General features: G+C 44.7%; 1 protein-coding gene across 1 annotated transcript; it reads right to left on the reverse strand.

Annotated features, from left to right (window-relative positions):
• Positions 1 to 2,890: 2,890 nt before the first annotated feature.
• On the reverse strand, positions 2,891 to 37,223 carry LOC111975396 (leucine-rich repeat and immunoglobulin-like domain-containing nogo receptor-interacting protein 3). The gene is made up of 2 exons (XM_024003666.2): positions 36,708 to 37,223; positions 2,891 to 6,319 (listed from the first exon to the last, which is right to left on the reverse strand). Exon 2 carries the CDS (start codon positions 6,267 to 6,269, stop codon positions 4,449 to 4,451), a length of 1,821 nt encoding a protein of 606 aa, XP_023859434.1. The 5' UTR covers positions 6,270 to 6,319; positions 36,708 to 37,223; the 3' UTR covers positions 2,891 to 4,448.
• Positions 37,224 to 54,556: the final 17,333 nt, after the last annotated feature.

A 54,556-nucleotide genomic window follows, 5' to 3' on the forward strand; every position in this document is an offset into this window, starting at 1 on the left:
CCCACGTGGGTGATTGAAAGACGAACTGTTGTCGTGGTAATACTATGAAAGTTTAGATGCCAATCCCCATATAAGTTAAACGATGAAAAAGCATGGAAGGAGGAGAGATGACTAGAAACGATTCGGTTGACCATTTTATGTGTTGATTAATTGTCGGAATAGAGGAATTGTGCATTTCAGGTAAAATAACAACCTAATGTTTATATCCCAGGACAAATTAGCTAGCAACAGCAAGCTAGCTAAATAGGACTAATTAGCTAGCAAGTGCAAGCTAACTAGCTAAATTGCCATAAATGTTTAATGCTTTTCGACCTGTCCCCAAATTAATGTAATTGGTTCAGAGTTTGTTTTGATATTTTAACCTGCGTGTCTTGATCGCGTTTGGTGTGGGGGGGCAAAATAATTTATGCACGATGGCGCACGCGCGCAGCCGGTTTGGGTTCCGTGTAAGACAGCGCTACAGGGAGACAGGACAGAGAGCTGATCGTCCTCGCAGTGGCAGACCACATGTAACAACACCTGCACAGGATCGGTACATCCAAACATCACACCTGCGGGACAGGTACAGGATGGCAACAACAACTGCCCGAGTTACACCAGGAACGCACAATCCCTCCATCAGTGTTCAGACTGTCCGCAATAGGCTGAGAGAGGCTGGACTGAGGGCTTGTAGGCCTATAGTAAGGCAGGTCCTCACCAGACATCACCGGCAACAACGTCGCCAATGGGCACAAACTCACCGTCGCTGGACCAGACAGGACTGGCAAAAAGTGCTCTTCACTGACGAGTCGCAGTTTTGTCTCACCAGGGGTGATGGTCGGATTCACGTTTATCGTCGAAGGAATGAGCGTTACACCCTGGCCTGTACTCTGGAGCGGGATCGATTTGGAGGTGGAGGGTCGTCGGGATGTAGGTGGAGGGTCGTCTGGGATGGTGTGTCACAGCATCATCGGACTGAGCTTGTTGTCATTGCAGGCAATCTCAACGCTGTGCGTTACAGGGAAGACATTCTCCTCCCTCATGTGGTACCCTTCCTGCGGGCTCATCCTGACATGACCCTCCAGCATTACAATGCCACCAGCCATACTGTTCGTTTTGTGCATGATTTTCTGCAAGACAGGAATGTCAGTGTTCTGCCATTGTCAGCGAAGAGCCCGGATCTCAATCCCATTGAGCACTTCTGGGACCTGTTGGATCGGAGGGTGAGGGCTAGGGCCACTCCCCCCAGAAATGTCCGGGGACTTGCAGGTGCCTTGGTGGAAGAGTGGGGTAACATCTCACAGCAAGAACTGGCAAATCTGGTGCAGTCCATGAGGAGTAGATGCACTGCAGTACTTAATGCAGCTGGTGGCCACACCAGATACTGACTGTTACTTTTGATTTTGTCCCCCCTTTGTTCAGGGACACATTATTCCATTTCTGTTAGTCACATGTCTGTGGAACTTGTTCAGTTTATGTCTCAGTTGTTGAATCTCATGTTCATTCAAATATTTACACATGTTAAGTTTTCTGAAAATAAACGCATTTGACAGTGAGAGGACGTTTCTTTTTTTGCTGAGTTTATATATATATATAGATAGTACCAGTCAAAAGTTTGAACACACCTACTCATTCCAGGTTTATTGATTTTTTAAACTATTTTCTACATTGTAGAATAATAGTGAAGACATCAAAACTCTGAAATAACACACAGTTATTGGTACTGTATATATATATATAAAACAGTGTGATATATAAAACAGCGTGCTTCTACACCTGCATTGCTTGCTGTTTYGGGTTTTAGGCTGGGTTTCTGTACAGCACTTTGATATATCAGCTGATGTAAGAAGGGCTATATAAATACATTTGATTTGATTTAAATACATTTGATTTGATACAAAATGTCTGGAACTTCTCTGTGACAATGCTGTAGATTCCTATACTTCCAGCAGAGGGCAGCAAAGGTAAGCTATTTGGGACTGTTGGCAGTGGTGCATTGAGTGAGGGAACAATCTGTGGCGCGCCAATGACAGCCAAACCAAAGCTAGAAAGAGAAGCAGATGTAGATAGATATTTTTTGATATTTTTTTAAATGTTACCTTCATTTAACCAAGTAAGTCAGTTAAGAACAAATTCTTATTTACAATGACGGCCTACACCGGCCAAATCCTGACTACGCTGGGCCAATTGTGCACCGCCCTATGGGACTCCCAATCATGGCTGGTTGTGATACAGCCTGGAATCGAATGGGGTCTGTAGTGATGCCTCAAGCACTGTGATGCAGTGCTTTAGACCGTTGTGCCACTCAGGATCCCCAAATCGCTGATCATGTCACTGTTCATACAGCCTAGCTATACTGGAAATATAGAAATACAACATGACATTTTTATACAAAGTGCATCAATTTCATTAACTGGGAAATGTAATTTCAATTCAATTAAATTTCAAATAATGAATATTTTTACAATTCTAAGTCAATTCGATTTCAAATTGTCCAAACAGTCCAATTTCAATTAAATTCCAATTCCATGATTTGAAGATTTTGAAATTCAAATTGAATTCACTCTAAATCCTCCACTTCATGAGTGAATTCAATATTTTAATTGGAATTTTTTATTAAATTGTAATTGACTCAAACCATGGTTAGCACCCTAAATCCAAATAAGATATTAGGATATACACCAAGCATACATAAACTGACCAGGTGAATCCAGGTGAAAGCTATGATCCCTTATTGATGTCAGTTGTTAAACCCACTTCAATCAGTGTAGATGAAGGAGCAACTCAATATTAGGAAGGTGTTCCTATTTTGTTCACTCAGTGTATTTTGGGAATTTAAATGCATTTTCTCCTGTGCTGCAGATCGAGAATAATAAATATGTGCCAGGCACCTGCACAAAGTGCAGAGGGATGATGATTAAATAATTTTTGCCATTAGCAAGTTTACAAAACCTTAGCAATAACTGCTCTTCCAAAAGATACAATGTACTGCTGTTATAATCAAATTCACATTTTACAAATATTTTAAGAACAGCGTAATCTTCGCTTAGTTTCTGATCCTATTCTAATTTATCTGCAGAAAGCAAATGATGTCAGCCTTGTGATTTGGGCAATGAATGCCCTCTAGCACATCCTGGCTCTGTTCCATTGTGACCTCTCTTCTAGCATCCAAGGTCTCTGTTACATTAGCATTTTCCTGCATATCTGAGACTGGGTCCTGATGAGAAACACTGTCACTGCTGGTCACCAAGCTTCCCACTGCTTCCACAAAATAGGAAACTGATCTGATACACTGCACGCTTGTCCTTCCTAAGTTATTTGGAGAGCACAGAAAGGGCGAATCTCTGCGCCAGGCAATATGTGTCGGCTATGAATTAAATTACTGGCTATTACCAGTTAGGATAATTAGACTTAGACTAATCCACATAAAATCTGCCACAATATGAACAACCACAATAGCTTTTAAAGATGACAAAATGTATGACCTCTGATGTATATGTCTATCAATCGATACAGTATGAACACTTGTCTTTGGATGAAGTCATCAGACAATGACGAATTAACAAAGATTATATAGCAAGTTATTCAGAAAATGAGACAACAAATCTGTATACCCAACAACAACCATACAGTATATACAAAACATTTTGTACACCTTTTCACATGTCAGAGGGGGTGCAGTCTGAGGGCAGGTGTATACTATTCACTGAATACACCAGAACGAGGATATCTGAACCCATAGGAAATTGTGTGAGTGATCACTCACCTGTACACAAGGTTTCTATATTTTTCACTTTGTCATTCATGGTACTTTACATAACAAATCCATTTGAAAAAATGAACTAGTCAAATGTGTAGCAGCATTTCATGCTTTTGAATAACAGATGAGGTTGGAAGTATCCTGTAACGTAGTTTGCATTAGAAGTCCTACAGTACGGTGCCCATGGTTATAGCTTGGCAGTGTAGTATACAGTATAGACTACTGTTGAGTATCAATGTCAGCTATCTACTGTATGCAAGATCCCTACCTGTGTGGTATAGTGGTCGCTGGTCCTCCTATGGGAAAACAAATAATATCATCTGTTTAAACGAGTATTGGCATTCAGCGAGCACCCTGTGATTATGTATTCATGAGTGAGGAGGGAGGGTGCACTGCAGAGAGACCAGTGGAGCTGTGCAGGGGTCATGTCAATAGGATTTTGGGACATCTTTAACTATCATCCAGACTCTTCTGCACAAGATAGACCAATACACAAATAGCAATTGAGAAAAATCGGACTGTACCAAATCAATTTACTTTTTTGTTGTTGATACAGCCATTTACAGATAAAAAAACAAAGTCTTAGTAATCTGTCTTGGATGAACCTAGTGAGTTGATTTCTGAACTGACAGGGATCAGTATCAAAAAGTCAGAAGTTATTCTGTCCCCGTTTAAGTCTACAAGTAAACAGAGCGGCCCATTTTCTGTCTCAAATCATCTTCATGTTGAACTTACGGGCCCCTCCCTGTCCGCCACTGGCAGCAGGGCCATCTACCTTTCTGAAGGAGTACTCTACTGAGAAGTTATTCTTGTGCTGCCCCCGGCCCCGGCTCCATGCGAACAGCATCAGGAAACAGAAGACCACCACCCCAAGGAACAAGCAACACCCCATGGCTGTGGATATCAGGATTGTCTTGAGGTCCAAGGTGAACTTGAGGAAGACCTTGGTGTCGTTCAGATTGGTCTCGTTGAGGTCACCTGTGTAGTATGTGCGGTTGGCCATGAGCGCTGCGTCCAGAGGCAGCGCGCTCACGGTCAGCGTGGCAAAGTAGGTGGCGTTACCCCCGGCATTGCTGGCGATGCAGATGTAGGTGCCGCTGTCGGTCACCTGGGCATAGCGGATCTCCAGCGTTCCCTCAGGTAGGACGATGACACGTCCAGTGCTCTTGGTAGTGATCCGACGGCGCTGGGGAGATACCCAGAAGATGATAGGTGTGGGCTCTCCCTCCGCCCGGCACACAAAGGACACTACCTGGCCCTCCCTGGCAGTCACAGGCTGCAGCTTCCTGTTGCGTATCTTGGGCTTCTGGCAGGTAAAGTGGTCAAAGAGGGCAGAGTCTGAGAAGGCGCTGAGGGCCCTGCCCTGCACCTCCATGGGTCCCGCACACACTGGGGACTTCCCTTCAAAGTTGAGGGTCTTCCTGCGCTGGAGGATCCAAAGCAGGCGGCAGTCACATGACAGAGGGTTCCCATCTACACGCAGCGTCTCCAGGGTGTTGACGGACTGGAAGGCGCCCTCCTCCAGGGTTACCAGGGCGTTAGTGGACAGGTTAAGCAGGCGGATCTGCCGAAGGCCGCCAAGGGCGTACGGCTGCACCGTCATCAGGTTGGTGTTGACCAGGTGTAGCTCCTTCAGCCGGACCAGGTCCCTAAGGGCCCAGGACTCCAGCACTGAGATGGGATTGTAGGAGAGATTGAGGCTGGTGAGGTGGGCCAGGCTGCGTAGGGCGGCTGTGGGCACAGAGGTGATGTTAGTGTTGGTGATGGACAGCCAAGACAGGTTGAGGCCCTGGAGGCTATGGGGGGAGATGTGTTCCAGGAAGGGCCAATGGTCGATCTCCAGACCCCGCAGCCCGCCCAGCTTACGGAAGTTCTGGTCCTCCAGGGAGGAGATGCTGAGGTAGCGCAGGCGCAGAGTGACCAGGCTGCGGAGGTAGGACAGAGACTGGCTGGAGATGGAGGTCAGGTTGCACCTCTCAATGGTGAGCTGCCTCAGACCCACCAGGCCCAGGAATGCCTTGTTGGAGATGTAGACCAGGTCGTTGTCGCCAACCTCCAGGTTCCTCAGGCTCTTTAGGTCCTGGAAGGTGAAGTCCAACAGGATGACGATCTTGTTCCCACTCAGGTCTAGTGTGGTAAGGTTTGTGAGGTGTGAGAAGGCGCCCATGGGGACCAGTTTGAGCTGGTTCCCCCTCAGCGACAACACCCTCAGGTTCTGCAAGCTAGAGAAGGCGTTGGGCTCCAGGACACTGATGATGTTCTCACTCAGGTCTAGCTCCTCCAGCCGAGGGTAGGAGAGGAGGTCGCCATGCTCCACCCAGCGAAGCATGTTCCCACTCATGTCCAGCAGGCGTGTGTCCGAGGAGATGCTGTCGGGGAGGGCAGACAGGCGCTTGCCTTGGCAGGCCACAGACTTGAGCTTGGCCATGCACTCACAGCGCTGGGGACAGCCTTGGCTCTGAGTGGAGGCCACAGTAGTCATCAGCAGCAGGAGCAGGCCAGGCCACCCCATGCCTGGACCGGCCGCCATGCCCCCGCTCTACCTCCGCACCACTGTGGCTGGATCAGTGCACCAGACACCTGTCGACAGGGAGAGAGAAAGAGGGGAGAGAGAGACAGATACAAATGAGTGCATCTCTATTCCCTCCAACAGCTGTGATCAGACACTGTAAATGAGTAAAATTACTATTACAGACTTTAATTACCTCTTTAATTAGCTAGTGCTCTGAGCCAGAGTCTCAGAGGATTACACACCATGGGAAACCTGGCCTAAGTTTCCAGTAAATTATTATTCTGTTTTCGAGGCACGACCCCAGAAGATAATGAGTGAGAAGTAATTTACTCATTATGAGTAGGTGAGAAACTGGCGTGATCTAAACATGAGTCTGTCTCACCGACTCCTATTGTACCCTGTTTGTCATGTTCAATCCGGGAGTGAAAATGACTCTTTAGTGTAGCTCTCAGGCAAGATCATACATCATACAAGGCTATGGCCCAGCGCACAACACTATAATACTTCCATTACATCTCCACATTGTCTCTCTGAGTCTTGAGAGAACTCTGCCTGGATCTCATATAACAGACCATCAGAGCGCTAATCCTTTCCTAAATACATCCTTTTCTCCAATTTACCAGGACAATACCTGTGACATGAAACATCCCAGGAATAACTATTGTTATTTACTGCTGCTCTTTAATCATTTGTTATTCTTATCTCTTACTTTTTTGTAGGTATTTTCTTAATACTGCATTGTTGGTTAAGGGCTTGTAAGTAAGCCTTTCACTGTAAGGTCAACACCTGTTGTATTTGGCGCATGTAACAAATAACATTTGATTTGATTTGATAACGTGTTCCATAACATAATATTCATTGAATGTTGGGCTTACAGAGGAGTAAATGTATTAAAAACCCATGAGACCTGTCAATCCCATTAGTTTATGCATGAGGAAGTCCCAGAGCCATGTGCTGTGTGTCACCTGAGCACACAGATACTCTACTTACTACAGGCCATAAATGAACACAGTGAAATAATGAACGGCGTAGCAGATGTATGCCTGAGTATGTTTAAACATAGCAACACCCATGAAATATGCACTCAACACACAGTGCTATAAATGTATGAATCAATTATAGATGGAAATGTTTCTACAGTTCCAGTGTAATGTAATGTCATTTGGGGGGGGTTATTAGTAAGAATTCAGTGAACTCTAACACTGAGTTAGAGTCTCCTCACCTCTGACACAATGTCATATGCACACACCCAACCCCCTCACACACACCACAGGGAGAAGATCAGAGAGGACCAGTGACACTCGAGAGGAAACAAAAAATGTCTGATGATTTTCAACTCCCACAAGTTTGTAACGATTTTTGTCGTCAGATGAAGAGTAGTCGGACCAAAGCGCAGCGTAGTAAGTGTTCKTGTTAATTTATTAAAAACAGAACACTAAACAAAATAACAAWGAGAATGAAACGAAACAGTCCTGTCTGGTACAGACACAAAGACAGAAAACAACTACCCACAAAACACAGGTGGGAAAAGGCTACCTAAGTATGGTTCTCAATCACAGACAACGATAGACAGCTGCCTCTGATTGAGAACCACAACCGGCCAAACACACAGAAATAGAAAACATAGAACACAAAACATAGAATGCCCACCCCAACTCACGCCCGGACCAAACCAAAATAGAGACATAAAAAAGGAACACTAAGGTCAGGGCGTGACAAAGCTGCTGTTTCAGATTACTTAAATCATTCTTTTCATGTTCCTAAGATTTACATGCTCTAATTTCAAATTATCTCAAGACGTAGAGAATAAGTATACCCATTAGTCAACCTGTCAGCCTAAAACTGATCATTTATTCTGATCGGTTTAAAGGGATAAATGTGTTTGTACAGTAGACTATCGCTTTGAAGAGACACAGGAAATAGTTTCAGATTAGAGTAATCCTCAAAAGCATGTTAACAAAACAACGAGTATAGTAGGACATATTTAGGGTAGCAGTTTGCAAATGCTATCTTGCCAGGCTAAATTATTTTTGGCAGGCTCGGAGGTCCTTTGATTTTCTTTCCTCGGCAACAGGACTTAGAGGCACATCGCTGCCCAAACCAAGTCATCCCAACAAAGCGCTCGGACTCAACCCTGGTTCAAAATAATCCACTTCTCATATATGTTATTGTCATTTCAGCTGAGTAAGAATTCTCCCACCTATAGAGCCCCTCCACAGAGCACCCCTCCCAAAAGTCAAGAGTAAATAAACTCACAGGTCACATGATCATACCTCCTTTGACCCCATATCTGGTGGCACTAACAAGCCCCCACCGACCAGCACATGGACCGACCCTGTACTGTTGTTCTGTAGCAGGTGGTGAGTGTGGGTTCTTACAGGACAATTAGCTCCAACACAGGAGGACTGAGCTGGGAGAGTCAGCTGGTGTGTCCGTCAGGGCTGGTCCCTGCAAGTGTCTCTTACAGAGCAGGTGTCAATTGTTAGAGTGAGGGGGAGTTGTTAGTGCTGTCTTGGGACATGATTAATGGACTGGCTATAACTTCTCCAACTGTCCACACAACACATACCAATTGCCATTTAAATGTTACTGCCTCGTCTTGGGAAGCCCATACACTATGTGTAATTGTGAATTAATAAATGAATGAGGTCCTTTACAGCAAAAGAAGATTATGGTGTACTTGTCTTGTTAGCATATCTTTCTGTGTATTTACATGGTCCAAGAACATATGTTTTGCTCCGTGAGCAGAACCTTTGAAGTTTCCAAATTCATCAAATTTAAGCTGCACTGGTATGAACAATGGGAGTCTAATATCATATGTCAATCCTCCAAACGTGGGCCGATGTAAAAACTAATGAATAAGATATGAAATCATTGCACTCATAGGGGGCACACGGCCAAGACTGATAGTTCTCCCATTTCTCCTACAGGGACCATACTATACAGTGCCAGCCAGATAAACACAGACAGACAGACAGTGGAGTGGGTGGACACAGTGACCCTGAACTCATCACTTCTCTGACCGGAGCCCAATTACCCAGCAGGCACTGGAAACACCCAGAGAGACTCCAGCAAAGTGTGACTTCTCAGCTCCAAAGTACCGAGCACAGGTTAGCAACAGAGACAGATTTAGAATATGGAGTGGGTTGTGTAGCGCAGGGGCAGGGCCCACTGTGACTGTGATGTTGCCCCCAACACCGTTCCCACCTCAGCCTCAGTTCTTTGCTTCTCCTTGTTCACCTGTGTTTGCGTAATGGCTATTAGTGGACAAAATGGATGGCAAATTAAGCAAATGTGCTGATTAGACGAGCTGTTTCGCAAACAATGTCTGTCCGTCCTTTCTTTCTGATACCAATTCATAGTTATGGAGTGTGAAGCCTCCACATTTTGAAACATGACAGATATTAAGAGAGGATCCGAGAGAGATGGGGCACTGCGGAAGCTCTGCCAAATCAAGCACATTACTCACCATGGATCAGTGAGTCCACTGTAATATAATGTAATGTAATGCAGCATCAAACCTCTCCACAGGAGAACTGAGGTAGTTGTTTATGTTACTATGGACTCTCATCCTTGACTACAGTAGGTATTCCGAAAAAATAACAGGAAATTATTTCAGAAAAAAAATTCAACCCACTCAATATCTCACACCTAACATAACAAGGTTTAATGGGATCAATGTAGTTCAATCCCTGAAACAAAGTTATTTCTCTGAATATCTCTCTCACACATCAGCAACTGTGCCACTGGGTTGAATTGACTTGGTGTGTATAATCCGGGGAGTTGCCAGAGTGATGATGATAATGTGTAGGCTGCGTAGCGGTAGCTAGGGAGAGGTGTGGGTGTGTGTAGCGCTCTTCAGCAGGCAGCACATCATCATCTAATCTCTCCAGTGTTTCAACTGCAAGTGATGGACTTGCATCGATTTCAGCTCCACCACCATGAACACTCACACTTTACATAAGCATGTCCTCCTCAGTCTGAAACAGCACTCATCTATGAGGTACCATCAGTAGCAGTAACACCAAAGATATTTATAACTAACCCAATATCTTGGGTTAGTTGTCGTTTACAGTGGGAGCAAATTAAGCATAGTGGGCAGAACAAAGCCAAGCACGAGCTAGAGAGATCATATTGATGAATTGTGACATGTATTTGCATATTTCCATACTTCCCTCTAGGAAGTGTGCATGTGCACAAACTCAAGTTGACCTTGCACTCCGACACATAGCAATTTTTAGCAAAGCGTCAAGTCTATGAAACATTGTGCACTGTGTTCGTAACAGATTCTAGTTTGGAGAACAGATAATGTATTGAGATCAAATGTTTAATTGATGAGAAAATTAGCAGAACGTCGGCCCAGTTACACTTAGGACCATCCTCTCCCACTACCCGTGACTGGACTTCCTCTCACTAGCATATTTGGTGGTGAGAAAACATTCCAAATGGATGCTTCAGTTTTATAGCGACTGTGACGTGTCTGGGTTACCCCTTCTGTTTGTGGTAATACCCAGCCAGCATGGCGAAGCCCTGGGGCACCTGGCATAGCAGGCCAGCCTGAAGATTGATTCTCCGGGTGGGCTCTATTCCCCAGAATGCCACCTCGTAGCCCCATGATAGATCACTTCTGCACAACCAGCCTGGGCCCTGGGCCCCCCACAGCAGGCAAGGACACCCTTCCACCACTGGAGGACAGCAAGCCAGGGGCGGTCTGGGGGCCCAATGTGGACAGTATGGTGACATGGCAGGTCGGGGCAAGATAGAAGTGGAGGTAAATAGCAAAATCACGTAAGTGTGTTTTTGTCCTCAGGCGATATGCAAAGTAGTGTTACTGATGTCTGCTCGCTCATGGATGTCATCTCATTATGTTCATGTGTCTTCAGGGTTTATAGAGGTACAGCTTTCTATTAAAGTCATCAGGGATGACTTTCAATCATGTGGAGAAACCCAATGGCACACAGAGGACGGAGGTAAGACTTTATCCAACATGCATATTTGATGACGAAGAAACGGTGGGGGCTTATAAGTGAGGGGTTCACAAAACAGCCGCTGTATAATTGGAAAAAAAATCACTTTCCAGTCATGACCCACTGACACAGAGACAGTGACCTTACCTGGCTCATTAGACCCCCATAGACCCCCACCACTACCACCGCTGACACACAACAGATTATAGATGGATGGATATGGATACTGTATGGATACTAGATCCATAGACAAGACAATGGTCCAGACCAGCCCCTTCACCAGCAACCAGGTGTTGGCTTTCCAATAAGGCCTGGGACTGAGGTTAGACCATAGTGTCATATGGATATATTCTTATCAGTCTTTTCCTCCATTTCAATGTTATTTACAATCAGAATATTGTGTAGACGATGATGTTTACATTGGCTATAAATGGGTATAGTTGCAGTAGGCCTACCTCATTGTTGGGTGGCAAAGGGTAAGCTGACATTTTGAAAGGGCAGCATTGACAGCGTATCGCTCTGAGGTAAAACTGGGATAACGTGAGGTCCTTGACAAACACTTCCAAAACAATCTATCCCTCTAAGCAAAGTCAGTTCGAGCTAACATCATAGTTGTTGCTCAAAAGAACATTAAGTTACAGTAAATGTCACTCTCCAATGACCCACACTCCGTCACCGTAATGCTACATGACATATCCTCTCGAGTCACACATCATTTCACTCCAAAATGACTCAAAACAATAAACATTTTCTCTCATGCAATAAAGGGTGTGTTCGTAAATTGCCTTCATAGTGTCAGAGGGTGCTCTGGGCCATTTATAAATTCAGAGGGTTGAGACACTTGTGGCGTTGCTCTCCAGATGTGGGTGTAGGCAGGCGGGATGAGTAACGTTGCAGTCAGTGACAGAGGGTCGTATAGAGACAGAGGACTGGGCTTTGGTACAGTAAATAAGTCAGCCATGTGTGGCACCCGAGGCATGTGGGCGCCGCCGCCGGCAGTAGGACTCTAAAATAAACATCCTCTTCTTAAAGCCCCAAGAGTCTGTCAACCCTCTCTGTGGACAGGCCCAGACCTGTTACACAACATCAACACAGATACAGAGATGGAGGGAGGACGACGTGCTGATAGTGCAACCATACATCCTCATCAGAGGAAAAACAAGTAGTAGACTATACGAAATAATGGGGATATACAGTGGGGAGAACAAGTATTTGATACACTGCCGATTTTGCAGGTTTTCCTACTTACAAAGCATGTAGAGGTCTGTAATTTTTATCATAGGTACACTTCAACTGTGAGAGACGGAATCCAAAAATCCAGAAAATCACAATGTATGATTTTTAAGTAATTAATTTGCATTTTATTGCATGACATAAGTATTTGATACATCAGAAAAGCAGAACTTAATATTTGGTATAGAAACCTTTGTTTGCAGTTACAGAGATCATATGTCAAATCAAAATCAAATCAAATCAAATTTTATTTGTCACATACACATGGTTAGCAGATGTTAATGTGAGGTGTAAGCGAATGCTTGTGCTTCTAGTTCCGACAATGCAGTAATAACCACAAGTAATCTAACCTAACAATTCCACAACTACTACCTTATACACACAAGTGTAAAGGGATAAAGAATATGTACATAAAGATATATGAATGAGTGTGGTACAGAACGGCATGGCAAGATGCAGTAGATGGTATAGGTACGTTATACATATGAGATGAGAATGTAGGGTATGTAAACATAAAGTGGCATAGTTTAAAGTGGCTAGTGTACATGTATTACATAAAGATGGCAAGATGCAGTAGATGATATAGAGTACAGTATATACATATATATGAGATGGTAATGTAGGGTATGTAAACATTATATAAATGGCATTGTTTAAAGTGGCTAGTGTACATTTTTACATAATTTCCATCAATTCCCATTTTAAAGTGGCTGGAGTTGAGTCAGTATGTTGGCAGCGGCCCTAAATGTTAGTGGTGGCTGTTTAACAGTCTGATGGCCTTGAGATAGAAGCTGTTTTTCAGTCTCTCGGTCCCTGCTTTGATGCACCTGTACTGACCTCGCCTTCTGGATGATAGCGGGGTGAACAGGCAGTGGCTGGGTGGTTGTTGTCCTTGATGATCTTTATGGCCTTCCTGTGACATCGGGTGGTGTAGGTGTCTGGAGGGCAGGTAGTTTGCCCCCGGTGATGCGTTTGCAGACCTCACTACCCTCTGGAGAGCCTTACGGTTGTGGGGGAGCAGTTGCGTACCAGGCGGTGATACAGCCCGACAGGATGCTCTCGATTGTGCATCTGTAGAAGTTTGTGAGTGCTTTTGGTGACAAGCCGAATTTCTTCAGCCTCCTGAGGTTGAAGAGGCGCTGCTGCGCCTTTTTCACAACGCTGTCTGTGTGGGTGGACCAATTCAGTTTGTCCGTGATGTGTACACCAAGGAACTTAAAACTTTCCACTTCTCCACTACTGACCCGTCGATGTGGATAGGGGGGTGCTCCCTCTGCTGTTTCCTGAAGTCCACAATCATCTCCTTTTGTTTGTTGACGTTGAGTGTGAGGTTATTTTCCTGACACCACACTCCGAGGGCCCTCACCTCCTCCCTGTAGGCCGTCTCTTCGTTGTTGGTAATCAAGCCTACCACTGTAGTGTCTCCGCAAACTTGATGATTGAGTTGGAGGCGTGCATGGCCACCAGTCGTGGGTGAACAGGGAGTACAGGAGAGGGCTCAGAACGCACCCTTGTGGGGCCCCAGTGTTGAGGATCAGCGGGGTGGAGATGTTGTTACCTACCCTCACCACCTGGGGCGGCCCGTCAGGAAGTCCAGGACCCAGTTGCACAGGGCGGGGTCGAGACCCAGGGTCTCGAGCTTGATGACGGGTTTGGAGGGTACTATGGTGTTAAATGCTGAGCTGTAGTCGATGAACAGCATTCTCACATAGGTATTCCTCTTGTCCAGATGGGTTAGGGCAGTGTGCAGTGTGGTTGCGATTGCGTCGTCTGTGGACCTATTGGGTCGGTAAGCAAATTGGAGTGGGTCTAGGGTGTCAGGTAGGGTGGAGGTGATATGGTCCTTGACCAGTCTCTCAAAGCACTTCATGATGACGGAAGTGAGTGCTACGGGGCGGTAGTCGTTTAGCTCAGTCACCTTAGCTTTCTTGGGAACAGGAACAATGGTGGCCCTCTTGAAGCATGTGGGAACAGCAGACTGGGATAAGGATTGATTGAATATGTCCGTAAACACACCAGCCAGCTGGTCTGCGCATGCTCTGAGGATGCGGTTGGGAATGCCGTCTGGGCCTGCAGCCTTGCGAGGGTTAACACGTTTAAATGTTTTACTCACCTCGGCTGCAGTGAAGGAGAGCCCGCAGGTTTTGGTAGCGGGCCGTGTCAGTGGCACTGTATTGTCCTCAAAGCGAGCAAAAAAGTTATTTAGTCTGTCTGGGAGCAAGACATCCTGGTCCGCGACGGGGCTGGTTTTCTTTTTGTAATCCGTGATTGACTGTAGACCCTGCCACATACCTCTTGTGTCTGAGCTGTTGAATTGCGACTCTACTTTGTCTCTATACTGGGACTTAGCTTGTTTGATTGCCTTGCGGGACGGAATAGCTACACTGTTTGTATTCGGTCATGTTTCCGGTCACCTTGCCCTGGTTAAAAGCAGTGGTTCGCGCTTTCAGTTTCACGCGAATGCTGCCATCAATCCACGGTTTCTGGTTTGGGAATGTTTTAATCGTTGCTGTGGGTACGACATCGTCAATGCACTTTCTAATGAACTCGCTCACCGAATCAGCATATTCGTCAATGTTGTTGTTGGACGCAATGCGGAACATATCCCAATCCACGTGATCGAAGCAGTCTTGAAGCGTGGAATCAGATTGGTCGGACCAGCGTTGAACAGACCTGAGCTCGGGAGCTTGCTGTTTTAGTTTCTGTTTGTAGGCTGGAAGCAACAAAATGGAGTCGTGGTCAGCTTTTCCGAAAGGAGCGCGGGGGAGGGCCTTATATGCGTCGCTGATGTTAGTATAACAATGATCCAAGGTTTTACCAGCCCTGGTAGCACAATCGATATGCTGATAGAATTTAGGGAGTTTTGTTTTCAGATTAGCCTTGTTAAAATCCCCAGCTACGATGAATGCAGCCTCAGGGTGTGTGGTTTCCAGTTTACAAAGAGTCAGATAAAGTTCGTTCAGGGCCATCGATGTGTCTGCTTGGGGGGGAATATATACGGCTGTGATTATAATCGAAGAGAATTCCCTTGGTAGATAATGCGGTCGACATTTGATTGTGAGGAATTCTAAATCTGGTGAACAGAATGACTTGAGTTACTGTATGTTGTTATGATCACACCACGTCTCGTTGATCATAAGGCATACAGCCCCGCCCTTCTTCTTACCAGAAAGATGTTTGTTTCTGTCTGCGCGATGCGTGAAGAAACCAGCTGGCTGCACCGACTACGTTACAATCCCTGATGTCTCTCTGGAATGTTACCCGTGCTCGGATTTCATCAACCTTATTGTCAAGAGACTGGACATTGGCGAGTAGTATGCTAGGGAGTGGAGCGCGATGTGCCCGTCTCCGAAGCCTGACCAGGAGACCGCCTCGTTTGCCCCTTTTACGGCGTCGTTGTTTAGGGTCACCGGCTGGGATCAGATCCATTGTATTGGGTGGAAGGCAAAACACAGGATCCGCTTCGGGAGAGTCATATTCCTGGTTGTAACGATGGTGAGTTGACGTTGCTCTTATATTCAGTAGTTCCTCCTGACTGTATGTAATGAAACCTAAGATTACCTGGGGTACCAATGAAGGAATAACACATAAAACAACAAAATACTGCATAGTTTCCTAGGAACGCGAAGCGAGGCGGCCATCTCGGTCGGCGCCGGAAGCTGCTGATTAACAAACTGCTGATAAACAACGTTTCCTGTAGTTCTTGACAAGGTTTGCACACACTGCAGCAGGGATTTTGGCCCACTCCTCCATACAGACCTTCTCCAGATCCTTCAGGTTTCGGGGCTGTCGCTGGGCAATACGGACTTTCAGCTCCCTCCAAAGATTTTCTATTAGGTTCAGGTCTGGAGACTGGCTAGGCCACTCCAGGACCTTGAGATGCTTCTTACGGAGCCACTCCTTAGTTGCCCTGGCTGTGTGTTTTCGGGTCGTTGTCATGCTGGAAGACCCAGCCACGACCCATCTTCAATGCTCTTACTGAGGGAAGGAGGTTGTTGGCCAAGATCTCGCGATACATGGCCCATCCATCAACCCCTCAATACGGTGCAGTCGTCCTATCCCCTTTGCAGAAAAGCATCCCCAAAAAATGATGTTTCCACCTCCATGCTTCACGGTTGGATGGTGTTCTTGGGGTTGTACTCACCCTTCTTCTTCCTCCAAACACGGCGAGTGGAGATTAGACCAAAAAGCTCTATTTTTGTCTCATCAGACCACATGACCTTCTCCCATTCCTCCTCTGGATCATCCAGATGGTCATTGGCAAACTTCAGACAGGCCTGGTCATGCGCTGGCTTGAGCAGGGGGACCTTGCGTGCGCTGCAGGATTTTAATCCATGACGGCGTAGTGTGTTACTAAATGGTTTTCTTTGAGACTGTGGTCCCAGCTCTCTTCAGGTCATTGACCAGGTCCTGCCGTGTAGTTCTGGGCTGATCCTTCACCTTCCTCATGATCATTGATGCCCCACGAGGTGAGATCTTGCATGGAGCCCCAGACCGAGGGTGATTGACCATCATCTTGAACTTCTTCTATTTTCTTCTATTTTCTAATAATTGCGCCAACAGTTGTTGCCTTCTCACCAAGCTGCTTGCCTATTGTCCTGTAGCCCATCCCAGCCTTGTGCAGGTCTACAATTTTATCCTTGATGTCCTTACACAGCTCTCTGGTCTTGGCCATTGTGGAGAGGTTGGAGTCTGTTTGATTGAGTGTGTGGACAGGTGTCTTTTATACAGGTAACGAGTTCAAACAGGTTTAATACAGGTAATGAGTGGAGAACAGGAGGGCTTCTTAAAGAAAAACTAACAGTTCTGTGAGAGCCGGAAATCTTACTGGTTGGTAGGTGATCAAATACTTATGTCACGCAATAAAATGCAAATGAATTACTTAAAAATCCTACAATGTGATTTTCTGGATGTTTGTTTTAGATTCCGTCTCTCACAGTTGAAGTGTACCTATGATAAAAATTACAGACCTCTACATGCTTTTTAAATAGGAAAACCTGCAAAATCGGCATTGTATCAAATACTTGTTCTCCCCACTGTAGGTGTGTGTAGCTACAGTTGAAGTCGGAAGTTTACATACACCTTAGCCAAATACATTCAAACTCAGTTTTTCYCAATTCCTGACATTTAATCCTAGTAAAAATTCCCTGTCTTAAGTCAGTTAGGATCATCACTTTATTTTTAGAATGTGTACTGTCAGAATAATAGTAGAGAGAATTATTTATTTCAGCTTTTATTTCTGTCATCACATTCCCAGTGGGTCAGAAGTTTACATACACTCAATTAGTATTTGGTAGCATTGCCTTTAAATTGTTTCACTTGGGTCAAATGTTTCAGGTAGCCTTCCACAAGCTTCCCACAATAATTTGGGTGAATTTTGGCCCATTCCTCCTGACAGAGCTGGCATAACTGAGTCAGGTTTGTAGGCCTCCTTGCTCGCACACACTTTTTCAGTTCTGCCCACATATTTTCTATGGGATTGAGGTCAAGGCTTTGTGATGGCCACTCCAATACCTTGACTTTGTTATCCTTAAGCCATTTTGCCACAACTTTGGAAGTATGCTTGGGGTCATTGTCCCATTTGCGTCCAAGCTTTAACTTCCTGACTGATGTCTTGAGATGTTGCTTCAATATATCCACATAATTTTCCTGCCTCATGATTCCATATATTTTGTGAAGTGCACCAGTCCCTCCTGCTGCAAAGCACCCCCACAACATGATGCTCCCATGCCCGTGCTTCACGGTTGGGATGGTGTTCTTCGGCTTGCAAGCGTCCCCCTTTTTCCTCCAAACATAACGGTGGTCATTATGGCCAAACAGTTCTATTTTTGTTTCATCAGACCAGAGGACATTTCTTCAAAAAGTACGATCTTTGTCCCCGTGTGCAGTTGCAAACCATAGTCTGGCTTTTTTATGGCGGTTTTGGAGCAGTGGCTTCTTCCTTGTTGAGCGGCCTTTCAGGTTATGTCTATATAGGACTCGTTTTACTGTGGATATAGACACTTTTGTACCTGTTTCCTCCAGCATCTTCACAAGGTCCTTTGCTGTTGTTCTGGGATTGATTTGCACTTTTCGCACCAAAGTACGTTCATCTCTAGGAGACAGAACGCATCTCCTTCCTGAGCAGTATGTCAGCTGCGTGGTCCCATGGTGTTTATACTTGCGTACTATTGTTTGAACAGATGAACGTGGTACCCCCAGGCATTTGGAAATCGCTCCCAAGAATGAACCAGACTTATGGAGGTCTACAATTTTTTTTTCTGAGGTCTTGGCTGATTTCTTTTGATTTTCCCATGATGTCAAGCAACGAGGCACAGAGTTACAAGGTAGGCATTGAAATACATCCACAGATACACCTCCAATTGACTCAAATTATGTAAATTAGCCTACCAGAAGCTTCTAAAGCCATGACATAATTCATTGAAATTGTCCAAGCTGTTTAAAGGCACAGTCAACTTAGTGTATGTGAACTTCTGACCCACTGGAATTGTGAAATAATCTGTCTGTAAACAATTGTTGGAAAAATGACTTGTGTCATGCACAAAGTAGATGTCCTAACCGGCTTGCCAAAACTATAGTTTGTTAACAAGAAATTTGTGGAGTGGTTGAAAAACGAATTTTAATGTCTCAAACCTAAGTGTATGTAAACTTCTGACTTCAACTGTATATAGTGTACGGTTGTCTGGGAAACTTGCAGTATTAAAGCAGAGAAAATATAATTTTCTCTTGTAGCCTCTGATTGCTATTAAGTTATAGTAGAACTTATGTTTGGAAAGTACTCTGTCATTGAAAAGCACTTTCATCAAGTACCAAATGTAATGACTTTGAAACATCCATTACTCCATGTCCCTTTATGATCATAGCAAGTGGCTTTTTGTCAAGCACGCTGATTGTTTAAGTATTCATGGCATCCGTTCAACCACGCTGAAATACCTTAATTCTATTTCCTGTCGAGGAATTATAAACTAAAATATATTTAATCGCTTATTACGTGTGGCAGAATAATTGCTAATTATTCCAGGTAGCTAAATCTTTAGCCAGAAAAAGACATGATGACATTGAGGATGAAGAAGAGGAGCTTTATAACTGCATAAGGCTGTCAATTGATTTCTATCAGGGGGCCAGAGTGCACTGTACAGTGCAGGACTGTATAGATTGCTTGGAGGCAGGATGGTGAAGTGGCTGCCACAGAGTGAAGGTGAGTGTGGTCTGCCATCTTGCTTGGCATTCACCCTTCCTTGGCTGGCCTCACTGCCCTGTCAAGATCCATCCCTTCACCCGGGTCGGGCATTGCCTGTGGGATTCACTTGGCGTAGATGCAGAGATGGGGCATATGAGGCCACTCTAACACTCGATTACACACATTCACAGACTATCGGTCCCACCAACACTCGCACTCACATTCACACTCATGCACAAATGCACAGTCACTCACACTCGTACGCACCCTTATGACACACATACACCCACACTGTATTTCCCTATGCCTCCATCTCCTGTGCAGTCAGCGTGACTGTGACTGTTCCCTCTAAAGGTCAGTGTCTGTAGGCAGAGAAAGAACACAGGGTCAAAGGAAGAGTCTTTATTTGCAAACACATCCATGTTGTGCTAATGAAGGTCTCTGGAATCCCAGAACGCCACAGAACACTCCCTCTGTGTTTCCTGTGCTCTGATTGGTGCAACAGACAGTGCAGTGACACGTAACAGGCTGTGTAATCCGGATGGGACCCACAGGCGTTCTGTGTCCTTCTCATCACCTCCATTAGGGTTTCTCTGACTCTCCGTCCTTCAGTCTATTGCTTTCACTGCTAGCAAATCAACCAGGGCAATTAAGCACAATTTACAGGAGTCAATGAGCATCCGAGAAGGTTACGGATGGTTCTTCCTTTAGCTTTTGTCAGTAAAGTGAGAACTGTGAGTCAGATGGTGAGGAGTCAAACAGAGAGTCAGTAACATGAGCTAGTAGCTACATGCACATTTCTCAAACGTCTATGATGATTGGCAGGCTAGTGTTTCAGGCCATCCAATACTGCATTCAAAATCAAAACTCCTCGAGGAAGTGCTCTGCAAGAGGGAGCGGTGTGTAAATTGAAAGTAATCCCTTTCCTCTTGCCAGGCCAAATGGATTCAAACTCATTCATCACTCAGAAGCAGTGGGGAAGTTTAATAGGCCATGACATCTCCAGAAGAGAAGGTCCAATTAGATGTTGAAGTGAGAATAGCGAGAATGCTGAGGTAGGTAGTTACAATGAGACAAGGAGACAGCTAAGACAGTGTAGAAATATGTCTGCTGCTCATCCATTAGCTTTATCAAGCTCAGCCATCCGTGCTGTGTAGGAGAAGACTATCTAACACAGCAGACTGGTCTCATAGACTAGACGTAGCATAGTAAACGTAAATCCGGGACACTCAAATTACACTGAACAAAAATATAAATGCAACATGTAAAGTGTTGGTCCCATATTTCCTGAGATGAAATAAAAGATCACATCCCTGTTAGTGAGCATTTCTCCTTTGCCAATATAATCCAACCACCTGCGTGCAATTGGCAGGAATGTCCACTAGAGCTGTTGCCAGAGAATGTAATGTTAATTTCTCTACTTTAAGCCGCCCCCAACTTAGTTTTAGAGAATTTGGCAGTTCGTCCAACCGGCCTCACAACTACAGACCACCTGTAACCACGCCAGCTCAGGACCTCCACATCTGGCTTCTTCATTTGCGGGATCGTTTGAGAAAAGCCACCCAGACAGCTGATGAAACTGTGGGTTTGCACAACTGAATAATTTCTGCACAAACTGTCAGAAACCGTCTTAGGGAAGCTCATTTGTGTGCTCGTCGTTCTCACCAGGCTGTTGACCTGACTGCAGTTCGGCGTCATAACCGACTGTTCCAGTTCCTMCCAATATCCAGAAACGTCGCACAGCCATTGAACCTTCCACAGGGCACAATCAACAGCCTGATCAACTCTATGTGAAGGAGATGTCTCGGGCTGCATGAGGCAAATGGTGGTCAAACTGACTGGTTTTCTGATCTACGCCCCTACTTTTTTATTAAGGTATCTGTGACCAACAGATACATATCTGTATTCCCAGTCATGTGAAATCCATAGATTAGGACCTAATGAATTAGGCTTGAGTGGTTTGTGGGACACAGTGGTCCTGCAGCAGACTGGCCACCTGCAGCCCTGACCTTAGGTGAGGAGGGGGAGAGAAGGAGGAAGGGGTAGAAGGTAGCAGAAGTGCAGAGTGGAGGAGTAAAGGGCAATAGTAGGGACGGGAGAGCGGGAGTAGAGGCCAACAGGAGGTGGACATGGCCACAGGGGGCCCCAGGGGTCACCACTGTACCAGAGTGGCTTTAAGACTAGGGCTAACCCTGGGCTCTCATCACCAACAACATAGAGAACACCCGATACTCCAGCCCTCAGCCACCTGAAAAGGTCTCTCACAAGCTGCTGGTGCAGTAAGGCTCAAAAAGCAAAGCAGAATAGGTCACCTGATTCCCCTCATGCAGTAGCCTAATGCTTGTTAACAGCATGACAGGGCAACAGCATGAGATACAGAAGGCTATTTTAGTATATATTAGATTTTTGTTTGTTATTCTGTTGCACAACAATGATTCCTCATTGAGGATTTTATGGACGTACAACATCTTTTTTTAGCTTTGTCTTTGCTCTTCAGATAAAAATGTGATACATAGAAACATTTTTTTTTTTAAATAGTGCCGTTCAGACAATAACAACTACTACTACTGACCAAATATAAAAATTGACACACAAATCTGAGGCATACTGAGAAGGATTATCATATACTGTTATTGTGATAGAACATAGGACTGTGTTGTCCATATTTCAGCCTGGGCATGTTTGCCTGGTTTACTTCAGTGTACTCTGTCTAATCTTGTGGTGTTCTGGCTGCCCAGCCCACTCTGCCTCCTACACCCCTGGTAATCTCACCGCTTCCAAGACAGACGGCTGTTGGGTACAGCTGGTAGCCTCGCAGGCTCTCTAGGAAATTGGTACCACACAGAAAGCTGTCTAAACACCGGAACAAAAGGTTAAACATCCCAAATTGTTTCCCTGCTATGCTGTCTGCAGCCTCCACCGCAAGGTTTTAGTGACAGGACCGTTTGGGAGAATTAAGTTGGAGGCAAAAAAATGTATCCCTCGGGGAGGGAACTCACCTGACCCAATCACAAGAGACATGTAGCACTGTGAGCCTAGTCTGCGGGGAGATAGGTGTGTGATGTAAACTGTTTGAACTGGGTGGAGCTGAGGGCACGTTTGGACTGCCGCTCTGACATTGCTCGTCCATATATTTATACATTCTTAATTCTACTTAGATTTGTGTGTATTGTGTGTATTGTTGTGAAATTGATCATTTTACTACACTGTTGGAGCTAGAAACACAACAATTTCGCTACACCCGCAAAACATCTGCTAAACACGTGTATGTGACCAATAAAGTTTGACACGTCCAGTCCAACAGGCAATTATTGTCATACAGTTGTAATAAAAATTGTATTTTGCTTTTTGTTTGTTCACCATAAAATGAAGAAGAGGGTCCACTTCACAGACCAGCATTGATGTTATATTTTGCTATGAGGTAATGTTTTTGGGTAATTTGTTTGTTTAGTGAGCTATTCTCTGAGTGTTAATAATGTCTATTTCTTGATAAAGCCAAATAATGAGGTTTTCATGCCAATGCTATTTGGCAAGATTACGCTAATTACACTAATTGCTAATGCAATTAAGAGCCACAGAAAACATTGGCAATCTTTTTCACGGCGCATAGGGAGGAAAATGTCTCATCACATCATAGATAATGAACTGGTAATACATCTACAGATAATTACTACCCCATTGCACTGTATCTATAACATTCTTAGCCAAATACACAAACGAGGGGAGAGGATATCCCAGAGGAGAACCCATCTGGTAAAAGGGCTTGAATTCAAAATGAAGTATTTTATTTATTTAACTAGGCAAGTCACTGAAGAACAAATTCTTATTTACAATGACGGCCTACCAAAAGGCAAAAGGCTTCCTGCGGGGACGGGATTAAAAATATTTTTTTTAAATATAGGACAAAACACACATCACAACAAGAGAGACACCACGACACTACATAAAGAGAGACCTAAGACAAAAACATAGCGTGGCAGCAACACATGACAACACAGCATGGTAGCAACACAACATGGCAGCAGCACAAAACATGGTACAAACATTATTGGGCACATACAACAGCTCAAAGGGCAAGAAGGTAGAGACAACAATACATCACGTGAAGCAGCCACAACTGTCAGTAAGAGTGTCCATGATTGAGTCTTTGAATGAAGAGATGGAGATAAAACTGTCCAGTGTGAGTGTTTTTTGCAGCTCGTTCCAGTCGCTAGCTGCAGCGAACTGAAAAGAACAGAGACCCAGGGATGTGTGCGCTTTGGGGACCTTTAACAAAATGTGACTGGCGGGTGTTGTATGTGGAGAATGAGGGCTGCAGTAGGTATCTCCGATAGGGGGGAGTGAGGCCTAAGAGATGACCAGTTTACAGAGGAGTATAGAGTGCAGTGGTGTGTCCTATAAGTGCGTTTGTGGCAAGCCTGATGGCCGAATAGTAAAGCACATCTAGCCGCTCAAGAGCACCTTCCCCTGCCGATCTATAAATTACGTCTCCGTAATCTAGTATTGGTAGGATGGTCATCTGAATCAGGGTTAGTTTGGCAGCTGGGGTGAAAGAGTAGCGATTAACGATGGAGGAAACCAACTCCAGATTTAACCTTAGCCTGCAGCTTTGATATGTGCTGAGAGAAGGACAGTGTACCGTCTAGCCATACTCCCAAGTACTAGTATGAGTTGACTACCTCAAGCTCTAAACCCTCAGAGGTAGTAATCACACCTGTGGGAGGAGGGGCATTCTTCTTACCAAACCACATTACCTTTGTTTATGAGGTGTTCAGGATAAGGTTAAGGGCAGAGAAAGCTTGTTGGACACGAACAAAGCTTTGTTGTAGAGCATTTAACACAACATCCGGGGAGGGGCCAGCTGAGTATAAGACTATCATCTGCATATAAATGGATGAGAGAGCTTCCTACTGCCTGAGCTATGTTGTTGATGTAAATTGAGAAGAGTGTGGGGCCTAGGATTGAGCCTTGGGGTACTCCCTTGGTGACAGGCAGTGGCTGAGAAAGCAGATGTTCTTACTGTATACACTGCAATCTTTGAGAGAGTTAATTATCAAACCAGGCCAAAGACCCCTCAGAGACACCAATACTCCTTAGCTGGCCCACAAGAATGAAATGGTCTACCATATCAAAAGCTTTGGCCAAGTCAATAAAAATAGCAGCACAACATAGTTTAGAATCAAGGGCAATGGTGACAATCACTTAGGACCTTGCAGTGACACATCCATAACCTGAGCGGAAACCAGATTGCATACCAGAGAGAATACTATAGACATCAAGAAAGCCAGTCAGTTGATTATTTAAATTTAAATTTATTTATTTATTTCACCTTTATTTAAATCAAATCAAATTTTATTTGTCACATACACATGGTTAGCAGATGTTAATGCGAGTGTAGCGAAATGCTTGTGCTTCTAGTTCCGACAATGCAGTAATAACCAACAAGTAATCTAACCTAGCAATTCCACAACTACTACCTTATACACACAAGTGTAAAGGGATAAAGAATATGTACATAAAGATATATGAATGAGGTAAAGCACATTTAACCAGGTAGGCAGTTGAGAACAAGTTCTCATTTACAACTGCGACCTGGCAAAGATTAAGCAAAGCAGGGTGTCAAAAACAACAACACAGAGTTACACATAAGCAAACGTACAGTCAATAACACAATAGAAAAATAGAAAAATCTATGTTCAGTGTGTGCAAATGTAGAAGAGTAGGGAGGTAGGCAATAAATAGGCCATAGAGACGAATATAATTACAATTTCGCATTAACACTGAAGTGATAGATGTGCAGATGATGATGTGCAAGTAGAGATACTGGGGTGCAAAAGAGCAAGAGGGTAAGTAATAATATGGGGATGAGGTAGTTGGGTGTGCTATTTACAGATTGGCTGTGTACAGGTACAGTGATCAGTAAGCTGCTCTAACAGCTGATGCTTAAAGTTAGAGAGGGAGATATAAGACTCCAGCTTCAGTGATTTTTGCAATTCGTTCCAGTCATTGGGAGCAGAGAACTGGAAGGAAAGGGGGCCAAAGGAAGTGTTGGTTTTGGGGATAACCAGTGAAATATACCTGCTGGAGCGCATGCTCTGAGTAGAGTGTTGGGGGCTATTTTGTAAATGACATCGCCGAAGTCAAGGATCGGTAGGATAGTCAGTTTTACAAGGGTATGTTTGGCAGCATGAGGGAAGGAGGCTTTGTTGCGAAATAGGAAGCCGATTCTAGATTTAATTTTGGATTGGAGATGCTTAATGTGAGTCTAGAAGGAGAGTTTACAGTCTAACCAGGCACCTAGGTATTTGTAGTTGTCCACATATTCTAGGTCAGAACCGTCCAGACTAGTGATGCTAGTCGGGTGGGAGGGTGCGGGCAGCAATCGGTTGAAGAGCATGCACTTAGTTTTACTAGCATTTAAAAGCAGTTGGAGGCCACGGAAGGAGTGTTGTATGGCGTTGAAGCTCGTTTTGAGGTTTGTTTGCACAGTGTCCAAAGAAGGGCCAGATGTATACAGAATGGTGTCGTCTGCGTAGAGGTGGATCAGAAAATCACCGGCAGCAAGAGCGACATCATTGATATATACAGAGAAAAGAGTCGGCCCGAGAATTGAACCCTGTGGCACTCCCATAGAGATTGCCAGAGGTCTGGACAACAGGCCCTCCGATTTGACACACTGAACTCTGAGAAGTAGTTGGTGAACCAGGCGAGGCAGTCATTTGAGAAGCCAAGGCTATTGAGTCTGCCGATAAGAATGCAGTTATTGACAGAGTCAAAAGCCTTGGCCAGGTCGATGAAGATGGCTGCACAGTACTGTCTTTTATCGACGGCGGTTATGATATAATTTAGGATCTTGAGCGTGGCTGAGGTGCACCCATGACCAGCTCGGAAACCAGATTGCATAGTGGAGAAGGTACGGTGGGATTTGAAATGGTCGGTGATCTGTTTATTAACTTGGCTTTCGAAGATTTTAGAAAGGCAGGTCAGGATGGATATAGGTCTATAACAGTTTGGGTCTAGAGTGTCTCCCCATTTGAAGAGGGGGATGACCGCGGCAGCTTTCCAATCTTTGGGGATCTCAGACCGATAGAAAATAGAGGTTGAATAGGCTAGTAATAGGGGTTGCAACAATTTCGGAGGATCATTTTAGAAAGAGAGGTCAGATTGTCTAGCCCAGCTGATTTGTAGGGATCGAGATTTTGCAGCTCTTTCAGAACATCAGCTGTCTGGATTTTGGGGTGAAGGAGAAGCGGGGGGGGGGGGGTTGCTGCAGGGGTGCTGAGATGTTGGCCCGGGGTAGGGTAGCCAGGTGGAAAGCATGGCCAGCCGTGGAAAAATGCTTATTGAAATGATCGATTATTCGTAGATTTATCGGTGGTGACAGTGTTTCCTATCCTCAGTGCATTTGGAATAGTGCTACAGAAAGCAAATATCTGTTTGAAAAAGCTAGCCTTAGCTTTCCTAACTGACTAAGTATATTGGTTCCTGACTTCCCTGAACAGTTGCATATCGCAGGGGCTATCTCATGCTAATGCAGAACGCCACAGGATGTTTTTTTTTGCTGGTCAAGGGCATCAAGTCTGGGTGAACCAAGGGCTATATCTGTTCTTAGTTCTACATTTTTTGAATGGGGCATGCTTATTTAAGATGGAGAGGAAAGCATTTTGAAGAGCAAAACAGGCATCCTCTACTGACAGGATGAGGTCAATATCCTTCCAGGATACCGGACCAGGTCGATTAGAAAGGCCTGCTCGCTGAAGTGTTTTAGGGAGCGTTTGAAAGTGGTGAGGGGTGTCGGTTGACCGCAGACCCATTACGTACGCAGACAATGCGGCAGTGATCGCTGATATTCCTGGTTGAAGACAGCAGAGGTGTATTTAGAGGGAAAGTTGGTCAGGATGATATCTAAGAGGGTGCCCAAATGGTTACGGATTTAGGGTTGTAACCTGGTAGGTTCCTTGATAATTTGTGTGAGATTGAGGGCATCTAGGTTAGATTGTTAGAACGGCCGGGGTGTTAAGCATGTCCCAGTTTAGGTCACCTAACAGTACAAACTCTGAAGATAGATGGGGGGCGATCAATTCACATATGGTGTCCAGGGCACAACTGGCGGCTGAAGGGGGTCTATAACAAGCAGCAACGGTCAGAGACTTGTTTCTGGAAAGATGGATTTTTAAAAGTAGAAGCTCGAATTGTTTGGGCACAGACCTGGATAGTATGACAGAACTCTGCAGGCTATCTCTGCAGTAGATTGCAACTCCGCCCCCTTTGACAGTTCTATCTTGTCAAAAAATGTTATAGATATTTATAGGATTTTTGGTGGCCTTCCTAAGCTAGGATTCAGACATGGCTAGGACATCCGGGTTGGTGTGCTAAAGCAGTGAATAAAATACATTTAGGGAGGAGGCTTCTAATGTTAACATGCATCAAATGAGAGTGCCTGGGGAATGGGAGTGATACTGGGGGCTGCAGGGCCTGGGTTAACCTCTAGATCACCAGAGGAACAGAGGAGGAGTAGGATAAGAATACGGCTAAAGGCTAAAATAACTGGTTGTCTAGTGCGTTCGGAACAGAAAGTAAAATGAGCAGGTTTCTGGGCGCGGAAGAATAGATTCAAGGCATAATGTACAGGCAAGGGTAAGGTAGGATGTGAGTACAGTGGAGGTAAGCCTAGGCATTGAGTGACGATGAGAGAGGTTTTGTCTCTCGAGGCACCATTTAAGCCAGGTGCGGTCACCGAATGTGTGGGGGTGGAACAAAAGGGCTAGCTAAGGCATATTTAGCAGGGCTGGAGGCTCTACAGTGAAATAAGACAAAAATTAAAACCAAAACAGCAATAGACAAGACATATTGACATTAGGGAGAGGCACGTGTAGCCGATTATTGACAAGTTTTCCAACACTTTTGATAAACAGGGCAAAATAGAAATTGGCCTTTAACAGTTAGAATCAGCTTTAAATAAAAGATGCACCGGGACTGCCCTCCAAGCAATGGGAACCTCCCCAGAGAGGAGAGACAGGTCAAAAAGGTCAGAGATAGGCTTGGTGATGATAGGGGCAGCAACCTTAAAGAAGAAAGGGTCTAAACCATCTGACCCAGATTGTTTTTGTGGTCAGGTTTAAAGAGCTCCTTTAGTACCTCTGACTCAGTGACCGCCTGCACGGAGAAACTTTGTAGCGGGGCGGGGGGGGGAAAGAGGGAGGAGCATCAGGGCTAGTCGTATTAGAAGGGGTGGGAGATAAGAAAATGTTGGACGGACAAGGAGGCATGGCTGAGTCAAATAGGAATTCTGACTTAATGAAGTGGTGATTAAAGAGCTCAGCCATGTGCTCCTTGTCAGTAACAACCACATCATCAACATTAAAGGACATGGGCAGCTGTGAGGAGGAGGGTTTATTCTCCAGGTCTTTAACCATTTTCCAGAACTTCTTGGGATTAGACCCAGAGAGAGAACTGTTCCTTAAAGTAACTAACTTTGACCTTCCGCATAGCCTGAGTACACATATTTCTCATTTGCCTGAACGAGAGCCAGTCAGGCTGAGTATGCCGAGCCTTTTGCCAAATGGAATTCTTGAGGTGGAGTAACTCTGTCAGATCAGGGTCGAACCAGGGGCTGAACCGGTTTTTAATTCTAATTTTCTTTATGGGGGCATGTTTGTTATCAATACCACTGAAAATAGTTCAAAAGAAGGTCCAAGCATCTTCAACATGAAGGAAGGCTTGCTCATTCAAGTGTTTTAGCAAGCGTCTATGAATCAGGGCAGGTCGTTTCACTGAGCAGCCATTACAAACATAGGCTGTAAAACAGTGATCCCTAAGGTCATTACAGAAAACACCTGACTGATATCTATCAGGATTATTTGTGAGGATAACATTAAGGAGAGTAGCCTTTTCTGGGTGTTTGGAGTCATACCTTGTGGGATTGGTAATAATCTGAGAAAGATTTAGGGAGTCCCATTGCTTTAGGACTTGGTCAGATGGTTTAAGCATGTCCCAGTTTAGGACACCTAGCAACCGAGCACTGAAGGTGTTCCTTGGTAAAGATTGTCACTCCACCACCTTTGGAACATCTGTCTAGCCGAAAAAGGTTAAAACCATAAAGGCTAACATCAGTGTTCAAAACACTCTTTCTTAACCACGTCTCAGTAATGACCAACACATCTGGATTGGAGCTGTGAACCCAAGCTTTCAATTGATCCATTTTAGGTAATAAGCTTCTAGTGTTAACGTGCAGAAAACCAAGGCTTTTATGAGGGCATAAACCAGTAAAGCAGATATCAGAGTCAGAATTGGGGCTAGCAACAGTAGATGGGCCAGGGTGTACATGCACATTTCTAGATATCAGCAGCAGAATTACAATCAGGGCACGGCAGAGGACAGGGAGAGCTGTCCTCATCTGAATGTGCATTAGGTGGCAACAAGATCATATTGTACAGCGATTTCATCAGGTAACATGAATACAAAACCGGCGAGAGGTGGTTAGAATAGGATGGGAGACAAGAGTCCGTGTAACCAATAGAGTTCCGAGTGTGGGAACGAACATAGTCTGTCCCACAGTTGGGTAAACAAGCAAGTTCATAGTCAACAAAGCACGCAGGAGTCATGAGGCAAATGGCATAAAGCACAATAAAAAACTATAACGACTTGGGGCTAGCCATAACTTCAGAGTCAGTGTAGCAGACAACGGGAGTAGGCGTCACATACACTTGGGAGAAACTTTTTTCGGGACAAACTACAGAGCCATGTGCACAGAGAAATCAATCTAACACGATCTGATACAGCCTCTTGTTACAGAGGGAGAGAGAGGGAAGAAAATAGAGGTGTGGAGAGACCGAGTGACCATGAAGAGTAAACAGTTGATGAAGGAAAGTCAAAAGCAGGGGAGAATAATTTAAATTACAGTTAAGGATAAAGAGAGGTCTGCAGGATGATATGGCAGAAATTACAAATTGATGAAGAGGAAGTGAAAAAAACATTATTTCCTGGCGAAGGAAAGAATTTGAAAAAAAAAACTAATCACAAGAAACAGAGTAGAGGAGAGAGAGGGTTTAAGGGAAGGTGATGAGGGATTATACAATTTGACAGAACCAGGGAAGAAGAGAGAGCAGAAAAAAGGGTTTTGCCGAAGTTGAGGCGCTGCGGAGAGTGCAGACGTGTGTGATTGGATGGGTATTTGACAGGTGCTCTCTCCTGTCTCTCCGGTGTAAATCTCAGCGTTAAATAAATCCTACCCCACTGTGCAGTGGCCTTGCTAAAGTCAGTTCACACTGAACCGTGCAAATGGCAGAGGTTCTGAGTTCTCCCTGATGAAAGCTTAGAATGAAAAAAGAGAGGGGAGGAATGTGGAAGGATTGGAGAGGAGGGAAAGATAGCAGGGGACTCAGCTGCTCTTTTTTAGAGCTTATGGGAGAAAGGGAAGGAGAGAGGGACTTAAGAGGAGGGGAAGGAGGACTCAGCTGCTTGCTCTCTCTCCCAGTATGTGATTCCTACCCCTGCAAGCTGGGCCGGCCTCCCAACAGGAATAATACTATGTGAGATGTATCATACGTTTTTACAATCACATGTCATTTGAATCTACAATATAGATCATGACTTATTGATTATTTGCCTTATAGAAAATGCCACCAAAAGGCCAACAATTGAGTCTCAAATTACAATGGCGACAGTCTGTAGCATGTCTAGCGTCATGATAATCAACAATATTGAGTCACACTAAACCTGTCAATTGAAATCAGAATTAATTGTAATTTTACTGACCCTGGATTTGGGCAGATGCTAACATAAAGGTCCCATATTCACTTCATAGCTTCCCACAGGCTTGGGTAGGCAGCATGCCATGGTCTGCTCTGTACAATGAGGTCCCTGGGTAATTGGGTGCTGCACATCAAACGCAGATCTCTTCTGACACCACACAGGAACTCACTGGCTTCACTGGAGCTGGGATAAAACAGCATGCTGTATAAACGCATGCAGGCAGTTAGTCTCAAAGAAACAGCACAGCCAAGCACACAAACAAACAACAAACTCCGTGCCGACACACAGATAATAGGCCCCTTAGACAATGTTAACCCAGACACATCCACCAATCAGCCTTCACCACACCATGAAGGAAGAAAGGCCGCTCCTCATCTGAAGTATGAGAGATTGATTGGTCTGAGATGAGAGCGAGCGATGAGACAGGGAGAGGGGCAGGGAAGACATGCTAGATAGAGGATTGGAGAGGGAGATCGGTTCTGACAGTTTACTGCCATACAACTGGCCAATCTGTGAATCTGTGATGGTTGTGTATTCATTTCTAAGAAAGCTGAATAATTCATTTCAGCCAAATACATGCTGGAGTGGAGAGGCATCGATGCTGTTGCATCCATTTTAACTCCCATGATGAATTCATGAACCAAAGGCGTACCGTCCTCTTAAACTGTAGCAACCCAGTGCAGAGAGATGAGTATGCCTGTCAAATAGAGAGAACAGTGAATGCCATCCAGAAACACACCCACAATGCAAACCAAATGTTCTTCAGCCCTGCTCGAAAAAGCTCTGAGAGAGGCGACACATACACACACACTCACCAACAAAGTATTCCCCTCACTCTGTCTGTATACGGCAGTTAAGCTAGCAGTTAAGGGTGTTGGGCCAGGGATCTAAAGGTTGCTGGTTCGAATATCCCCGAGCCGGTTAGATGAAAAATATGCCCATGTGCCCTTGAGCAAGGCACTTAAAACTATTTGCTCCTATAAATTGCTCTGGATAAGAGTGTGCTAAATGACAATAAAGCTAATGTATAAGCAGCCAGTGAACTCAAATTCTCATGTGAGTTGACAGAAATATGCAGTGTGTGCACAGCATTTCATAGATTCCATTGCAGGCCTCAATACAAAGAAAAATCCTAACCATATCTTTCAAGTAGTTCAAAGCCTGGATTCTCATCACTGTATTTCTGATCAAACTTGCTCTGACAGTGAAGCTGAAAGATCTCACCATCAACTGTCACCAACATGTACAGACATTCAATATCTTCGTTCCAAACATCCAGATAAAAATGGAATAGGTCCCTTCCTCTGCAAATGTTTTTTTTTTAAAGAGTAGCAAATGACCTAAAAATACACTCCAAATCCTGGGATGCTTTGGGAGAGGAGGAGGAGGCCTTTCTTCTCTTCCTCTTGCCTTCGGCTCRTCACATCACATACACATTAACCCTGCATAATGAAGGAAACAACTGGGTTTACAGTTTTCATCATTAGCTCCCCTCGCTGCCACACTTTGCCACAGCTCTCAGAAATCAAATATAATTTACCCGACACCCTGCTGCTGGATAGCAGTGTCTGCTCTGCTCTGCTCTCCTTCTGCTGCTGATGATTTGATGAACTGACACATTATTATTTCATGCTGAACAGCTAAAATATAGCATGCTTCTGAACTGATACCATGATCCCCTGCAATAGACAGAGAGGCTGATTGAGGAGAGTGCGGGTGGATGACTGAGCTCCAGTACAATGTGACTGATCACCCATCTTCACCTGTCACTCACTCCCCTGCTGAACGTTGCCAGTTCCAAGCTCAGTCAGCCCTGTAAACTACTAACTAACGTGCGTTAAATGCTCCATGTGAAAARCGATTGATCAATCTAATGTTAAATACTCCCATTTGCACAGAGCAGCAATCGGTTTAAGGCTGGTTACACAAGACAATAGGGTTCTATTATGACTTATAGCCAGGGTCGGGGCTGTGTGTGGGAACATTTATACAATATAACAGCTATTTTGGGCAAACACTTATAAATCAATCAAATTAAAGCCACCTGCTGGCAAGTGGTGGGCAGACCCTGGGCGGGGTAATCAAACACCATGTGGACTCACATCAATCACATTATGGCACATTGGTACAACCAGCTTGTGGCTTGTTTGATGACTACATGATTATTAATCTAATTACATAATTAAAGAGCTGACCCAAACAATAGGTCCACACAGAGAGAGAGAGGAACCTGAACCATCGTCCCCAAAGGCCCAAGCAAATAGGTGTGATAAAACAGGAATGCCAGAGAGGCTATGGCCTATGAGTGATACAGCTACTGTAGTATAGAGCCTGTATAACTCACCTTGCTGCCCTCACAACCCACTCATGTACCATACTGGAGAGAGATCTGTTTTATGGCCAGAAAGTCACACTATTTCAAGTGGAGCTGCCAGGCCCAGAAAATACATAAAATCAAATGAGGTGGAGACTGACAAGTATATAAACTCACAGCCCCCTCCTCGTAAAACTGCCCACTAGGTGATTTAGCGGCTCTGCGGCCACACTCAGTTACACCTAAAGGTTCATGTTTTTAACTGCAAGCCTCATACCTCTATCTTCTGCCATTTTGTTGACCTTCTGAAAATAACAGGATCTAAGTGTTTTATAGGGCTGTTTGGGAAGTGGACGATGTGAAAAAATACTTGAGTGCCTTTTAGAAAAACGATAGCAAATATATTGWTGATCAATAATTGATATGAAATGTGATGGAAAACCAACAACTAAAAACCTGAACAAAATGACTTGTTCACTCCTCAATAGATTCCAGGCTGTGGCAGATCACATTGACCATGCTACAGAAATAGCATATAGAAATGATAACCAGCTACAGCACACATACCGCTACTAATGAGAGTGTTCTCTCTCAGCACCCTTGTATAGACATGACTTGTTCATTCTGTTTCATGCCGAAACCCAAAAGACATACAAAGTCATACAAATCCCTGTTTCCGCCTCTCCTCTGTTCTGCCCTGCTATTTCAGTATCTGCACTGGCAGATGCTCTGGGTGCTACAAAGGGGATACAGGCAAACTCATTAGCTCAGATGCCAAATGTAACTACATGGCGGGTTCAAGGGCTCCGCTCAACAAGGGGACCGGGGAAACAATTGGATAGYTGTGATATGATGATAGGATTGATGATAGGTCCACCTCTGATTGAACTGAGGAATATTGCCTATTATTGCAGAATAATCTTACTTATTAGCTTTGGTCACCAGCAGGTAGACATCATAGTACAATACTGAATCAAGTTACATAATGGTGCTAATTCCAATCACTATACCTCTATTGTACGTATTACACCTTCATAACAAGGCAATGTAGTAAATGAAAGCCCTCACACAAACGTGTAAGACAGGCTCTTTTCAATGTTGTCAATCTGTCTCTTCAATTACTTCTATAAGCTGTGATCCAGGTTTGATGTTCTTAAGGTACGATTGATGTTGCCAAGGGACAGCGCTGCAGTTTGGCAAGGACAGGTCATTCTGAACATTCATTATGCAACTGAGTGAGTGGGAGGTATATTTCAAGAGTGAACTGTCCAGCTGGACATTTTCACTGTGGCCACTGACATGCCACTAGTAGCCCCTGGGTTGTCCTCCACCACACCTCTACTTGTTCCCTCATTCTCTACGGCAGACTGTGATAGTAGCAGTGCACTAAGCCTGATGACAGGGGATGCATGGGTTTTACTGGCCTCGTAAAGCCATGATGGAACACAATGAAGCTCGGCACTGCCAGTGTTGAGGAGATGTAATGTCACATTTGAGCACAGTGGACAGCTTTATATGCAACAGCAGGAGATGGCAAAGGGCCGTAGGCATAATGGATACATTGCACTCTGATGCATTCTGATTGCCATAAACATTCATTAGGACATTTAGTTATGGATGGACAGGGTTATACTGTGGCTAGGTGCTGTTAAACACAATTGACTGAGCTGTATAAGTCCAATAGCTACCGGTGCCCTTCTGTTTCTGAAGAACCAATATCCCATCCAATATCCCATCCAATATCCCATAATAGACCAAGTATAATCTCATCTCATCTTATCTCTCACGTTTAAAACATCAGGAAAACCAATAAAGACAGGCATCATCAGAAATAACTCCAGGCATATAGGCAGGCGAATTGGATAGGAGAACTGAACTGAGTTCCACCAGCAGTTATTGTTTCGCTTGTGTGTCTGTCTGCCTGCCTGTCTCTCTCTCTCGGTCTGCGTGTCTAGGGAGGCTGGAAGCCCTAGAGGAGATCCACAGTCAGTCAGTCCCACTAAGCCAGTCAGTCTGACTGTGGCAGGACAGGGAGTCAGACAACACGTCCCCCTCACCGTGATACGCCTGCAGGATCGATCCTGGGGTGCAACCTTCTCTCAGCCCCATGTCCTGGTAATTAAGATCTAATTGTGTGAGGATGAGCAAAGACACAGGCCGAGCAGGGCGGCACGGAGGAAGCAAACAAAGAAGACACGTTTTAGGGACAAGGAGAGAATACCCACCTACAGAGAAAACACGATCGGATGTCTGTTTTCAAAGGAGCTAGACAATCTATTGCTATCACTAGCCGGCTTCCACCCAGTTACTCAACCTTGCACCTTAGAGGCTGCTGCCCTATACACATAGACTTGGAATCACTAGCTACTTTAATAATGGAACACTAGTCCCTTTCATAATGTTCACATACTGCTTTTCTCATCTCATATGTATATACTGTATTCTATTCTACTGTATTCTAGGCAATGCCACTCCGACATTGCTCAATCTAATATTTATATATTTCTTAATTCCATCCTTTTATATTTGTGTGTATTGTTGTGAATTGTTAGATACTACTCCACTGCTGGAGCTAGGAACACAAGCATTTCTCTACACCCGCAATAACATCTGCTAAATATGTGTATGTGACCAATAAAATTGGATTTGATTATCTGTTATGACTCCATAACCCCCAAACCTAATTTGACCTGAGGCTGATGTAGAAACAACAAACAGAGCCTCTGAGAGAAATAACAGAAGGGTTGGGATGACACTGATGTGATAGGAAACCGCACAAAAGTCCACAAGCCAGGGAGTCAAAACAGGATGAAGAGACAGTATCCATTCACGTATCTATGACCTAATCTGTGGTTTGAGAACCTAATTAAATAATGCTTTTATGCCTTCAGTCAATTACAGGTGAGTGTCAGTGTCGGAGTACCCATTCTTAGTTCTCTCTGTTCGGTGTCTATACTGGGTGCATGCCTGTGTGTGTGTGGCTTGTGTATCAGAGGAAGTTGGCTTACCCAGGACTGGAACTTGACTGGTGGTCCATCCACATTCGCAAACCTGTTCCTCACTCAGCGTGTATATGTCTGTGCGTCTCTGGTTCCGCGGTCTGTCCGTCCGGAGAGTGTGTGTGTGCTGTACTGTGATGTTGCTACTCCAGCTTCCTATAGCAGTCAGTGAGCCTCCAGCTTGTAGCATCAGCAGCTGAGCTTGACTGCAAATCACTTCGTTCCCCTTCTCCCACCGCGCTACCTCCCTATCTATCGAGCATCTACTAACTCCCTCTTCCTCTGCAGATAAAAAGGCAACTGAAGTCTCTCTCCTCTCTCTGTTCCAGACCCAGCCCCTGGATCCCAGTAGGCACAGGGCTTTGTGTCTAGGGGAGGATGGAGCTCTGCCACAGTGAAAGCCTGGACTGGTGGCGGTGTGCTCTTTCACTACGGGAGCATGCGAGTAAATGTGTGTGTAAGGGAGAGCTACTGCCGCTATGGCTGCTGCGGTTCAGTGGAACTCATTATGCACTGTTGCTGCCGCTCCACTTCACTGGCTGTTTAGCTTCACAACTTACTCTGTTGGTCAATAAACTGCTTAGGGATCCTCTCAAAAGTCTAGAGAACAGGAGTCAAGGGTTTAGCTCATCCACGAACCCCCCCCCCCCAGTAAGCTCTGAAGCTGAGAATGAGGAGATAACTTTTGCTTTACCTTCAGGCATTTCACACAGATATTTTATACTTAAGCCATGCTGTTTAATCACAGAGTAAATTGGAGCCTGAGGCATTGCAGGAGTGTCATATTCAGGTGAACACAGACTGTACCCAATTTCACCCTCTACTGCTGGCTGACTTATTGTCCCTTTATTGTCACTTAGAGAGAGCACTTCATGTGCACTGATGGAGAATCTCTATGCAAAATGTAGCAAATGCGAACACAGTTATATTATGTAAGGAACCACCCAATGATAATATGGAAGAGGTGATATTGCTTTTCTGTACTAGCACCACTCCTACTTAAAGTTTTGAAATGTAGTTGCCCACCTACATGTTCATAATCATATTTCAGCCTACATTATAATATTATCATATTTTTATCTGTTAAAATCTCCTATATTGTTCTGCTGTTTTATGGACTGAGGATTTACAACTGATCCCTAACAGTTTAAATTTCGCACTCCAGTCTACTTCTTTCACCTGATTTACTTAACAAAAGGTACATCTCAATAGGAGGTCCAGGTATCCTCATGACATGGTACAAGTGGGGGGGTGGGCCTTTCCTCTTTTGTCCTGTACATGCTTCTGAAGAGTGGTGAGGAGGTGTCTACCGTGTCTGGAAGTGAATTCACCACAAATGTTCTGTATTCAGGGTTCACTCAAACATCGTTTTAAGCTTTGTTTTACTATTGACAGTACTGCTGATTTCGGGATTGTATATCGATTTTCTGTCCTTAAATATAAGTAATCTGATTTATATGTTTCAGTCTCTGAATTTTCCAATCAAACTTTTCACCGGCAGCTACTGATATCAGGGCATAAAAACTACAATCTGACTCCTGAATTACCCAGCTGGCGCACATATGCTCTAGATCCAAGCTAGTTTTCCACGGTTTTCCCTGGCTAAACTAGCAGGCTAGCTGAACTATGCTAGTTTTCGTAATCATTGTCAAACTTCATAAATACAGCAGCTTCAACTTCAAAACTCCTAATAATACAATCACGTAACTAAGAAATTCTCTGTAAAGAAACTTATGTATTGTTTTGTTGAATAGGTTTGAGATATCTGTCGTAAGATGGCGGTGGTAAAGGATATCATTGCTAACGCAGATCTAAGTTCAGTTTTCAGATCCACCGGCATCATTGACGTAGGGTTAGCTGGGCGTTTCTGACTGGTCTTGGAACTGTGACAATGGGCAACCTTTCCCCGCTTGTAGTGATTTTGCCAACACATCCAGATATGGACAGTCTCGTACCCCTAAAAAAAATTCTACTGTCTATCATATTTGTTGATTAAATCTGACTAGTAATATGATGAGTAATCCAGGAATGTCACGAGTTAATTGACACAAAAAAAACTCAAGAAATTAGCAACTCTACAGATCACAATGACTACAATGAATGGGGTATGAGAGAATATTTTCTCCCCGTGCTCCTGACGGCTATTTTTGTCCGCTCATACAGAACTAATAAAAGGCCCAGTGCACTCATTTTGCGAAAAATAATTATTACAATTCTGACTTATCAGGGTTATGTGTAGATACATTTATCAACAACAACAAAAATCCATGGGTGTGTTTGTGTTACAAAGACAAAACATTTTCTACTGTAAATAGGCTATTATATTGATATGCTTATAAAGACAATATGCCTACACTTCACAGAGCAAATGAAAAGAACCACAGATAGAACAAGGAGCACAAACATCTTTGGTACAACTTCAGCTGTCCCAGAACYAACATGACATTCTATTTCTAAGGTCTATTCTATGGGTTTGGCTGTCTAACTACACACTGACATGCACAGCTCTCTGGGTGAGGTTCTGTCTTCCAGTCTCCAGTGGGTGATGAAGTCCCATCTATGGAATGTATTATAGGTTATAGACAGATGCAGTCAGGTGGCAGGAGGGGTGGAGTGCATGACACTCCATCCTGGATATGGCAGTGTTTGCCTCAACCCATGGGTCCAGCAGGCAGATTTCAATAAATACATGCAGATGTGAGATGCAGGAAGATTGCGCTCTCATACCACTCTGAAGCTCCTGATCAAGCTTCCTCCAGGAGGAAGCTTTGAATTGGTCAGTAGCCTACAAAGTAGTATGAGAAGAGTGCAATTGCTGAACTTGTGCTGATATTCTAAACAAAGTGTTCTGATAACTTTCAAGTGTAAGTTTCATGTAGAATAAACCATCCTTCACATAATACTGTAGAAGCAGTGTTCTGCTAATATAACAATGTGCAAATAGGACACTTGTCTTTCATCTTCTATTGTCATTCAAATCTGATATAGATACTGTAGCTATCAGCATTTTGTCTGAGGGTACATGTTAGTCGTCATCCCTTCATATGGTGTCCCATATAAGACAGTCCCCGCCCCCCACCATTCAATAATAACAAAAAACGATGAAAAGTAATAGATGTGTCTTGTATAATTTTAAAGCTGAGTGCAAGGTCTCTCTCAGTTCAGACATCTGTATCAGCCTGTCTTTTATTCGGGGGACTCCTTGACAAACCATCTCTCCTGTCCTACAGCTGTATCAGCCTGTCTTTTAGTCCGGGGACTCCTTGACAAACCATCTCTCCTGTCCTCCCAGCTGTATCAGCCTGTCTTTTAGTCCGGGGACTCCTTGACAAACCATCTCTCCTGTCCTCCAGCTGTATCAGCCTGTCTTTTAGTCCGGGGACTCCTTGACAAACCATCTTCCTGTCCTCCAGCTGTATCAGCCTGTCTTTTAGTCCGGGGACTCCTTGACAAACCATCTCTCCTGTCCTCCAGCTGTATCAGCCTGTCTTTTAGTCCGGGGACTCCTTGACAAACCATCTCTCCTGTCCTCCATCTGTAGAAAAACAGGGTAGAGTTGATACACACAGCACTGATTACATTATCAGTGGTTGTTAGGTGATTGGCAGGACAGACAAGTGATAGTATTTTGACCTATGACCAGATCAAATCCGAACATCCTGAAGGACTGGTGCCTGGCCACTTACTTGTTCACAGTTGTCTTGAAAGTAACATATGCAACCAGCGGTGTAATGTTACGTTGCTGAATGCTTGTTGACATGTTAGCTAAAAATACTGGTACTCAGGATAGACAAGTATCACCGTTCATGTATTTTTGCCATAGAAAATACACCTATTTTATGAGAACAGGCATGTTGTTTTAACACTTGTAGCAGACAAATACCACGAATGCTAGCTAGTGCTAACTAACCTAGCCCTTGATCATGATTCCCAGTTCCGTTACAGTAAAGGCAGAATGCCSCCATGACCTGAGTTATCGAGATCAAGTGCTAACCCAAACAGCATGCCTGTTCTCATAAAAGTAGCTAGTTACCTACCTTGCAAATCCGGTTAAGTTAACAATATCTTTGTCCGAGTTGAAATGAATTGGCTAGCATTCATTAGCTAGAATAGGGATCTTCTCAGCAAGCTGGCTAAAGTGACATACTATCAAACCTTATCGTCAGGTGCAACGTTAGCTATGCAAATCTTCCTCTCTATGACATTACACATTAGGGAGAGGACGTGTATTTAGCTAGTTACATCACAGTATCATGGCTAGCTAGCTAGCTACTCACCATACACTTGTCACAGCCATCATGTTAAACGTTTGTTGTATGCATTAGAACTATGCACCAACTTTATGGAAGCCCATTTTCACTCCTATACCAAGCAAGTGTGCGCAGTAGCCGTGCGTGGGTAAAATCACCCGGGGAAGCCAATCCAGAAAAGAAAGGCATATTATAACCTGTGTGGTGATAATTGCGTTGTTTGCTCTATAATCTGTTAGCTCATATGCCTTGACACCGCGATATATAGGCCTAAAGCAGAGACAATAAGAAGACACAGTGGCCAGAATAAATTCAACCACACCTTTGTTTCATTACAAAGCCGGAGAGCAAATCTGTCCGGTGAAGTCCACAAAGCATATTGCCTGTAACAAACAATTACATGACCTACAGCATGGTCAAGGAAGGTAATGTTTCCAACATTTTTTTACTACTAAACAACTATTGATTTAGAACTACGGAGAGTTACCGCAAGTCGCAAAGAAAAGAGGAGCTGCCTCCACTATTCCAGCACCATTTCAACTTCAACATCATCTGATCACCTATGCTTAGTCTAACTAAAAGATACCAACAACTATTTAGTCCAATTAACGTAAGCAAAATATGATGTGCCTGCCCATGGTACTGATTTGTGTGTGGTGTGTGTGTGTGCAAAAAAAATGTTGCCTCACCCCATTTGTAGAGAAATGCTAAAGCCACCCTCCTCTTTTATTTTGCCTAAACGGTCTATGACTCTGTCATACAGTACACACTTTTAGTTTTTTGGCCTAGGCTGCATGGCTAAAATACTTTCTTGCTAGCATATCTTCCTTTCGTGGGAAACGATGCGCCAGGCCAGCTAGTTAAGATTAGCATACCAGATCTATCTACATGTTAAACTTCCATCCTCTTAGGGTAATGTATGAATTTATGGTTGGATCAGAATTACCATTATAATCATTGGCCAGTATGGAGAATTAAGTAAAATCACAAGTCCAAACCCTTATTTCCATCCATGGCTAATTTAGGAAAGGGCTAATTTTAGCTAGCTAGCCACTGGAGGYCAACAACACAACGAGATGTAACAATTCAAGTTTTTTTCTGTCAATAATGACGTTTGGCTTGTGATATGATTGGTCTGAAGCCAAATCCAAACTGGCATCATTGACACTTTTTTTGGTGTGCCAGGACCATTCACAGCTGAGCTCACTCAGTTTAGCTCAACGCTGATTGGCTGTTCTTTTTCATCAAGGGAGGACAAATGCTTGCTGGCTTCCCTTGCATTCAATACTACGGGCAGCAACAATATCATACTCTTTATGACCATACAGCATCAGATACAGTACATTCAGCCTTGTGCAAATTGAAGGAAATTTATGAAACACAGACATGAAGGATACATTTTCTTTTAATGTTCTTATAATCAATTTTTGGGAGAAGCCTGGCTTCTCTTGGCATCCATGAATACACTTCACTGAGTTGCAAAAATAGCTCTTTGGCCACGCACACCAGTGGAGGGGTTGGCGTCGAAGAACGGAAGCATATGCAAGACAGTACCTCAACTACATTAAAATATGGCGATGGGGCTATTTTGCTTCCACTGGTCCTGTGACCCTTTTTAAGGTCAGTGGTATCATAAACTTTATCAAGTACCATGACATTTTAGCCAAAAACCTGGTTGCCTCTGTGACACTGGGAATGGCCATCTCAGTCTCCGACTTGAAACCCATTTACAACCTGTGGTTTAAATTAAAGAGGGCCGTCCATAAGCAGACAAAGGATATCAAGGATCTTGAAAGATTCTGTATGGAGGAATGGTCTATGATCCCTCCCAATGTGTTCTCCAATTACATAAAACATTTAAGAAAAAGGCTCAGTGTGTTTATCCTCGCAAGGGTAGGATGCTGGAGTACTGAAAATGGGTGGCAATAATTTTGAACCTTATCCTTACCCTACATCTCTTTCTCTGCATTATTATAAAATAATACTTTCAATTTTTGGGGGGCATACAATACAGCTCAGTATTTGTATCATTTTATTTTATACAGTCCTTTTTGCACATCTTTATCAAGGGTGCTAATAATTAATGGGCATACAAGCACATTTCACCTTGAGTGAAGGTTTCTAATCAATTCAGTCAACAAGCACATACAGATGCTTGCGGTATGTTCATGCCCACCCACTCATTATTTTGTAATAGTCCATCTACTGGCCTTGAGCAACTTTAAGTACACTCACTCAAAAACATCCTCCCACACCAAATACAAAAGACTGAGAGAAAAAGATGAGAGACTGGTGTGAGAGGAGTGTTTAATAAACTGAGAAAACTCATGGGACTGTATAAGACAGATAGACATAGTGCACAAAAAACATCAGAAATAGCCTAAATGGAAATTCTGCTAACCAGACATCAAAAGTGGTGGGTATGAATGATGGTGGATTGCACCCAGATGCCCCTGTAATCACAGATAAGTGCAGCTTTTATATTAAGATGCACTGGAATTTGTATGTGCCCGTGTGTGCGTGCGGTCACTTGCCAAACAGTGAGACTGCTGTGCTCATCTGTATGTCTACCCTAGGACGGTACTGCTGTGCTCATCTGTATGTCTACCCTAGGGACGGTAGTGCTGTGCTCATCTGTATGTCTACCCTAGGGACGGTCTGTGTGTCTCATCTGTATGTCTACCCTAGGGACGGTGCTGCTGTGCTCATCTGTATGTCTACCCTAGGGACGGTGCTGCTGTGCTCATCTGTATGTCTACCCTAGGGACGGTGCTGCTGTGCTCATCTGTATGTCTACCTAGGACGGTGCTGCTGTGCTCATCTGTATGTCTACCCTAGGGACGGTACTGCTGTGCTCATCTGTATGTCTACCCTAGGGACGGTGCTGCTGTGCTCATCTGTATGTCTACCCTAGGGACGGTGCTGCTGTGCTCATCTGTATGTCTACCCTAGGGACGGTGCTGCTGTGCTCATCTGTATGTCTACCCTAGGGACGGTGCTGCTGTGCTCATCTGTATGTCTACCCTAGGGACGGTGCTGCTGTGCTCATCTGTATGTCTACCCTAGGGACGGTACTGCTGTGCTGGGGTGGTAAACCGCTTTTGCGGCCTCACTGCAGCTGTGACTTGGGCTGAGAAATCCTGCTGCTCTCTCACGCCCTGCGGACCGCGCCGACCTGCAGCGGCACACAGCAACACACTCACAGGACTGGGGAGCTGGGTGAAGGCTGTTATCCACTAGTGTTTATGTGATAGTCCAACACTGCCACATCAGGCAGTGTTGGAGGAGATGATTCTCACTATGAGAAAGAAGGTCATTATCAGGTCAGAGAGACACATGTGTGCCAAGACAACCATTCAAATGTTTGGACCAGAGAGGTGCAGTATCCCACACCTGTGAATTGCCGTTGTCCCCTGCCTCATGCATGAACTCATATTATACTGAACACATTTGTGTCTGCTCAACCACAAACCTCCCCTGTAGGTGCTCTGGACCTGGTGATGAATGATGACTTATGATTAAATGCATTTCTATAGCTCCTTGACTCTCAAATGCTCCCAGTTCACACATCTGTGAGTTCCTCTGCTGCACCTCTGCTGCAGAATACTGCATGACGTCACCATGGAGAATGGTGTGCAGAGTCATGGTGACAAACGTGCCAGTGGAGGGCGAGTGTGTGTGTGTGTGTGTGCGTCACATGGTGGCGATGTGTGAAAGAGAGGGCTCCAGAGCCTCCTGTGCCCCTGGGCCCGGACATGGAGGTGGTGACTCACACTGGCCTGAGCTGATGCTGGAGACCCTGTGGTCTGTGAGGGGGAGGGAGGGAGTGAAGAGTAGGTGTACCCTGTAGCCTCCATAGAGACTAGGAGAGAGAGATGATATGCGAGAGAAAATGGGAAAGATGGAAGACGAAGGAAAGAGGAAAATATATATGGAGAGTGGGAGGTGGATCGAAAGCTGAATGAAATGAGTGCAGGAAGAGAGAGAAGATAGAGAGGATAGTCTGTGCGGAGATAGTGGAGTCTATGCAACCTGCAGCATCCACAGAGACTGGTAGCCTGCAGAGAGAACGGAAGGGAGGTCTGTGGATCCAGTACTGGCAGAGCAGGCAGTGCTGTGGAGGGAGACAGACAACGCTAGCTAGATGTACCCGCAGGCCTACACGCTGAAGGAGGGCACTATGTGGGCGGGGGCCATGTTTACTGGTGTAAATACAGATCCCTACTGGGAGACCGTCTCTCTTTGTGTGGATGTGATTGTACACACCGTTTACCAACAGCAAAGCTCTATCATTACTGAATAATTTCTACTGCAACTGGAGCACAGGGAGGATGAATGGCTGCAGGTTATACTGACTATGTTCTTATATTCATAATGAGGGTTTGCATGCAATTAGATGCTATTTTGTTGTAGCTTATTATTTTAATTGGAGTTTTACATTTGTGAAGACAGTGAGAGCAAAATATACTGTTCAACCCCTCTATACCTCAGATAGGCCATTCCTACACAGGCACATAACCACAACTCTCTGCCAGCAGTCCACATGTAGCAGCTGCAGATCAATACGCCTTCACTCCTCTACTCTGTGTGTATGACACTGGGATAACGTCAAGCTTGCTCTTGTGAGACAGTCCCTAGCCTGAAATTGAGGGTCAAAGGCATGCACAAATGGCCCAACCTTATGACAGCAGCATTATGCCCCCATAGCAAGGACACATGGCACACACATTTTGGATTATGTAAAGTGAGTGTGGAAGAGATGAACAAGTTATTGCGTCACAAAACTTTCACACCTCGGGAAACTTAACAGGTAAAATATGTYGTTGATGCTTCAGAGGGGGTGGTGTGTATGTGTTGCCTTCCTCAGAGCTTGTTGTGATTTCCCATTCATGTSTAAATGTAGGCTAGCGTACGCCAGTGTTATCCATTGAGTAAGTSTATTAAAGTCTGAGTGGTTGGCAACAGCATGGAGGCGCCATGTGGACTCATCAATCATCTCATAGCTTGATAAGTAAATTATTTCTCATTTAGAGAMGATTTCCCTGCAAGGGCACATAATTAAGTAATGCCAATTAATTAGAAAATACTCTAACATCCGTATGATTTGGTAACGAGGGTATGTGTAGACATGCGCATACAGTACATGCACATCTGTGATTTACTGTGGAGTAAATGGGGAGAGAGAAAAAAAGGATTTCCCCCGCATTTCAATTTTGACATGGATATCCTCACTGCAGACATGTATATTATTTTGTTTCAATTATGTATCTAAAACATGACTGCAGCTATAAATTCACACAACAGCATGAAACATCCATCACCTACAATTTTAGCGGGAAACGGCTSACCCAGCAAATAAAGGTGGAGGTGAATTTCAGTAGCGATAATGCTGAAGTCTACAGAAAAGGAAGAGGAAGGCGAGGGGCTGGAAAATGATTTGCAGCAATAATACAAACACAGAGACCACCATGAGAAATAGCCTTGATACCTGGCGGTGTCTGTATTCAACAAGGCAACATAGTAACTACCATGCAAGACAACCACATGGGAAATAGGTTGCACTGTTTTGGTCTGTGGTTCTCCAGTCCCTGTGGGTGTCAGTAAGAGGGTGGATAGTGGCTGGAGCTTACTGGGTCAGTAACATCATCATCACACCTGCCCCAGTCAGATACTGCCTGTCACTTATCCCTGGCTTAAAACACAGCTAAACTTGGCTCTGGCCACTAGGCCAGCAAAGCCCTGTATTAGTAGTGGCTAACCCACTGGATCTCCTGCCCTCCTGCTCTGCTCAAGACAGTAGGGACAGATCCAACCGGACAGCCGTGGCATTTAGATGCGCTAACATGGATTCTGTATAATGCCCATAGAGGATACACAGTTTCTCAACAAAGCCCCAGCTAAGTGAATTATACAAGTGGACAGTGCCTTCAGAAAGTATTCACAACCCTTGACTTTTTCCACATCTTGTTGTGTTAGATCCTGAAATTAAAATTAATCAAATTAAGATTTTGTGTCACTGTCCTAGACACAATATCCCACAATGTCGAAGTGGAATTTAGTTTTTGAAATTTTTACAAATTAGTAATGAAAGAAAAGCTGAAATGTCCTGACTCAATAAGTATTCAACCCCTTTGTTATGGCAAGCTTAAATAAGTTCAGGAGTAAAAGTTGCTGAACAAGTCACATAATTCACATAATAAGTTGCATGSACTCTGTGTGCAATAATAATGTTTAACATTCTTTTTTAATGACTACCTCATCTCTGTACGCCACACAACTAACAGTAAGGTCCCTCAGTAGAGCAGTGAATTTCAAACACAGATTCAACCACAAAGACAGGGAGATGTCCAATGCCTTGCAAAGAAGGGAACCTATTGGTAGATGGGTAAAAAAAAGCAGACATGTAATATCCCTTTGAACATGGTGAAGTTATTAATTACAGTTTGGATGGTGTATCAATACACCCAGTCACTACAAAGTTACAGGCAAAGATTTATAACTAAACCAAGATAGACCACTGCCTGTTTCCAATGGGAACAAATTAGTCATAGTGGGCAGAACAAGCAAGGGGGTGGGCAGAGCCAAGCACACGCTAGCGAGATCCTATTGGKGCGTTCCAGCATGTATCTGCATTTTCCCGTCAGGGAACGCCTACTCTGTGATGTGTGCATGTCCAATAACTAAATTCACCTTTGCACTCCATCTACACAGTGTGATTTTTRACAACTTTTGCGAAGGGTAAAGTCTACTAAACTTAGTCCACTCTGTTCATTGCAGATTTTAGTTTTGGGAACAGAAAACTCTATTGAGAGCAAATGTTTCATCAATGAGAAAATGTGCAGAATGTCAGACAAAATCCATCTGGTTCCATTTTCTCCCACTACCCGCCAGTGGGCTTCCTCTCACTGCCATATTTGGTAGTGAGTGGAAACGCCAAGCGGATGCTTCACATTTARACATCCAGCAAAATCTCTGTCTGATTGTTCTATCTGTGATACAGGCGTCCATCCTAAATCAGTTTCCGGAGAGGAAGGAAACCACTCAGGGATCACCATGAGGCCAATGGTGACTTTAAAACAGTTACAGAGTTTAATGGCTGTGATAGGAGATAACCGAGGATGAATCAACATCATTGTAGTTACTCCACAATACTAACATAAATGACAGAGTGAAAAGGAAGCCTGTACAGAACAAAAAAAATATTCAAAACATGCATCCTGTTTTCAACACGGCATTAATTAAAACTGTAAAAAAAATTGGCAAAGAAATCAACTTTATGTCCTGAATACAACGCGTTATGTTTGGAGCAAATCCAAAAGAACACATCCCTGAGTACCACTCAGCATGGTGGTGGCTGCATCATGTTATGGGTATGCTTGTCATGAAAATAAATGGAATAGAGCTAAGTACAGGCAAAATCTTAGAGGAAAACCTGTTTCAGTCTGCTTTCCAACAGACACAGARWCAAGGCCAAATATAAGCTGCGTATACAAAACATTAAGAACACCTGCCCTTTCCATGACAGACTGACCAGGTGAATGCAGGTGAAAGCTATGGCCCTTATTGATGGCACTTGTTAAATACACTTGAATCAGTGTAGATGAAGGGGAGGAGACAGGTTAAATAAGGATTTTAAGGCTTGAGACATGGATTGTATATGTGCCATTCAGAGGGTGATGCCTTTGAACGGGGGTATGGTAGTAGGTGCCAGGCTCACCGGTTTGTGTCAAGAACTGCAACACTGTTGGGTTTTTCTGTCAAGAATGGTCCACCACCTAAAGGAAATTCAGCCAACTTGACATACACTACCGGTCAAAAGATTTAAAACACCTACTCATTCAAGGCTTTTTCTTCATTTTTACTATTTTCAACATTGTAGAATAATAGTGAAGGGATCAACACGATGAAATAACAAATTTCAATCATGTAGTAACCAATTTTTTTTTTAAACAAATCTAAACATATTTTATATTTGAGATTCTTCAAATAGCCACCCTTTGCCTGGATGACAGCTTTGCACACTGTTGGCATTTTCTCAACCAGCTTCATGAGGTAGTCACCTGGAATGCATTTTAATTAACATGTGGGCCTTCTTAAAAGTTAATTTGTGGAATTTATTTTCTTCTTAATGTGTTTGAGCCATTCAGTTGTGTTGTGACAAGGCAGGGGGTGTCACGATCGTCATAATGATGAGACCAAGGCGCAGCGTGGTATGCGTACATTCTCTTTTACTGAATGAAACACTTAACAAAAAACAACAAAACCAACGAACGAAACGTGAAGCTATATGACTAGTGCAGACAGGCAACTATACATAGACAAGATCCCACAACACAAACYACGAAAATGGCTAACTAAATATGATCCCCAATCAGAGACAACGATAAACAGCTGTCTCTGATTGGGAACCATATCAGGCCAAAATAGACATACAAAACCCCTCGACATACAAAACCCTAGACATACAAAAACAGCGTACCCACCCTTGTCACACCCCGATCTAACCAAAATATATAGAAAAACAGATATCTAAGGTCAGGGCGTGACAGTACCCCCCCCCCCAAAGGTGCGGACTCCCGGCCGCAAACCTGAACCTATAGGGGAGGGTCCAGGTGGGCATCTACCCTTGGTGGCGGCTCCGGTTCTGGACGCAGCTCTGGAGGCTCCGGACCGTGGACCGTCGCTGGAGCCTCCGGACCGTGGACCGTCGCTGGAGCCTCCGGACCGTGGACCGTCTCAGGAGCCTCCGGACCGTGGACCGTCGCTGGAGCCTCCGGACCGTGGACCGTCTCAGGAGCCTCCGGACCGTGGACCGTCTCAGGAGCCTCCGGACCGTGGACCGTCTCAGGAGGCTCCGGACCGTGGACCGTCTCAGGAGGCTCCGGACCGTGGACCGTCTCAGGAGGCTCCGGACCGTGGACGTCTCAGGAGGCTCCGGACCGTCGTGGACCGTCTCAGGAGGCTCCGGACCGTGGACCGTCTCCGAGTCGCGACCGTGGACCGTCTCAGGAGGCTTCCGACCGTGGACCGTTCGGAGGCTCGCGGACCGTGACCGTCTCGGAGGCCTCCGGACCGTGGACCGCTCAGGGAGGCTCCGGACCGTGGACTCCGACGTGGCCGTCTCAGGAGGCCTCCGGACCGTGGCCCGTCTCAGGAGGCTCCGGACCGTGGCCCGTCTCAGGAGGCTCCGGACCGTGGCCCGTCGTTGGAGGCTCCGGACCGTGGCCCGTCGTTGGAGGTTCCCGGACCGTGGCCCGTCGTTGGAGGTTCCGGACCGTGGCCCGCCGTTGGAGGTTCCGGACCGTGGCCCGGTGTTGGAGGTTCGAACCGTGGCCAGCGTCCCCGTCGTTGGAGGTCCTGGACTGTGAAACGTCGCCGGAAGCTCTGGACTGTGAAACGTCGCCGGAAGCTCTTCGACTGTGGAGGCGCACTGGAGGTCTGATGCGTGGTGCCGACACTGGTGGTACCAGAATGAGGACACACACCTCAGGGCGAGTGCGGGGAGGAGGCACAGGACGCACTGGACTGTGGAGGCGCACTGGAGACCTGATGCGTGGGACCGGTACAGGTGGCACCAGGCTGATGACACGCACCTCAAGGCGAGTGCGGAGAGAAGGCACAGGACTTACTGAACTGTGGAGGCGCACTGGAGACCTGATGCGTGGGAACAGTACAGGTAGCACCGGGCTGATGACACGCACCTCAGGACGCCCGTTCTGCAGCGCTCTCAAGCCAGCACCTCTCTCCGAAATCTTGCGTCGAGCTCCTCACTCGACCCCCTGACTGGCTTTGGTTCACCCCTCGGCTCCGCTGACCACTCTGTGTGCCCCCCCCCCCCAAAAAACCTTGGGGCTGCCTCTCGTGCTTTCGTCGTTGCCTTGACTCCTCGTATCGTCGCCGTTCCACACGGGTGAATGTGTGGGTGAACGGATGATCTCCGCATGTGTGGTTCCCAATGTAAAGCATGGAGGAGAAGGTGTTATGATGTGGGGGTGCTTTGCTGGTGACACTGTCTGTTATTTATTTAGAATTCAAGGCACACTTAACCAGCATGGCTATCACAGCAATCTGCAGCGATACACCATCCCATCTGGTTATGGCTTAGTGGGACTTTTTTTTTCAACAGAACAATGACCCAATGACCCAATGACCCAATACACCTCCAGGCTGTGTAAGGGCTATTTGACCAAGACGGAGAGGGATGGAGTGCTGAATCAGATGACCTGGCCTCCACGATAACCCAACCTCAACCAAATTGAGATGGTTTGGGATGAGTTGGACAGCAGAGTTAAGGAAAAGCAGCTAACATGTGCTCAGCATATGCAGGAACTCCTTCAAGACTGTTGGAAAAGCATGTCCTCATGAAGCTGGTTGAGAGAATGCCAAGAGTGTGCAAAGCTGTCATCAAGGCAAAGGGTGGCTTTGTTTAACACTTTTTTGGTTACTACATGATTCCATATGTGTTGTATCATAGTTTTGATGTTTTCACTATTATTCTACAATGTAGAAAATAGTAAAAATGAAGAAAAACCCTTGAATGAGTAGGTGTTCAAAAACCTTTGACTGGTAGTGTAAATGTGGGTCGCATTGGAGTAAACATGGGCCAGCATCCCTGTGGAATGCTTGACACCTTGTAGAGTCCATGCCCCCAATGAATTTGAGACTGTTCTGAGGGAAAGGGTGCAACTCAATATTAGGAATGTGTTCTTAATGTCTTGTACCCTCAGTGTATATATGTAGACTAGAAACACAATAAAGCCATCTTGTCTTGCCCAAGGTTTTATTATGTATAGCAATGCCCACACTAATACCAAAGCAGCCATTGTAAAGTGATTTAGCTGTGCTCTTGGGTGACATGAGAACAGTGTGGACCTGAGCCAGCAACCCTCTGCTGAACACCACACCACTTAATCTGTTCTCATGGCTTGGCTGGAGCACTAACAGGGTTAAATGAAATGTAGCAGTGGAGGGGTAGGGGGGGGGTCTAGTAATTATTATGTCTAGCAATTATCAACAACGAACTTAACAGAGCTTGAAGAATATTTAAAAGATCAATGTGCAAGTATTGTACAATCCAGGTTTGCAAAGCTCTTAGAGATTTACCCAGAAAGACTCACAGCTGTAATAACTGCCAAAGGTGATTCGAACATGTATTGACTCAGGGGTGTGACTATTTATGTAAATTTAATATTTCTCTATTTCATTTTCAATACATTTACAAACACATGTTTTCACTTTGTCATTATGGAATATTTTGTGTAGATGGGTGAGAAAAAAATTATACTGTATTTAATCTATTTTGAATTCAGGCTGTAACACAACAGAATYTGGAACAAGTCTAGGGGTATGAATACTTTCTGAAGGTACTGTATTTGCCAACTGTCCACAAAGTGTGCAATTCTAGGCAATTCACATTCACACACAGCAATTCTCTATTGAAATGAGAACATTTATTTGAATTCAAAAGGTCATTAAAAGCTCTGTAGTAAAGACTAGGTGTTGTGGGTAGTGTGCTAGATTTGTAGCACCGACAAGGAACAATGGCATACAGAAATTGATTATAATTAAATGAGGGAAAAACAGTCAACTTTAATTGGTTGTTTGTTTGATATGCAAATTTGCAGCATGTGTATGACAGAATGATTATTGGGCCCCTGGCAGCACAAAACCGCAGCATTATTAAAACAAACAAGCTTGACATTCAGCTCTATGGGAACGTTTCACCCCTTTCTCATTCCCTGCAGTTCTGCAACAGCAGTTCATTAAAACCTAATGGGAACAGCAATATCTTGGCAGGCTGGGGAGCACAGGCATGGCACAGTCAACATGAATTAAACTCTACTTACATTAACATAGGAGAACAGGATGAGGACCTCGCCATATTTGCCAGGGCCCAGCTCACGCTGTCAATGCATGTTGTGATTGATTTGAGAAAAATATGTTGGCTGTACTGTCCTCAGAACTACACAGCTGCTTTGATTTCTTTCACAGCTTCTCCATTTTTATGGATGATTATGTGCTACTGTAGTCTACACATCATCCCTTCAGCAATGTACTTATGACAGAGTTTCCCAAACTCAGTCCTGGGCCACCCTGGGTGCACGTTTCGTTTTTCCCCTAGCACTACACATCTGATTCAAATAAATCAAAGCTTGATGAGTAGCTGATTATTTGAATCAGCTGTGTAGTGCTAGGGCAAAAACCAAAATGTGCAGGGAAACCTGTACTATGAGATAGGTGTTAAACCTGCTCATTGTCTCCTCCATGAACTAGGCTGCTGTGCTGAATGACAATGCAAATGAATAATACTCCTCTAGCTAGTTATTAGTCCTCAGAGGCAGGTGAATCCGACAGGTTCAGGTAGACTAATGAGTGAGGAAGCTCTGATGCAGTCCTGCAATGTAGAGAGAGGGAGGAGAGGATTTCCTCTTGACAGCTGTGCTGCCTGTCTCTGTTTGRAGCCTGCATTAGAGTTGGCCTGTGTGCCACTAGGGCATCTAATGAGCAAAGACAAACACGCTGCCCACTACCACATGCTAGAGGAGGCCTCAGGCCAGAGCTCACAAACTGTCTGTCACGGCCACCCAGTTTACGCTCCACGAACAGGCCACGGCTGTGTATACATTGTGTCATCCCATTAAGCGAGAGTAAGTGAGTGTGTTTAGGCTGTATACACTAGGCTAAAGTATTTGTTCCCATAGACACTCCCTAAATCTGAGCATGGCATAAATCTGCCACTGTTTACACCAGGGGTGGGCAATTCCAGTCCTCGAGGGCCTGATTGGTGTCACAGTTTTTCCCCAACCACATCTAACACACCTGACTCCAATAATCACCTAATCATGATCTTCAGTTTAGAATGCAATTTGATTCATCAGCTGTGTTTGCTAGGGATGGAGAAAACGTATGACACCAATCAGGCCCTGAAGGACTGGAGTTTCCCACCTCTGGTCTACAATTTAAACCAACTGTTCCACTAACACCACCAGAGATAGAGTGGCAGGACAAATGGCCATGGCTCTTCCCAGACACAGGTTCTCTTCCTCTTTACCTGCTGTTAATGGGAAAACTGGTTGTAGCCTTCAGAAAGAGAAATAAACCAGCGCAGTGGAGGTGTGTTTCATTCCATTCCATCTACTCCATTCCAGCCATTACTATGAGCCATCCTCCCCTCACCAGCCCCCACCGCACCACCGGTGACTAATCCACCCCCACTGCACCACCAACACCGCAGTCCTCCATCTTAACAGATGAAGTCTTCTCCAAAGACAGCGAGAGGGAGAACAGAGAGGCATTCGGGTCAGATATTGATAGGGCCCTCAAGGCACATAGGCAAACAGCCAGGAAGAGAGAATGCGAAAATGTGACTTCTTTGTGTTCGGGAAGAGAGCTTAAAGATTGAAGGGGGGAATGAGGGATGGTGTGTAACATGTGATTACAGTTTCAATTTGGAGCTGTCAGGCGTAAATAAGGAGTGCATGGGTGGAAGGAGATAGAGGGTGGGATTAGTGAACCCCGCCTTGCCTTCTGAGGCAGCTCTTTCCTCCCATTACTATCAAAGGAAGATAGACTTAAAACTGCGTGGAACTGGAAAGAGATAAACACAAT

Source organism: Salvelinus sp. IW2-2015, linkage group LG16 (assembly GCF_002910315.2).
Source record: "Salvelinus sp. IW2-2015 linkage group LG16, ASM291031v2, whole genome shotgun sequence".
NCBI classification, from domain to species: Eukaryota; Metazoa; Chordata; class Actinopteri; order Salmoniformes; family Salmonidae; genus Salvelinus; species Salvelinus sp. IW2-2015.

What these genes read in the sequence shown, in the direction of transcription:
- LOC111975396 (XM_024003666.2), bottom strand. Translation starts at nt 6,269, where the DNA reads ATGGCGGCCGGTCCAGGCATGGGGTGGCCTGGCCTGCTCCTGCTGCTG.